At 40.7% G+C, this 62,468-nt stretch overlaps 1 protein-coding gene and 4 pseudogenes across 2 annotated transcripts; 3 read left to right on the forward strand and 2 right to left on the reverse strand.

Annotated features, from left to right (window-relative positions):
• The first annotated feature begins 11,860 nt into the window (after nucleotides 1-11,860).
• Nucleotides 11,861-14,365, forward strand: LOC120293598 (annotated as a pseudogene).
• Nucleotides 14,366-16,917: 2,552 nt separating this feature from the next.
• Nucleotides 16,918-23,417, forward strand: LOC120293599 (COP1-interactive protein 1-like). The gene is given in 11 exon segments (XM_039313290.1): nucleotides 16,918-16,960; nucleotides 17,360-17,462; nucleotides 18,458-18,618; nucleotides 18,809-19,108; nucleotides 19,111-19,204; nucleotides 19,206-19,372; nucleotides 19,375-19,467; nucleotides 19,470-19,559; nucleotides 19,619-20,050; nucleotides 20,264-23,022; nucleotides 23,082-23,417. Coding segments are annotated over 9 exon segments (4,365 nt in total). The 5' UTR covers nucleotides 16,918-16,960; nucleotides 17,360-17,462; nucleotides 18,458-18,524.
• A 1,067-nt stretch (nucleotides 23,418-24,484) lies between these two features.
• LOC120293112 lies at nucleotides 24,485-28,944 on the reverse strand (annotated as a pseudogene). Its single transcript, XR_005550780.1, has 8 exons — nucleotides 28,793-28,944; nucleotides 27,102-27,150; nucleotides 26,637-26,800; nucleotides 26,345-26,382; nucleotides 25,850-25,947; nucleotides 25,606-25,717; nucleotides 25,120-25,466; nucleotides 24,485-24,894 (listed from the first exon to the last, which is right to left on the reverse strand). The product of XR_005550780.1 is annotated as a mitochondrial adenine nucleotide transporter ADNT1-like (transcript).
• Nucleotides 28,945-43,716: 14,772 nt separating this feature from the next.
• Nucleotides 43,717-46,183, forward strand: LOC120293287 (annotated as a pseudogene).
• Nucleotides 46,184-54,635: 8,452 nt separating this feature from the next.
• Nucleotides 54,636-56,590, reverse strand: LOC120293600 (annotated as a pseudogene).
• Nucleotides 56,591-62,468: the final 5,878 nt, after the last annotated feature.

Consider the following 62,468-nt stretch of genomic DNA (forward strand, 5'->3'; position numbering starts at 1 on the left):
AACGATACTTGAATCTCTTTCTTTTGGGCTCTCTCCTCTCTTTCTCTTAAGCTCGCTCTTCCCCTTCTCTTGATTATTGTTGCCAAGATGTTCTTCACCAGTAAGCTTTGGAGAAGGCAGATCATTTCGAAATTTATGCTGATGTAGGGAAGAACTGTCATTGTGTGGCTTAGCAGAAGCTGAGGCTGTCTGGGTTTCGAGCTTAATATCACCGATACTTGAATCTCTTTCTTTTGGGCTCTCTCCTCTCTTTCTCTTAAGTTCGCTCTTCCCCTTCTCTTTATTATTGTTGCCAAGATGTTCTTCACCAGTAAGCTTTGGAGAAGGCAGATCATTTCCACTCAAATATCCTGGCCCAGTGCTGTCATCGTCAACATCAATAATTTCAACAACTTCCTTCAATGCAGATCTCCAATCACCTGAAAAGGCAAAATATGATAGAGATTTTAAAGATTTTGGTCTAATACTGATAGAACCTCGAGAAGTGTAAACCGTCTTCTCATTGAGAAAAGCAAGATGACATGCCCCTGCAATCAGCAGAATTTCGAAGTCCTAAACTACAACTCCCAAGCAATGGGCTGCTCCTGTCCATTGACTGCACAGCACTAAGTCTGGTGGCCAGTAGAAGGAAAAGTGGCAGTTTGTCCGCGTTATAATCCCAAAAGTACCTAAAACTACACAGAAAAAGGGTGACTGCCGAAGAATGAAATCCTTGCTGATTGTATTAGGTAGCTTATGAGTGACAGTTTTGGTTGTACTACAGAGCCAACTAATATGTTCTCTAAATTCGACAATTCATTAAGAGAACAAGAGTGTCGTTTGATGAACACAGGGAATGCAGGCCTTCTTCTTTCTTTCGACACATATGTTCTTGTCGGTATACATCCACCTACTACGCATACCTGAGCTAAGAACCAAATGCACCAATCCTACTTATCCTCTAATGGTTTAGGAAAATATAGCAAAATCATTGTAAGGTGTTTGATGCCGGTTTCTAATGCAACCTTAAGGAGCACTTTTTGAGTAATCGGAGTGCGGCATTTGGAACTTATAAGACAACGTGAGGTGAACCTAACAAAAGTGATGAGAGCTGAGTTGAAAATAGAAAGGAGCATAGCAAGCAAAAGGCAGAAGTTCTCGGTAGCAAATTCTTCCCCAAATGAATAATCGAAGGCCCTAGTGAGCCCTGCTCCTGTCCACTAAACCAAGACTCTCTAAAACACTAACATTCCAAAGAAGACAAGAACTGCCTAGGATCCTGCCACCAATCCAACTAAATTTGTAAAATCATACGTCTTTGAAAACCGCCAAGGACGAGTTCATGTTAATAATTTGTGGGAGTTGGCGATAATTAAGTTTATTTTACAGCTCAAAAGTTGAATAAGAGAAGAATATTCGCAAGGCCGAGCTTACGCATCTACATTAATTCACTAAAAAAGATAACACACCGGCAAAATGAGAACAATATTGTAATCCTTTCACCTCGCAAGACTCCACCGTCTTCCACTGGGGATCTATGGCTACTACCCGGCAATGCCAGACCCCACGCACCTTTCCTGAAATCCGCCTTTGGCAAGGATGATACGCTACCACCGCCCCAAGAACCGTTTCCGTTCCGACCATCATCATCGCCTTTCTCGAAGCCATTGACCTCATCACTAGGAACACCCCTTCCCGCTGTTCCTGCTCCATCTCGCAGCATCCTCTTGTTCCTCAGCATAGCCATATCCACCTCTAATTCCAAAACCCTCAAGTCCAATTCCACGTACTTCCCTTCGACCTTACTCTCCAGCACCTCATTCTTCCTCTTCAGCTTGACATTCTCCCTCCTAAGCGAGTCCGCCTCCTCGGTTCTTCCCTCTCTCTCGTTCTCGAGACTCGCCATCCGCACCCTCAAACGCTCGTTCTCCTTCCCCAGAGCCTCCAACTTGGCGTTCAAACCCTCTTTCTCGACGCTCAAACGCTCGTGACCCTCCGTCAGAGCCACCAGCTTCGCGCGCAAACCCTCGTTCTCCTTCCTCAGAGCTTCGGTCGTCCCGGCTTCCAGCACCCATTTCTCCTCTATCGCCGCTAGAAACTTGTGAAGATCCTCGAGGGGCCTAAACGAGGATCTCAATGAAGTAACCAGCTCGGGGACGCTGCTGTTCCGGATCCCATCGTCATCCTCGCCGGGCGCGGAGGGGACACGAGGATCGCGGCTCATGTTCTGCACGTTAGAGAAGCTGGTCGCGCACGTACCGGGGAAGAGCTTTGGCTCGGAGGACGAAGCGAGTCCTTCGCGTCTTAGGTTCCCGAGCGACATGAGAGACTTCACAAGCTTTGCTTCGAACCGAGGCCGGAAGCGAGAGAAGGCGAAACGTTCGGTCTCCTCTCCTCCGAGGGAGATGTTTTGAAAAGACTTCACGAGCACCCGCGCCACTTTGACAACGCATGCGGACTTATCGGTCGAAGACAAGGGACGGACAATCAGAATCAACAAATCAGAGTGGCGCAGCGGAAGCGTGGTGGGCCCATAACCCACAGGTCCCAGGATCGAAACCTGGCTCTGATAGAAGAGTAGCTTCCGACCGGTCACCATCCTTTTTATTATTTTGTTTATTTCCTCTCTCTGACCAAAAAAAAATAAAAAAAATCAGTAAATACAGCTACTTCTTTTCTAAGTTGACTACACTTTAGAGTATTTATACCCGAATAGTATGTCCATAAAGGAAAATTAGCTATCTTAAAGAATAACGGAATATTAAGTAATATCCTAATATCAAAGAATTAATTCTCCAAAAAATTCTCAATTTTATGTTTAGTCCAAATTCTGCCTCCAACTTTCACCTAATCTCAAATCTACAATGTGAGGGTGTTGATGTCGATAATTTTGAGTAAACTAGTTGTGATTTTTGGATGTGTAGGCAGATTTGAGATTGCAGCGAAAGCTGGGGGTTTTTTATGAAATAAAAAAAGTTCATAATAAAGAGAATCGACAAAGAATGCATATTTCTTAATTGATTTCACTTTGCGCTTTATTAATAAGGGTATTTAAACTCCAATAATATGCATATGAAATGAAGGTAGCTATTTTATTGAAATATCATATTATATCCCTAGTATCTAATAATGTCTCTAATAAAATTCTGGAAAATTTCCAATCTTTGTAAATATATTTCATAGGTTGTTGTCTTATCATTTGTCGGTCATGTTGGTCAAATGCTTTTTTGTGATTTCGATCTTCTTCCTCGTTTCTAGTGATTCTTTACCAATACAATCTCAGCGAAAGCAGAGTCCCGTGATATTCTTTCTCTCTTTTAATTTTTTCAAATATGGTTGATACGTCAACTGTTACCCCTATAAATATGGATCTCATAGTTGAGTTGGATCGATAAGCCAGATGAAATGACCAAGATCAAATCGATTTAAATTAAAATTCGGGCACCAAACGGTACTGCCAATTTACATGTTGCCCCTATAATATTTGATGATTTGACCAAAAAAATATATGTTTGATTCGAAACACAATTGAAAACTATCTATCTCTACATGGCTCGTTTGATAAATCTAAACAAATAGGTGCTGATAATTTAGGTATTGAATTTTAAGGGTTGACAATTTTTATTGTTGAAAGTAGATAAAAAGTTGTTTGATAAGTACCGAAAATTAAAGGACTGGATTTTCATTCCTTTCTTGCCATACATGAAATTATAACCATTGTCAGCGTATTTAGGCAATATAATTCGTGAGATTCTAATTGCCATCAATTACTTTTTATAATTAAAGAATAAGGTTGCCCATTCCTTTCATACATCGTTGATTGACTCTTTTAATTAATTTAATTTTTTGACTGATTGTTAATTATGTTTGTCAAAGAAGCTTAGGTCTGTTTGTTTATGTTTCTTTTTTTGTTTTTAAACATTTTTTCTGTTTTTTGTTCCCGGGAACAAAAAACAGAAAAATGTTTAAAAACAAAAAACGCACCCACGTTTTCATTCCTTTTTTTTTGTTCTTTTGGGAACAAAAAAGAAACACAAATAAGAAACACAAATTTTGTGTTTCTTATTTGAAACAAATCTTAGAAACACTTTTGTATTTCTTCTTCTTTTTCTTCTTATTTTCTTCTTCTTATTTTCTTTCTTTTTTTCTTTCGCCGGTCGCCGCCTCCATGGCCTGCGGCCAACGAGGGCCGGCGGCCTCGCCCGGCCACGGCGAGGCTCGCCGGCCCCAGGGTCGGCCTCGCCTTGGCTAGGCGAGCTCGGCCTCGCCGGATCTGGGGCGAGCTCGAGCTCGCCCGGCCAAGGCGAGGCCGACCTCGTTGCCGGGCCGGGCGAGCTCGATCTCGCCAGGTCAGCGGCGAGCCGACCTCGCCCAGCGGCCGACGAGGCTCGGCCTCCGTGGCCTGGGCGGGTCGGCCTCGCCCAACTACGGCGAGGCTCGACCTCGCCGAGGGGGCCGGCGAGCCTCGCCGTGGCCGGGCGAGGCCGCCGGCCCTCATCGGCGATCGCCAGGCCATGGCGAGGGCCGGCGACCAAAGCCAAAAGAAAAAAAAAGAAAAAGAAAAAAAAAAAGAAAAATAGAATAAAAATATTTAAAAATAAAAGAAATAAAAAAATTATACAAAGGGCATGGTTGCACCCTATTTACTTTCCCAGAAAGAAATTTCTGTTTTTTGTTCACGGGAACAAAAAGGAAGAAACGCGTTTGTGTGCGTTTGTTCCTTTTTTGTTCTTTTTGTTCCAGGAACAAAAAAGAAACGAAACAAGAAACACAAATTTTGTGTTTCTTTGTTTAACACAAATCGAAACACTTTTTTTTTTTTTTTTTTTTTTCTCTTATTTTTGTTCTTCTTTCTTTTGGCCGGTCGCCGGCCTCGGCCATGGCCGGGCGACCCCGACGAGGGCGGCGGCCTCGCCCGGCCACGGCGAGGCCGACGCTCGCCGTCCCCGGCGAGGCCGACCTCGCGCCGGCCTGGCGAGCTCGATCTCGCCCAGATTCGGCGAGGCCGACCTCGCCCGGCGGCCGCGAGCCTCGGCCTCGCCCGCGGTGGCCGGCGAGGCCGCGCCTCGCCGCCCGCCCGGGCGAGCTCGGCCTCGCCGGATCAAGCGGGCCGACCTCGCGCCGGCCGGGCGAGCTCGATCTCGCCCGGATCCGGCCTCGAGCTCGCCCGGGCCGGCGAGGCCGAGGCTCGCCGGGCCGGGCGAGCTCGGCCCTCGCCCGGCGGTCGCCGGCCAAGGCCTTGGCCGGCGACCGGCCAAAAAAGAAAAAAAAATGAAAAAAAGAAAAAAAGGAAAAATAAGAAAAAATAGAAAAAATAAAAGAAATAAAAATTATCCAAATTTACCAAACATGTTTCGTTTTTATTTTTTATTCCCGGAACAAGTTTACCAAACGCGTATTTTGTTCAAAAATTGTTCCCAGGAGCAGAAATACTTTTTTCTATTTGTGTTCCCGAAACAATTTTTAAAAAAACGTTACCAAACGCGCCCAAATTTACCAAACGTGTTTCTATTTATTTTTATTCTGGAACAAATTTACCAAACGCATTTTTTTGTTCAAAAATTGTTCCCAGAAACAGAAACACTTTTTCTATTTACATTCCCTGGAACAATTTTTAAATAGAAACACAAACAAACGCACCCTTAATGTCATTAACAATTTTTTTTATAATTTTCAATACTTGATTTGATCAAAACATGCATCCATCTTTCATCTAGCTTTTGATTATGGGAAACAAAATTTGAACGCGTTTATTTCACGGAAAACTTGAGTTTTGAAAAAAAAAAATCTAAAAAATGATCACATATATCACTTACAAAAATGGACGATTGCAAAATATAATTGTCATTCATTAAAATAGCTAGTCATTAATTATTATCGATAATAAATATATTTTCCATTGATTACTTTTTCTAAGCAATATAATCAATCATTTTCGGAAAATATTTTCCAAATCGTAAGTTTTCTAAGCACCCTTAATTTATCTCAATCTTCTCCAAAGTAGTTTATCCTTGGACCCTTAGCTTAAAAGGGTGAGCATAATTATAGTTATAAATTCACAAGAATAGTGTGTAAAAATGCAAAAATTTTTGTTTATTATTAAAATTTTGGGATGATTGCTCAAAACCCGTGAACTTTCGCATTGTCATGTAATAGCCCTTGAATTTCGAAAAAAATTTAGATTGCTCCTTTGAACTTTGGCATTGATGTGTTATGGCATGCAAATTTGGGGAAATTCCAAATAAGGATCTAAAGGGCCCACATTTTCTTAAATAAAAGCCTAAAGTGGATATTGTTTCAAATGAGAATTTGAAGTTGCTAAATTATCTCAAATAAGGGCTTGAAGTGGCCAAGTTGTCTCAATCAAAAATTTGGCTAACCGATGACTATTCTGGCCATCAAATAAGGGTATTTTAGTCAAAAAAAAATTATGACACACTTTTCAATTTTTTGATTTGTCGTCTTTCCTTTCTATTCCTTTCCTTTCCTTTTTCCTTTTCCTTTTTCTTTCTCTTCTTCCCTCCGTCGGCCATGGCAAAGATCATCAAGCTTAGGCAAGGGCCATCCAAACCGATGTTAGGTGAGGATGGGCAAGCAAAGAGCACCCTTGTCGGATCGGCCTCGCCTAATCTGGTGAGGGCATTCCTCGCTAGATTTAGCGAGGGGTAACCCTCGCAAGCGTCGAGGAAAGGTGACCCTTGCCTGGTGTGGTGAGGGCGAGGGTTACCCTCACCTATGTCAAGCGAGGGTGACCCTCGTCTAATTTGGCCTTCATCGATCTAGGAGAGCATTCCTCGCCACATTCAATGAGGGCACCACGCTTTTGTCGGGCAAGGGTCCTAGCCCAAGCAAGGTGACCGTTGCCCAACGCCGGCAAAGGCGAGGGTAGCCCTCGCCTAAGATTGGCAATCTACGCCATGGCGACGAGAGGGAAGAAGATAAAAGAAAAATGAAAAAGGAATAAAAAAAAAATTAAATAATTAAAAGGTTGAAATGCCTTTTAGCTAGCGAGTTAAGCCTTTTTTAAAGCGATATAGTTATTCTAGGCCCTTATTTAAAATAAATTATACTTCAAGCTCTTATTCAAGACAATTTGGCAACATAGGTCCTTATTTAAAATAATGTCCACTTTAGGCCATTATTTGAAAAAAAATGAGAGCACCCTTATTTGAAATTTATATTGCAAGTTTTGAATAACTACAGATTACACTTAATTTTTTTTTTTATTACAATTGCTAGTTTCTCCATTGTCGCCCAATTAGTCTTCAAACTCCGAAAATATACGGTTTATCTTACAAACTTTTCAAAGTTAAGGGACCTTAAACAACTTTGCCAAAACTCAAAGTGAGTTTCAACGATTATCTAAAAATTTTAAGCAATTCTGGACAAAAATATCTAGATACCATCATATGTTTTGTGTGGTTGATATTATGTAGATATCTAGACCTAGACAGAACCTTAAACTGTCCCGTTTATCGGAGTTAATCTCAAACGTAAAATAGGGTAATAATAAACCGCTAGAGGAAATTAACCAATTTGGGAAATCCCTAGGCACGATTTCCGCGATGAGGCCGCCGGTGAAACAACTTTGGATGCCTTACGGGAAAAATATCGATTGACATCCTCCCGTACAGAAACTTTCACTTGTCTTGGTTCAATTTATAAACTATATCAAAGTGAATCAATCTATTTAACACAAATCTTGAAACTGATTAAAAGATTTGACCTCACCTGGTTCGATTTTACTACTAAAATCAAACCCAATAACAGTCTTGCTGGTTTCCTTTTTTAAATTTTTCGGTTCAATTAGATTCGCAACTTGGAAAATGACACCTCATGATTATTGGCATATTTTCTATTGGTGGAACTAGTTTTTGAAATGTATCAGTAATTTGGTGTCAATAATTGTATCATTGCGTCAGTAACCTTTAAGATGTATTATTAGTAAACATAAACTACTGTTTTTCATAATCGTACTCATTATTTTATTCAGTGGACAGATAATATCTGCGCCAACTATCATGCATCATGCATCTTGAATCAAAAATTCAAATCAACAGACTGACGACATGAGAAACACAAAAACCAGACATGAACAGGGCCGAAAAGAGGAGGAATACTTATCTAGACCCGGATCCAGGCAATTCAACGAACGACAACCGTTGGCTTCGTGGGACCCACACCCTGGGCCCGGAGCGACTCTAAACAAAATCAGACATTCGCGATTCCACCTGATGCGATAGAAACGGTTCTAGGAAAGAATATCCTCCCCCGACGTTGTGTCCACGTGGTAACGGCCCGTCCCGATAATATTCCCGCGCATCTCCCCTGTAGCATATCGCGCATTCTTAGCCCCCTATATCTCGAGATCGCGAGAAATTGAGCCGTTCCAGTGGCACCGGGCGTAATTAACCCCGAAACCGAAGGGCGATGTCCCTGGAGGCGGAGCCAAAGCCCCTCCTCCCCCACTGCCCACGGCTCCGGTGAGGACAAAAAGGGACGTGCCACAATTATTACCCAAATTTGTCATTTGCCAAATCTCGCCACCGATTAAATTTAAATCGCCCTCCCCCCTGGGCCTATTAAATCCGATTTCCCGGATTTTATTTTAATTGGTTTCAGATCTGTTTGAGGTGACGGATCCGATTCCCAGGTAACTTCCCATCTTCGGCACTTTCTTGCTGATTTTTGTTCTCTTGCCTTTGGCGTCTCGAGGAAATTTTCGCCTTTTTGGCCGAAATGCGTAACGGAGAATTTTGTTGTTTCCCATTTCTGTCGATTTTAACGATATGGGTTCATTCAAATCGGTGGAGATTTTTTGGAAAAAAAATAAATTCATCTTGAATTTTGACGCGTGAATGACCCTGTCTGGGTTTCTTGATGATGGGGAAATTATTTCGCGTGGTTATTAGTACGGATGGAGCCCACCATGTGTTTGAGTTTGAGTTTTGTCTAATTTTTATTTATGAAGGAGGGTTGTCTTTTAATAATGTCGGGGAGTAGGATTAGGACAAGAATGCGGCAAGCGAAGATTGTCCTGGCCCAAGGAAGAAGGAAAAAATGAAAAAGTGGAGCAGGGGGTGAGCAATGAGCAATGAGCGTTGAGCATTGTTGCTGTGGTGGAAGATTTGTATTGAATTTAAGCTTGATTGATGCCGTAATGGACTGGCTCTCCTTGGAAATTCAAGTTCCGAACGTGGCCCAGGGGGACCGGCTGCTTTTTATTTTTATATGTGGCGCTGAGTCTGCTACGTTGAGCAAATGCGCACATGGCTTTTTGTCTGTGCGTTCACAATAAAGAAAGTCTTTCTTTATGGCCTTTTAAAAAAATTTGCATGGATCTGGTGACTCCTCCATCTTTTTGTATATGAAGTTGACATTATTTATTGGTTTTTTTAGCTCTTCGACCGCCTAGATGTGAATTGGACCCATGTTTTGGGTTGGCCGGGTATCTGTGTTCTGTAGTTTGGAGTTTTTATGAGATGTGCCGTTAGGATGAAGAAATAGTTTTCACAAGCGATGTGAGGGGTTGAGACACTTGGAAATCAACTATTCTTCCCAAATATACCAGCCATGCTCGTCAATAATCAAAGCTGTCCTTGAAAGCTGATTTTTGAAAATAGTTAATGCTACTGTTTCTGAAAATGTTCACGTTTAGAGCCGAGTTTCAATTCGAACACGTCCTTTGAGATTGTGTATCGGGAGTGATTTTTCTGAGATCCCAAATTGTTAGTCCATTGCTAAAATAATGCTTTTTGTGATAGAGGTGTGGAAATTACCTAAATGATCAGCATCGAGATAAGAACTTTTTTTATTTGATGCTGCCAAAGATCAGGATCAACTGTTCATGGCAATAGTTGCTGCAGCACGATCAAAGTTCCTTGATTTTGAATTAAGAAGTTTGTCTAATGGAAAACTAATCATGTATGTGCTCCTTTGGTCTTTCATAGTTATGTCTTAATTAATCGATTGTTCACTTGAGTTTCCTCATGATGCTTGTCCATCAATTTTTTTTCTGTTCTTTTCGAACCAATTATTTGAAGATTTTCCTATTATCTGTAATCTAGATAAAAATCGAACTGACATTGCTTTCTTTTTAGTAGTAGTTTATGCGATGATTTACGGTTCAATACCAGTCCTAATGCGATTAAAATTCTTGAGTAGTCTCATTTATTGACGTTTGAGTTATAGGGATCAAGGATTTAGAGCTTCTCATTCCTAGGATTCTAATGGCATATTAAAAAAGATGTTCTTCCTAATGAGCACTAAGATTGATTAAGTTTGTTGAAGCTTGACGAATTGCGAACTGTTTTCTTTTGAATGCTACAGTGGGATTATATTCTGATGTTTTTTTTAAGAGGCCAGAGTGCAATACTTGGGAGCATTTATGAGTGATGTCCAAAGAAAGATATTCTTCTCGAGTCTTTTGTCTGTCAAAAGTGCCTTTTAAGCCTGCTTATTGCTCTTCTTTGGAGAGACATCATCCTAGTTGCTTTGATTTCATGTCAAAGTTTAGTCTCTCTTTCTCAGTACAGCTATGTATTTTGTTTGTCTTTCACATTTTTCTTCTGTGGGATAATTGTACCTTTCAACTCTAAAATTTGATCATATTCTGCGGTTCAGTAAAAGCTAAGTATTTCTCAATCTTAACTTCATGCGGCTTTGGTCCAGACACATTCTGTTTAACTCATGATTTTTGAGCTCCAAATGACATGTGTAATTGGTTTCTTTCAGCCTGATCTTAGGCCCTAACTCAACCTTCATGGATGAACCCTGTGGAGACTCGCTTTCGCTACGGCTCTAATGGGTTTTCACAACTTCCCAGAGTGAGCTAAAAGTCTGTAACAAGAGATGAGACGGTTTCAGCAGAATCAAGTAACAAAGTCTTCCACAAGAGAAATTGATGCGGAGAAGGTCAAATTAGTGACTAAAGCAGGTGAACTTTTATCCGAAGCATCAGTTCTCTTGGCATTATAATTTTGAGTCTCAAAAACACTAATGGGAACAAGAGAATACTGTGTATCTTATAGTCATGTATACAAGAGCTGACAACTTATGATGTCCAGTGACTAATGTGATTTTCTTGACATTTTCAAATTTGAGAAAGAGAGAAGATTTTCAGTTCACCTATTAACCAAACTAAGAACTCTTCTCTTTTCCATTTCGCTGAGTGTTGGTTTGAGATGTGTACTATGAATTTCCTGCTTATCTTCATTTGACTATGTTACCATCCTTTTATTCTTGTCGATCATTTGGCTAAATCACACTTTTAGATTCTCTTCTTTCCTTCCTTTTAAAGTTCCAGTGCTTGTGAGTACCTTCTGTAAGATTGCATTGATCATGCTAAAATCCTCTTTTAATGTCTAAACAAATGGAGCGTTTTATCTGATTGCACTTGATAATGGCTTTTCTTGCATAGTCTAATGGATAAAAGCAGTTACATTTTTATCACTTAGTTCTCCTTTTGTAACTTTCAAAGATGTTGGTGGGTAATGCAATATTGAGTTAAAAGTCATTCACCTTTTCCTTGCATGGACTTCAGAATTAGACATATTCTTCTGTAAGGAATCACCGATGGTTTGTTTAGACGCTAGAATAAAGAAATCGCTCAATTTCATTTTTCTGAATTGGTTATGTTAAGATTCTGAGGTACTCAGAATGTTTTTTTGGGTAAAGCTGAGGTACTCAGAATGTTGGTACTGCAGATACTGAAAAAAAGGTTGCAAGAATCTTGGAGCTCATAAAGAACGAAAGCCAAAGCAGAAAACGGGGCAAAGAACTCGAAGAGAGCCAGAACTTGTCGGGCTCGTCGAGGACTTCCTACGACAGTATCAGTTGCTCTATGCAGAGTATGATCATCTTAAGCAGGACCGAGATAAAAATGATCCCAGAAGAAGCAAGACAGACGATTCTCTGTCCACCTCCAACTCCGACTCCGACTCCGAATATTTTTCTTCTGAGGAAATCGACTGCAATTTAGGAGAATCGAAGCATGATCGACTGGCGGCAAAAAGTGTTCCTCAAAAGCTTGAGGATGATAACAAGGAAATGATCATCCTAAGAAATCATTTGGCTTCAATTAGGAAAGAGAGAGAAACTTTGAGTACAGAGCATATGGCTGCCCAGAGCAAGCTCAAGGAAGCGGAGAATGTTATCAAAGAACTGAGGCTAGAAGGAGCACCGCCCTGAGCAAGATCCAAGAAGCGGAGAATGTTATCAAAGAACTGAGGCTAGAAGGGAGCACTGCCCTGAGCAAGATCCAAGAAGCGGAGAATGTTATCAAAGAACTAAGGCTAGAAGTGGGCGAGAGGAAGAGAGAACTGTCAACTCTTTCAAAGAAGCATCAAGTCCTAGAAGTTGAAGCATCGCTGAGGACAAAGAAGTTGGAGGGACAGATAGGTGGCTTGAAATCTGAATTGCAGTCTCTGCGCTGCCACAAAAGTGATTTAGAAGCAGAGATTCAGAGCCAAGCTAGCAAAGCCAAACAGCTGAAAATGGAAAGTGAAGGGCTTCAGGCTTGCATTATGGAACTTAAACTCAATTCTGAAAGCAAAGAAATTGAGATGTCTGATCTCCTAAAGAAACTTGACGACAATGAGAACAGTGCAAAATCTAGATCTGCAGAGTCGGAGGAACAAGTCAGGATTCTGCAAATGGAGGTGAGCTCTCTACATGTTGAGAAATGCACGATGGAGGAAACTGTAGAATGTTTACAGAAGAAACTGCTGGCTAACGAAAAGGATTTAGATCGGATTAACACTTTGAATGAAGAAGTAAAGCTTCTAGAGAGCCAGATAGCTAAGTTTGAAGGAAGGAAGCAGAAATCGAACAGAACTTGATTCAAATACGAACTCTCGAAGAAGAATTAACAAGTATGTTTGAAGACAAAGAGAGAGTAACTGAGGAGAAGAACCGCCTTGCTGCGCAGGTCAAGGACATGAAGCTAAAATTGGACGCTCTTCGTGTGAGGGAGAATGATCTGCTAGAGCAGATTCGGAATCACGTCCCACGAGAACAATCAGTGTAGACAGGAAAAGGAGGAATTGGAAGCCAGGTTCGTGGAATTGGAGAGCAAATCGATAGAAAGGGGAAACGAGCTCTCAGCTCTGCAGGATAAACTTAAGGCTGATGGGGATGCATACTCTTCGCATATATCTGCCTTGACGGTCCGAGCTAAGAAACTGCAAGAGGATGTCAATTCTTTGCTGACCCTGAAGAAGCAGCTGGAGTTGCATAACGAGAAAGACAGACAAGAATCTTCGCCAAGGTTCAACGGTGTTCGCATTGAGAACAAGTCAAGTGAGCAGGAAGTTATTACTCCTCGCAGGTTGGCTAGGAAATATAGGCAAGCTAGGAGTTTGTTGCAAGAACCAATGGACGCTCAGTTCCTAGAAAGGAGAATGGAAGAATTGGCGGATGAGTTCCGCATGCACTTCGAAGATAATGTACGCCTGATGAGCCAACGTATCCTGGTCTTGGAGCAGCTACACATGGAGAACAAGGATAGCTACAAGATGATGAAAGAGAGGTTTCAGCGAGAGCATGAGGCGCTTAAGGATCGGTCCTACATCTGCAAAGCTGAGATGGGGAAGATAACGGATGCTTCGCTGATGGTGAGCAATGCGCTTCACCATTTGGACTTGATAGTGTCGAAATTTGATGAGCAAAACGAAAACGTTCTAGGCCGTATGTCGAAAGTCTCGAAGGAGATCCAATGCCTGCGAAACAAGGTTTCAGGGCGAAAGACAAAGTAAGATGTGTGAAAAGCGACACTGTCCATCAAATAACCGCAGTGGACTCCAAAGGCATGAAGAATGTTATACATAGTGAGGAGAGCTGGGCTGTAATGGCAAAAGTAGACGATGAGAACATGGAAAAGATGCGTATGACGAAGGCCGTTGACCAACTCGAGAAGCGGGTGGCGGAATTAGAGAACATTGCAAAGGTAAGGGAAGAAGGGTTGTTCGGGCTTGTGGATGAGAAAAAGGAGGCCATCAGGCAACTGTGTCTCTCGATCAACTATTACCGAGATCGCTGTCTTCAATACCGGGAGGTGATCTCGAAGATCGCTGCTAGCCGGAGGCGCACAACCTGAGTTTTGATCTCATCTCCATAAGACGATTCTGGTGCAGCCGTGCGGTGCTTATAATCTGGTTCTTCCTTTTCTCAAGTGGCATAGTGAGCATTGCTTATTTTGATCCACCATTTGATTAGGCGGGCAACCTCGCTAATCAAGCGTAACTTTCTGAAAATCCTTTGTGGCGGTCCTTTTATTTTTGGTCTAATGGAGAGAAACATCTCCAAGACAATTTGAGATTTCGTTGGCAAAAACTTTGTTCTTGTAACGGGTACTTTATATACTGCTTTGCAGTATGAAAATTCAATCTAAGGGTTCGTTTGTTTTATTGAAAAATTACTTACCACTTGGAAAACATTTTCAGGCCATTCAATTTTAGAGAAAGTGAACCACTGTTCATGCTGAAAACTATTTCCTTTTTTCTTAGAAGGGAAAGTCTTTTTCCAAATCTAAGATTGTTATTTTCAGTCCATGGAAAACTTTTTTTTGCTGATTGAGTAGTTTTCGGTCTTTCTAACGCTAGAAAGTTTGAAAACAAATTTTCATAAATGGTTCTTCATCAAACAACGTGACCTTAACACTTATGAAAATCGATAGATATATCATTTTTTTAGCTGCACAACTTGTGCCTCACAGATGGTGGAGTGATGGGCAATAGTCATGTATTGGACTTAGCGTGGGCGCAGTGTCTTCTATCAATTCAGATGAGCAAGGGTGAGACTTGATCAACGTACGAGTTACCTCCTACATGCCCAACAGGTGAAATGGTCGGGCCTAGGCATCCGACCCGGCTTGCCCGAGCTTGCCTAACCCGATTTAAGCATGTTCGGACTTGTGTGAGGACATTTATGCCCGTCCTACCGATTGATTGGGTCTACTTACAATACAAAACAAGCAAAGTCTTTATTTTTTTGGGCAGCATTAAATCCATGCCTTAGATACTAAAATTCATCCAATTTTTTTACCAAAAACACAAAACTATCATCGATCATTCAATTGCAATTTAAAGTGGTAGCGGTAAATTTACTTACTTTCCCTTTTAAATTTCTATGTAGGATATGGTTACCAAAAAGGCCAAGTTCCCATGTATATATGTCTTTTTCTTTATTGTTTGATTTTACTTCTTTAAAAATTAGTTTTGTTGAAAAGGAAAATTTCCAAGAAGCCCTAGTTCTTTTTTTACCTTATTGAGCAAATTTATGGACAAATTGTAGAGTAGAATTTAGCAAAAGGTTTAGCATAAACAGTTTTTTAAACAATCATTTGTTTATAATTTTTCGCTTTCGTTGTGCATACCACCATCGAATCCATTCTTGTCAAGCAAAAGAATCCTCCTTGAAGATCGTCCAAAATAAGACCACAATCACATTCTTTAATGTGAAACTTTAAATTTAATCAAATCAAAACATTGCATAAAATAATAATTTTTTTTAAAAGCCGGTTCAATTTCGTCATTTTGGATCAACAAAAATCAATATCATCTATAATATTTTCAGTATATTTTCTAGATATTTATATAACTTGTCATATACTTTAAGTAAAAACACCTTGCCAATAGTAAAGAAGAAAATTAATTATTTAAAATAGTTAGTAGATAAACTTGACATATATTTTAGACAAATTGAATTAAAAAATAAAAATAAAAAATCATCAAGGAAGCTTTTGAGATGAGAGAGAAAAAATTGACGCCAAAAAAAAAAATATAGGAGAGACAAAAAAAAAGTTAATATTAGAGCAATGGTGAAGAAAGGTTTTTAATTTTTTTATTATATCAAAAAATTTATCTTTTTTGTTATTATTGTTAAGATAATTTTATGTGGGACACGTAAAAACACTAAAGGAATATTTAAGAATGCACTAGAAGAAGTTTTTCAACACACTAAAATACAAAAATTGTAAAATGGTTAATTATAAAACTAAATCCGAATTAGAGATAGGAGGAAAAATAGAAAAAAAAGAATTAACGAGGCAATTGACCAAAATGAGGTTAATTTTATCTTGTGAGTGCAAATCGGTGAAAATAGCGCTGTTCTTTTTTAAGAAAATATTTTTGGGTTTTACTTGCATCGATTTACGTATGACTCGTTAACCATCAAATCCTATAAACAGCTTTCTAACACGAGAATTTTGCGCAGGACTTTTTTCAAACGAAGATCACCCAATCTAAACCTCAATCCACGACAATTCCTCTTCCGACTATCAAAAAAAGCAAAAAAAAAATCCCACGATGCCACCCACCAATCCCGAACCTCCACGTCAGACGCCGCAAGCTACGACAGGACAAGAGCGCGGGAGTTCCACATCCCCCACACGCGTGGGGCCCCCCTACCCCATCAGTGCCTAATCATTTTTATCACGAGACGCGCGCCCCTCATCCGCTCGCGGCGATAAATCGGGGGGAAGGGAGGCCAATATCTCGCGAGACCGACCCGAACGCGCCAGGGGGTCAACGGTCGTAGCCCCTGGGACCTGGCGGCAGCTGCCAGCCAGCGATTGGCCAGCTCCCCGCACGCGCCAGCCTGGCACCCGCGCGGGGTGTCGGTGGCAGAATTGCAATTACCGCGGAATTCGGGGGGCGAGGTGCTCGCCGAGGAGCTGCCCCCGAAAAGATTCCGTCGTCCTTCCGTCCTGCGGCCCCGAAACGAAGTTGTCTTTTGTTTGAAAGCGCTCGTGGACACCGCAGGTGGTCGCTCTCTCTCTCGCTCTTTGTGTAGGAGCGCCCTCCCAATCCCAGCACGAACCCGAAAGACTGCTCTTTTTCTCCTTCGTTTTTCGAAATTATCTCCGCCTCTCCATCTCCATCTCCATCGCTCGCTTCGCTCGGCTCGGGTGCGCGCGCGTGATCGGAGGAGGAGGCCGCGGCCGACAAGCCCGGGGACTCGGACGCCGAGCTCGGAGATTCAGGTGAATTCCTGCTCCGATGAGCTGATCAGCTCTCTCTGTGAAAGTTTCGTCTTCCGGCGTTCCGGTATCCGGAGCTTCTACTCCGGCGGGGAAGCCGAGGTTGACGTCCCGTTCGGATTGATCGGAGCTCGCCTCGAGCGCGGGATTTCTCCGCCGTCGCGAGGCCCGGACTTCGGGAACCGTGGTTGAGCCTGAGTCGGAGTTTTTTTTTTCCTTTGGGACTGAGACCGTTACGGAGTCCTTTTTTTTAATCCATTTCGTTTTCCGATCGTCGCTGTCCCGGTTTCCGAGGACTAGGATTGATTACGGATGTGGTTTGGTGGACTGTCTGAAAATTGGAGCTCTGCAGTGATTTCCCTTCCGATTCGCAGCTCAAGCCTCTTTGCTTTGAATCCGCAGGCCTTTGGTTTTGACGGATTAGTTCCGCCGTCCTGAATCCGCGCGAATCGGTTGAAGCTGCTCGAGGGAGGGAGGCTAGCGAGATTGGAGGAGATCGAATCAGGTAGGCTGCTCTTCGTCCTCTGTTCTTAAGCTCCCAGATTTTCGAATTGTCTCCACGGAAATGCTCGCAAAAAAAGAAGAAAAAAAGGAGCAGCTCTTTCTTTCTTTCTTCCGTAGATGTGGTTGGAATTCATAATCGAGCCGCTTCTTGGTGATACTACTGAACTGGCACCAGAGTAGGGTCGTACTATGTAGCAGCAGCAGCTTTTAGGAAATGAAGATTTGATTGGTTTTGGAGCTGTGGTCCCCCTCACGGCACTAGAGTAGGATCATGCCATAGCGGAAGCAACTTCGGAGAAACAAACATTGTAGAACGGATTTTGAATTGTGGTCCTCTTGTCCCTTTGAAAGTAGTGAAACTGGAACCAGTGTTGTCGATCGGTTCGTGTTCTTGAGGCTTGCCCAGAAACTATGTTTCCTCCTCTTTATTATTATTATTATTTTATTTTTATTTTTTTAACTTGGTCGATGTTAAGACACTAGAAAGGCTTAGAGGAACCTTTTCAGGGTACCCAACTAAATGTAAACATCATGGGAACATGAAAGTAACTGGTGTAATTTTAGATTGATTTAGTTTCCAGTGAATGTCTCTAAGGAAGTGAAAATAATCTGGAAATATTTTTGAAAAGTCATCTCAATTGTAATGATCTTGGACAGTTCTTCCTGATGGAGGGTGTATTTGTTTTTATTGATATATTATACGGAAACTATCAAAAGAAGTTAAAAGCTATTATGATGTCCTTTTTAATGCCTATACAGTCAATTAATTTCTACTGCTTAACATTATTTTGAGTATGAGGTCTGATAAGTTTATATTTGGCATTATAGTTATCTCTATCTTTACAAATGGGACACTAATGAATCTGAATAAATTGGGGAAAAGGGCTTTCGCTAAGTTCTCTATATACCTTTCTCTGGCATTATATTTTGAATTATCTGAGAGCATCTCATTCAGAATTTGGATGAAACTTGACGAATTTCTTTTAAAATTTCCAGTTGTTGTGGACAAGATGGTATGTGGCAATGCATTCTTGTAGTTAAAGGTTAATCCTCTGACAGAGACATGACTAAACATCGATTCAGAGATTCAATAAAGTCCTTGTTCGGGAGTCATATTGATTCAGAGGCAGGGGAACAGCTGAAAGGAACTAAATCAGGTAATTCCTTGCCAGCAAGAATGGTTCTTCAAGAGGCTATCAATCAGTAATATGTACGCTCTTGAAAATTAAAATTGGGATCATAATTGGATCTCCATAATATTTTGAAGTTATAGATCATTTCATGTTAATTCATCCTGTTTTTGGTACATTGGAATAATTGGATTGAGAAACTGCTGGTTATATGCAGAAATTGAGGCCAAGGTGAATAGGATCTTGAAGCTTATCAGAGATGAACATCCTGAAGAAGACAACCAGGATCCAGCTGGGGACTCTAGAAGAAGATCGCTTGAAGAGTTAGTCAATGAATTCCACACAAAATATCAGTCCCTGTATGAAAAATATGATTCTCTCACAGCAGAGCTCAGGAAAAAGGTTAGTAGCAAACGAAGTAAAGATGAACCTCATTCGTCAAGCTCTGATTCAGACTCAGACTCGGACCATTCCTCAAAGAAAGACGGTAAAAATGGGCAATTAGAAAATGATCGGGAAAAATCACAGCTGACATGAAGCAGGAACTTGAAACAGCAAATCTAGAAGTTGCTGACTTGAAGAGGAAGTTAACAAGCATGACAGAAGAGAGACATTCTGCAGTCTGAATGCCAAGTAGCTTTGAGCAAGGTACAAGCAGCAGAAAACAGTATCCAGGAGATGAACATCAAAGCTGAAAGGTTAGAGGAGGAAAGATCCAAGCATTTTGCTGACAACCAGAACCTGACCGAAAAGCTGGAGATGCTTGGTAAGGTTGAAGTAGAACAAAACAAAGACTGGAGGACATGACAGTTCAGAAAGAGACCTTGATGGCAGAGAGAGAGGCTGCCTTGAAAAAGATTGAAGAGGGAGAAAAATTACTGCTGACTTGAGAAATTCGGTTGATCAGATGAAAGATGAAAAAGCAGCTCTGGAGCTGGAACTAGAATCTATGAAAGGCCATGTTTCAGGTATGAAAGAGCATCAAGAATCAGCAGAACAGAAAATTGCAGATGTAAGCCACTCCTAGAAGTCACCCTGGAAGAAAACAAGTCTCTAGCTTCTAAAGTGTCCGAACTTTTACATGGCATTGAGAATGCACAGAAAAATATTGAAGACTTCAACAGTGAATTGGGAGAAATGAAGAAAACTTTGGAGGAAAAAGAAAGGGAGCTTTTGGCTTTGACAGAAGTGCATCAAGTCCATCAGAATGATGCATCAGCTCAGATAGAAGGCCTGAAAGCACAGATAGCAAATCTTGAATTGAAACTTGAAACTGTTCAAACTGAGAAAAGGGACGTAGAAGAGCTGATGGAAAGAAAATCAACTGAAGCAAAACAACTGGCTGAGGAAAACATGCGACTGACAGCCCAAGCTGCAGAATTTGAAGAAATGTCAAAAGCCAGAGAGGATGAAATATCGGCTCTCAAGAAGAAGCTCGAGGATAGTGAAAAGGAGTCTCTCTAGGACGGAGGATTTGACCGCACAGGTGAAAACCTTGCTTCACAATCTGGAATCTTTACAAGCTCAAAAAGCTGAAATGGAGGAACAGATTGTTTCAAAAACCGATGAAGCATCCACCCAAATCTCTGGGCTAATGGATCAGGTCAACATATTGCAGCAGGAACTGGGATCTCTAGGAAACCAGAAAGCTGAACTGGAATTGCAACTTGAGAAAAATCTCAAGAGCTTTCAGAAACTATGGTTGAGACAGAAAGATTGAAGGAGGAGTTGACAAGAAAAACTATTGATCAAGAAAAGATTATGGAGGAGAAGGAAGGTTTAGTATGTCGGGTGAAGGACCTGGACCTGGAGACAGCTACTATGCGCACCCAGAAGGATGACATGGAAGAACGAATAAGAACTATAGAGAAGGAGAATGACCTGCTTAGAGAGGAAAAGGAAGAGTTGCAGAGAAATGTTCTCGAGTTTCAGGAGACTCACGATGCTCTTCGAGGACACAAAAGTGAATTAGAATTGCAGCTTGAAACAAAGACTCGAGATTTTTCGGAATTCTCTACTCAAATGGAGGGCTTGAAACAGCAGCTAGTGAGTGATAGAGATCATCACCAGAAGACAATGGAAGAGAGAGACAGCATGACAGCCCGGATACAGGACCTCATGCTTGAGGTGGATTCTCTAATCAACCACAGAACTCAACTGGAAGAGCAGATAAAAAGCAAAGGTATTGAGAGCGATCAGTTGCGAGAGGAAATGGGTAGACTACAAGATAGAGTTCTTGAATTGGAGAGGAAGCTCTCAGAGAAAGAGGATGGATTTTCTGCTCTACATGAAAAACTAGAACAGGGAGAAACTGAAGCTTCAGCTAAAATCATGGCTTTGGAGACACAAATTAACAATCTGAGAGAGGATTTGGATCTCTTACAGAGTCAGAAAGCTCAGTTGGAACTACAACTTGAAAAAGAGAGACAAGAATCTTCAGAAAGCATGGTGCAATTGGAGAATCAGAAAAGTGAAGTAACCAACCAGAGTGAAGATCTGCGGAGATTGCTTAAAGAGAAGGAGGACTCGCACAAAACGTTGAGTGAGAAACTCATGCTTGAGGTGGATTCTCTGATCAACCACAGAACTCAACTGGAAGAGCAGACAAAAAGCAAAGGTATTGAGAGCGATCAGTTGCGAGAGGAAATGGGTAGACTACAAGATAGAGTTCTTGAATTGGAGAGGAAGCTCTCAGAGAAAGAGGATGGATTTTCTGCTCTACATGAAAAACTAGAACAGGGAGAAACTGAAGCTTCAGCTAAAATCATGGCTTTGGAGACACAAATTAACAATCTGAGAGAGGATTTGGATCTCTTACAGAGTCAGAAAGCTCAGTTGGAACTACAACTTGAAAAAGAGAGACAAGAATCTTCAGAAAGCATGATGCAATTGGAGAATCGGAAAAGTGAAGTAACCAACCAGAGTGAAGATCTGCGGAGATTGCTTAAAGAGAAGGAGGACTCGCACAAAACGTTGAGTGAGAAACTCATGCTTGAGGTGGATTCTCTGATCAACCACAGAACTCAACTGGAAGAGCAGATAAAAAGCAAAAGTATTGAGAGCGATCAGTTGCAAGAGGAAAAGGGAAGACTACAGGCTAGAGTTCTTGAATTGGAGAGGAAGCTATCAGAGAAAGAGGATGGATTTTCTGCTCTACATGAAAAACTTGAACAAGGAGAAACTGAAGCTTCAGCTAAAATCATGGCTTTGGAGACGCAAATTAACAATCTGAGAGAGGATTTGGATCTCTTACAGAGTCAGAAAGCTCAATTGGAACTACAACTTGAACAAGAGAGACAAGAATCTTCAGGAAGCATGATGCAACTGGAGAATCAGAAAAGTGAAGTAGCCAACCAGAGTGAAGATCTGCGGAGATTGCTTAAAGAGAAGGAGGACGCGCACAAAACGTTGAGTGAGAACCTTATGCTTGAGGTGGATTCTCTAATCAACCACAGAACTCAACTGGAAGAGCAGATAAAAAGCAAAAGTATTGAGAGCGATCAGTTGCAAGAGGAAAAGGGAAGACTACAGGATAGAGTTCTTGAATTGGAGAGGAAGCTATCAGAGAAAGAGGATGAATTTTCTGCTCTACATGAAAAACTTGAACAAGGAGAAACTGAAGCTTCGGCTAAAATCATGGCTTTGGAGACACAAATTAACAATCTGAGAGAGGATTTGGATCGCTTGCAAAGTCAGAAAGCTCAATTGGAACTACAACTTGAAAAGGAGAGACAAGAATCTTCAGAAAGCATGATGCAAATGCAGAGTCGGACAAGTGAAGTAGCCAACCAGAGTGAAGATCTGCGGAGATTGCTTAAAGAGAAGGAGGATTCACACAAAACGTTGAGTGAGGAACATACACTAGTTGGAGGCTTTTTTCGTAAGTGCAAGGAAAGCCTTGAGCGGGCAGAAACTAAGACGAAAGAAATGGAAGCTGAGTTCCGCTCAAAATTCCATTCAAGGGACCAGATGGTGGCTGATTTGGAAGAAATGGTTGAAGATTTGAAGAGAGATCAAGAATTAAAAGAAGAAGAAATCAGTTCCTTAACTGAGAATGTACGAAATATCGAGGTTAAGCTCCGTCTCTCAAACCAGAAGCTTAGGGTCACAGAGCAATTGCTGACTGAGAAGGAAGAGAGCTTCAGGAAAGCCGAAGCAAAATTCCAACAAGAACAGAGGGCTCTTGAAGAAAGGGTTGCGGCCTTGTCTGAAACAATTGCCTCAAACAACGAAGCCTATCAGAAAATGATTACAGAAGTCTCCAAAGAAGTAAACAGCAGCTTGATTGCATGGGAAGCTGTTGTCCAGAAATTCGACACAGAATATGACAACTACAGAAACTGCATTTTGGAAGTCTACAATGACTTGAACATTGTGAAGAGCTGGGTAAGAGATGCGAATGACGCGAAACGTCAACTAGGGAGGAAGTTCGTGAATTAGCGGAGCATCTGAAGGTTAAGAAAGAACGGGAGTCGTTCCTGACAGATCAGCTCGAGAAGTTAAAGGTGCAAGCCAGCGAGGAACAAGCCGAAAAGGGGAAACTGACTATAGCTCTAAACAGGATCGAGAAAAAGGCTGAGGAACTCGAGACGACATTGAAGGACAAAGACGAGTCGATCTTCGGTCTCGGGGAAGAGAAGAGGGAGGCGATCAGGCAACTCTGCATCTGGATTGACTATCATCGCAGCCTCAATGATGACCTCAAGGAAATGCTAGCCAAGACGGTAACAGCCAGAGGCCAGAGGGCAGCCGCAGGCTCTGACTTTGTTTTATTTCTATTCGCAGATTCGTTCCGGTGTGTCAACATTTTTTTCCTTGATTGTTGATTCCATTTAGGCAAAGTGTCTTGTAGATAGATTTTTTTGCGTGATATGATTGTTTCGACATTTTATAGTCAGGATGTTGTATAAAAACTTGGTTGATGCCTTTGTACCGGTCATCAATTGAGCATCCCCGTAGTCATGGAAAACTATCACATGAGACTGCAATATTCCGGTTTGTGTAGATGATTAATAAAACGCCATTTATCTGGGAAAGACTCGACACTTTTTAGTGGCGCCTTCTTGTTCATCAGTCGTTATGATTTGTCTCCAGACTCTAGTCCCCCAGTTTATGAAAGTCCGTCGGATCAATCCTCATCGGGAATTCAACTTTTCAATTAGAAGTCATCAAAGCGCTCCGAACATCGGATCAACCTTGTTGGCTATGAGACGATCAATGTGTAGAGACATACCGACATGTTAACACGTGCCGCCGCGCGATATGTCCAAACGTTCGTATTCATCTATAATCATGTCAGGTGAACTACCCGATTGGTCGTGTGTCCTTCTCATTAGGAGTAAGCTTGAAAATTACAGCAACGTCTTCGATTTGAGTCAGCAAATCTATATTTCATGCCCCTCTCAAACAAGACACAGATACGAATTGTCAACCCTTCCAATCCAGAGAGAGAGTTTTAATAACGCCGCGTGTATCATCGCATGGTAAAGATAAGGTGTCCGCTAAGCTTCCGCTCAGCCTAGTGATGTGATGCCAAAGAAAAGGACAAACATCTGAAAGAAGAGTCAAAAGTACCAAGTTCAAACGGTCGTTGCCGTGTTCGAGTTGAATGTCACTCACATATTGAATTCCAAAAGAATCGGTTTAATGCAAAGCCCGCACTTGCAAGCAACCAAGTCCCAAGTACATCAGATTCTTCATGCACTCCTGTGTACATGCAAGATATGGATTTCACTGTTCACGCTCTGTCCATAGCCAGGCTGCGGCATGCCCGACTCCTCAATCAATCAACCAAAATTATCCACTCGGCTCCGTGCTCAAATGTGCTTGTTGATCAGCACACACGGAGCAGCCAAAGCAAAATCAAAAGCACATAAAATACATAACCATCCAGTGACAGACTGAAACAGTACGCGTAGAGCATGGCCATAAATTTTAATCACAAACATAAAACCCAGGATTCAGTTCTACAGAATTTTCTCGAAAGCCCCTGGCGAACAATTTATTTCCACGTAAGAAGAGAGAAAAGGAAAAGAGGGAGAAAAAAAAAAAGCCTAAGATGGAGGGACAAAATATGGACTACATATATCAACGGATCTCTAGATTCCTCTCTACCTGATCATAAATAATCTCGGAATGTACTCCCATCAAGCCTCTCAACCTTTTGCCTTGGAAATAAGCCATAAGTCAAAGAAAAGAATTACTTGAATGCTTCTCCCTTCAGTCGGATATCCTCATCTCCACTCCAAGAACGTCCTTAACCACTTCATATGTGACGAAGGCAATAGCTATCGATGGAACGACCTAGACATCATAGCAGAAAATGTTAACAGGATACTGGTGAAGAAACTGAACACAATTGGAAACAAAAAGTAAAGATTTACTACAATCTAGAAATCACATAAGTTTAATCAGTGAGATTTTACCAAAACTCAGAAGGTGTTGTCCCTAGAGAATACTCACTAAATGAGATAAAAAAAAAAATTAACTAAAAGTATTGTAGGTATTTTCTTTATAATGTCAACTCACCTTTACTGAATTGGGGACCAAACCCTTGTATAATGCTCCAAATCCCTCATAACGAACAGTCTTCCTAAATGCATCAACCATGCCAGTGTATTCGAGTGGTGCCTTACTCCTCCCTTCACCAACTATAACTGAAGAAGCACCTTTCCAGCCAACCATTTGCATTCTTCGCCCTGATGACATCAAGAGGGTAAGCTACCGTCTGACCAATAGTCCCCGCCAGCAGCACCGCATGCAAGCCTCGTTGTCACACTTAGCTCGTTGTCCTCAACCAGTCCCAATGGGTTGGTTTGAAGTAAATAGTCTTTCAAGGATTCATACACAGCGAAGTTCAGACCTACATAAGGAACCTGAACATACCAAAAAGCAATTTCAATTCATATGATACAACCTCAGAGACTGAATAGCATAGCAGCACACAAACTTGTTCGTTTCCTTAATTACTTATAAATAAAAGATAAATTTCATCACAAAGAAGATCATACTTACAACTCCTATTACAGAAGGAAGCCAGCCTCTGTACAATGCCCTAGGGCCTTCTTCCTTGAAGACAGTTGAAAGAGCATGATAAATTCCTCTATACTGTCGGAGACTTCTCTGTCTAAAGATTTTTCAGCAGGAAGGTGAGTCTAATGATATCACAGAAAAAGAAGAAATGCATTCTATATGAATCCAAATTTGCATCGATGCAATAAATTCAAAAACCCATCCTATACCTGGACAGTCAGCCGACCCGCGTACCATGTCCATTGGATATGTCGCAGACATGGCAATAATTCCAGCACATGCACCAGCTCCCAGGCGTAAAAAGAGGAGTTAGCTGTGCATCTTCTGCATAAAAATAAAGAGTAGCAAATCATCATCATGAGAAAATTCAGCCAGAATTGTCAGCAAAAATGAAAAAAAGCAAATAGTGTTAAAAAAAAAAAAAAATTAGTGTTCAACGAGATTCAGCAGAAACAGAAAGGGAGTAATTGACAAGACTAGTGCAGTAGCAAAATCTTTAAATTAGAATTAAATGATCAGCAAATTGGAAAATGAGTATGCTGCATATTCACTGTAAAAAAATGGCATGTTTAGTTCAAGTATGGTAATTAACAGTAAGACCGGCATAGTCTTCCATCAATCTTAGAGCATTAGTGTTTGTTCAGAATCAACCAGATCCATAAGTAAAGCATATTGAATACCTTGAAACATATATTACTCATATAAAGTAGGAAGATCATACCTTTCCCAGGTTGCTGCCGATAAAGCCATAAAATGCCGCTGTTTACCAAAAAAATAATAATAATAATTATAGTGATATTCAAATTATAAACAACCCTATTGGTCATCATGCAGAAGCATATTCAAGTATTAACAACTCCATTGGTTTGGTCATTATTCAGAAGCATGCACTTAAGAACCTATGCTTGGGCCTTTTCCTAAAGCTCAAACGTCATTTAGTATCTTACAATTGAATAGATAAATCCCGCAACAAAATAAATGAATATATGATGGGCGAGAATAATTTAGCATACTGAGATGCCTGCTCATAGCTGAAGAACTTGACAGCTGAATTGGGAACAATACGAGCACAATTAGTGCCATTGCCTTTGAACAATCCCCTTAAACCCTCAGTTCTCCATATGTATTTTAGGCCTTGCATTGTTCCGTTGTACTTTATGCTATGAGGATTCTGAACCTGCATCCAGAGGCATATCCAACTTAAGACGAGCAAAGCATGCAGAGGAGAGTAAGCATTAGAAGCATCCCACTTTTAAGATGCAGATGAAAGAAACATCATCACTCCATTTCTCCCTCCCTCCCAGTCCTCCCTGTATACATGAATGCCAAGACAAGTGCGAGTGCACCTCGGTGACAGTTTTCGTTGGAAAGTGTCAACTTAAAATCAAAAGGAGGACGTACCTACTATGTGACCTCCGTGCACAGAAAACAAGCAGATAAAAGTACAAAAATAAGAAGTCAATCACCCATAAAAGTACCTGCAGCAATATTTTTAATCTCTCCAATGGAGCAACAGCAGTACGTGACCTGCAACAAGATTATTAAAAGAATTAACACGACAAATTGGAGAAGACCTTTTCATAATTAGCATATGAGATCAAAAGAATCCATTAAAAAATGTCTTCATAAGATCCCTCTGTTTTACGGTGTAGGGTACTATACAATATTGCCGGTTAATTTATTCTTTCTGTTTAAAATGATACTTATCTAACAAAAAACCATTTTGATCCTATTTTCCTTATGTCTAGGAAAGAAACCATGTGGCAGCACCATGACACTCCATCTCAAAATGGCACTGTCTCAAGGTCTCCTGGTGATTAGCACAAATATGTTAAACTCAGAACAAGGACTCTTTTAACTAAGCATGTGAAAAATACAAAAATCTCCTTCATGTCTCTAATGAAGTCCTATGTGCTTTCCCCTTCATCTAGAACTTGGATAGAGTTCTCATAGGAACGAAGAGCAATACTTCTCACAAACAGGAAAACTAGCCTGAACAGGCAAAGCTAACATCCCAGTAAGAAAGCACGAGAGGTAATAATGAAACGATATATGTCTCACGACTCTGAAGTTCTGAACCCTCATAACCCACAAAGGGAAAACAAATCATGAAAGGTCAAGTAAAGCCAAATAACAAGATAAAACTGTAAAAAGAAAAAGAATAAACAGCATCAATCAATTAATTGAACTTGACAGCACGGAGACAGGAATTTTGTCATGTTGCATATCTCTTGTTTGGAGGATGTGCCAAACTGAAGCCAACTCTATGCTCAGTCTTTTATAAAGAAAAGGACCGCGCCGAAAACAAATTCCATTGCTTGCTACTGTTACATATTCTCAGTCCCCCTTTATCCTTCCCTTGTCCAGCTATTTGTCAGTTCTAATTCTTTGCAGCTGTGTTGAGTTTAAGTTTAAGGAGTTAGTGGTCTTCTCAGACGAGAAAAAATGCTATGCACCTTAAAAGAGATGCAAAGTCCTGAACAATTAGAATTCATTTACAACTCGTAATGCACCGGAAGGCCGGAAACAATTAAGTGAAGGGGATTTAAAAATATCCAAGCATCAAGATGTGACACATCACATAGAAAATACTAAAGCCACCAAATCTCATTCACAAGTAGAGGTGTGCGTGTCTCAATTGTATACCAACTGAAACCCTAAACACACAGCCAAATCACTACGAAAAAAATTCAAGGAAAAACTGATATTAGGACACCAATGAATCAGGACAGACAATTGACCAAACAAAACCGATGACATACACAACAAACAAGTCGAATTCGCCGGAGCAAAATCAACCGCGTTGTTTTTACTGCAATAACAATACTAATCCTCCAGAGTTACCACCGGAAAAAATCCATCAGCGACTCTGCCGTAGATCAAGCTTATTAATTATATCAGCCTGTTTTGCATGAAAACCTATTTACAGCCAAGCAACTCGTCTCCTAACCAAAATCAAACCTAAATCGCGAAAAACGAATACTGCGGAGATATCAAGGAGAGCATAGCAATCAACAATAAACCAAATAACACCAAACAACAGACGCGACGCGGTGAGCCTTCAAACCTACACCGAAATAAGCCCCCGACGAAAACTAAAATGCGTCCAAACTCAGCCACGCAAGAACGATGGAGGCACAAACAGGGGACGGCCGAGAGAGGCACTCACACTCCGCCGGCCACTCCGCCGGCCACGAGCGACTTGCAGATGCTGAGAAGAGCGTGGCTGGGCGCCTTCACGCCCTCGCTGGCCTCCTCCGCCAGGTTGACGATCGTCGACACGGCGGACTCCCTCTCGCTGACCACGTCCTCCGACGCCATCAAAAAGCACCAACACCGCCCGCGCGCCCCGCCGCGCGCGAAGAGCCGAGGGAAGGAGGGAAGGACGGAGAGAGTGAGAGAGCGAGGGAGGGGGACCGCCGGAACCCGAGGCTGACCGGCCGGCGACGCAGTCCCCGGCGATCGCGGATGGCCGTTACGCGAGGCAGAGCGCGCGCTGGCTCGGAGAGGAGATTGCGCGTCCGCCTGTAAGGGGAGATGGAGGCGTAAGGCGGTGAAGGAGAAAACGCTAATGATCCCTGCCGTGCCTCTTAAATAGTCCCCTCTTTTTCTTTTTTTCTTTTTTAACCCGAAAAATAAAAATAGTCTTTTTCCGTTTTTTTCAAAGCCGTGCGTTTTGACACTACGGCGTCGTATGAGCGGCAATCACGAGGCCTACGTGAAATTCTATGTAGAAAGTCAGACGTGAGATTATATAGTCTAAGAAGTCCAGCTGATCATCTCCTTTTCCTTTCTTTTTTTCCATTATTTGAAGGAAATAGATATTCGATTTCCCAAGTACGAATATTTTTTTTCTTTTTTTATAAGCTGAGTTTTCGGAATTTGTACGATGGTAGTGGGACCGCCTATTGAAGAAATGGGTTAGTAATCTCAATGTCCAAATTGGATTGCTCTTACTATCCAAAAAAGACCATGTGACTTGAGTAGGATGTATCATGACTTAGCAAAATTAGAAGATGGAGAAAAATCGAGCCAGGGAATAAGCCCATTCCAGATTGATTTTTTCACTTCAATCTTTTGGCTTTTCAAAAAGGCAGCAGCACGTGCTCTTGCTTGTTTTTATTTCAAACACCACAACTTTTGCAGTATATTAACTCGTGGTCGGGCGATTAAACTCAATATCTAATACATTCCAAAACTCCAATTTAATTTTCTTCATCCAGATAGAAAATTCAAGCTAATTTTCTTTTTTAAAATAGCCCACTTCTTAAAATATTTTTCCTAATATATTTTGATGTTTTCCTTCACAGTTCTTTAGCTAGTGCATCCAGTAAGCGTTCCGTATATACATATTTTGTATCTTTATTGATATTTAAGTAATATATAAGGTCATTTGCTCGTCGAATCGTATCCACACAAATAACCAAGAAAAAAAAAAAAAAGTAGTATCCATATACAGGACGCCACGTAAACTTCTTCAGCTGCGACATTTTTCAAAAACTTTCTGTTATACCCTGTATTTTCCCAATCATTGCGAATTTGGCCCCCTAACTTTCCAACACCACAAGTTTATCCGACTAGAAGTTTGAAAACCCCAAACTGTGACGAACAAACATAAGCTTAAGCCATGAGATTTTTATGATATTACTATCAATTATTCTAAAATTTTAACCTGTTAGATAAATATGTGATTTAATATTTAATTAAACTAACACTCCTCATGTTTTAAAAACTTAAGCGTTAAATGAATCGTGATTTAATATGTAATTAAATTAACACTTCCCTCACGCGTAAGTTAGACTTTAGTCTAAACCAAAACGTGTAAATATAATTGGAGAGGCACCAAGATTTGAGCCAAGAAAAACCACACTTTGATCACGCTATGAGATTTTATGAGATCTGCTAACATTTCTAAAAGTTTAAGATGCTAGGTGAATACGTGATTTAATATTTGATTATTTTAATACTAGCATTATAATAATAATAAAAATATGTTTGGACATTTTTATAGTGATCTCTTTCCACAATATCTACCATGTCGATGGTTAATTGTGTTCATGGAATGAATACGTGAATAATAACAAATTGCATGCCGACCAAGCTTTCCTTGCCCCAGGGTCCAATTAGTTGTCGCGCTTGACGTGAGAAAAGGGGAAGGTGGGGTTAATTAGTTTCGAAGTGGGTTTCATCAGCCTGCACTTTGTCTGAAAGCGAGCGATCTGAAGTGAGTGTAGTAGGAATATGAGTAGGACTGATTAAAAAATAAAAAAATCGCTTTCGCATGTTCGTAATTGCATAGCTACACGTAACCAGACATGCTGATAACCTACTAGGCGTCAGGAAACACCGTTTCGCATTTATTTCAACATGCTTTGATCCGTCAGATCCAGTTTCGTGTGCGGTTAATATAAAGAATTTATATCCTTCGCGTGCTAAGCGTCGGTTTTGTATTGAGTCTTGCTCGGACTTTACGTTTATAAATGCTTCCGCGCGTTCATATTTTGCCGATCTCTGCTGAGAAAATGTTCACGCTGCATCCTGTCAAGTTGTCAATTTGCAACCTCTGAATATATAAAACATGAACCCATTATTCTCGTATGGGAATGAGATTTGATCTTATTCTAATTCCACGACTCAAGTATCCTGCGCAGCTTTATTCACATTCCGATCTTTTGAATTGAAAACTCATATTCTTTCCCCATCGTATGGGCTGTCATCAAAGGGTGAAGGACAAGTGTGCGTCTCACCGAAAGCTATCGCTCGTTCGAAGATATTTTCAAGAATCAAACGGTGATAGTTCTGTCTTGAATGGTAGGCATCGCTGCCTGATGCGAATCAATTGATTTGAGCATTAGTAGCGTCTCGCTGTCTTGTGGAAAAGAACTCTTCGTGTAAGGTGGTTCATTGACCAAATCGATTGTATGTCACACAAAATGCAAGCCAAGCAAATCTAACTATCTTTGGCTATTTTAGGAATAAATAATGATACAAATGGTCTATAAATTTTGATCAATGTGTGATATCATTTTTAAATTTTAAATTTATTTAACGTGGTTCATGAATTTTAACTCAATGTACATATTATCCCTTCCATTGATTTTTAATACATACTCAATTCGGTCTTTGAAAATTATTCAAGTTTAGGGGTAAAAGATTAAATATTTTCATTGAACTAATTAACGGAGTTTAGAGATGATATTGTATTTTGAGATAAAATTTAAGATCGTATTGAATAAATTTAAAAGTTCTCTTCCAAAATCAATCAACTCGATTTATTGAAGTGAATTCAGATAATTAGATGGCAGTCGGTTAATTTTTTCACCGAGATATAGAATATATTTCACGTTTTAACTTTCGAATAAGTCACTTTCTAAGTCACCAAATCAGATGCTTTCTTTTTTTTTTTCTAGAAAAGGATAATCTCCCAACGTTACTTTCGACGAGTTCTTAGATAAGATTTTAGGGGCCCAAAAGAAAAAAATGGTTTCCTCGAAACTGTCGTTATCTTAATTTGCCGTCGAAGCAGCGTCAAGTCTAGAAATGGAGACAAATTCGTTAAGGTGAAAATCTCCAATTTTTCAGGTCCATAGAATTAGAGAATACACCATTGTCAACATCATACAAACATCTTTCCACCAAAAAAAATTAAAAATATATATATACAAACATCTTATCCGCGAATGTACAGGCTGCGGCGGGACCTTCCTCGAGGGGCCTACACGTGTCGGGAATCGGCAGGATATGAATCAACTGCTGGATAAATCTGCTGTCGCCACCATCCAGAACCGTCGCGACGTGTCCTGGCACTCTGATTGCGTTCTCTTGTTCCTTGATGAGCTGGGCCGGAGCAACAGTGGGCTTTGGCAGGCCCAATGGGAGTTTGGCTAGAGAAATCAGGTTAAGATGGAAATCCGCTTTTGCCCTAAACTCGCACCCTTTTTCAATTAAGTCCTTGGATGCACGCGATCCCCTCCTTTTCCACGAACGCCGATTTTGGTTAATTCTGGGGGCTAACATTGGCATCTGACATGGAAAGATAATTTTGTCTATGTGGAGACTTGTGGAGACAACAGAAAATCTCCACAAGGCAATTTAGATCATGAAACTTTCGTCTTATTAACTCGATATTTGGCAATGTCTAAATCCTTACCTTATTTTTATTTCCTTTATATGAAATTCAGGTAAATTTCTCGATCTGACCTATTGCATCGGGCCAATACCATTTCCAAAACCCGATCAGAGACCGACCATCTGTGCCAGGACCAAGGGACGGGCCAAGAATACTCTCACGGCCTGCTTTCGAAAGGTGCCTACAGCATCCGCTGAATACGTCTCGAACAAGAAAAGGAAAGCATCAAAATGGAGGTCTTTTGGCACAGGAAATGATGCTTTTGGGAAGCAGAACAAGCTTCCACCGACTCCTGGGGAATCTTAAAAGTGAAACACCATGTGAGTGTTGGAGAAGGAAGAGATACAGTCAAAGCATGGAGAATTGTTTAAGGTGATCCAAAAGGAAAAGTTATCAAAAAAATTTAGATCTATTATACTTTGTCAATTCGTTACTAAACTTTTAAATTTTGTTAATTAAGTCATTAGCTTTTTATATTTTGCCATGACCATTCGTGGATAATTTTTAATAATATTTTTTTTTCTTTTTCCCCTCTCTTCTTCTCCCTCTAGCCTATCATCGCCAACACTCAACTAGGTAAGGGCCAATGAGGTCAAACTCCCTAGCCACAGGCATGTTGTGCTCACCTTTGGCAGGGCTTGATCTCACTATCGCTTGGTTAGGTTGGCCTTGCTAGAACTCATGTGATTTGGCGAGGCTAACCTCACCTACTTGCGGCCTTGCCGTTGTTGGGCAAAGCTGGCAACCTCACTGGCTCTTGTTTCTAGCCAGTTATCAAGGAGTGATTGATTAGCGGATGAAGAATAGAAGGAAAAAAGAAAAAAAAAAGAAGAAAAGAAAAAAAAGAAAAAAAAAATTAAAATATATAATTAAAAAATATCGATGCTAGTCTTTAGTTGAACTACAAGGACGGTTGGCGTCCATGACAGCTATAACTATATGGATAAACTAAATTGGCAATAGTGGCCATCGTTTCAACTTGGGAAGCGAGAGATGAAGAGTTTGATTCTTCACTTTCTCAAGGAGTTGGGGTGTAGATATGTGAGTGAGGGAGCGAGGCTTCACAACCTACGCATAGCACATGGCACACCAAATGAATATAGGATAGGATCGAACCAAAAAAAAAAATTAGAGTCCGTTCGTTTCGTGGAAAATGGACAATTTCCGGAAAATATTTTCCCATAAGTCATTTTTTCAGGAAAATGACAATATTTTATGGTATTCGGCTAAAATCTAAAAATGTTTCAGAAAATACTTTTCCATGTTCGATAAGGAAAATATTTTCCACTCCCTAGATTGGCGACGCGCTCCTTAGATCAACTGTGAGTTTGAGATTGATAAGCTTGAGGTGGTTTGATTTTACCAGTCAAGCGATTAGCCAAAGAAAAGAAGAAGATGGGAAAAAAAAGGAAAAAAATAATTTGAATAAAAAGAAAAGAAGAAGAATAAATGGGATGATAAAGTGAGAATTTGTAGATGTGTGAGATAAGAGAGCAAGTAAGGAAAATGTTTTCCACTACTTTAGAAGACTTTTCCTTTGATGGAAAACATTTTAAAAGTGCATTTTAAGTAAACGAGAACGCAGCAGGATCCAAGCGTTTTAGAAAATTATTTCAGTGAAACGACGGAGCGCAGTTGGCAAATTATGAAAAGATCTAATAATTGGCAAAAGATCAAAATGTTTAAGAATGATTTGACAAAAATACAATAATAAGTTTAAGTTTCAGGATAATTTTCCATATCAAAACGCTCTCGAATCAAATGAAACCAGGCAAAAACTATAAGCTTCCTTCAATTGACAAACGTATGCAGTCAAAGAGCGGCTGATGTCGGCTGCTATACGACGTGCCGTCGACAGCGGCGAAGCCATCACGAAAAGCCCATCACGAAAGGCCGGCCAATTCACCGACCCTTTGCTCTCTTTCGTTAGAAAAACGGAGGCCAACCCTGCAAACTAAAGGTCAAAAAAAGATATTAGTCTTGATTAATTGTTGATATTGACTGCGTGAGGATTATACAGAATTCTAATGTGTTGAAATGAACTTGTTATTTGACTTATTACCCAAATTATATCATGAATTTCCTATTAGATGCGATACCTTAGTTAAATACCGTTGGGTCTCGAATGTTTACAAAGATTCAATTACCATATAACTAACTCAATTAATGCTGATCAATCAGTCAATTATGCCGGTGAACGATTCTTCACTCGGCTCCTAAATAGATGTAACTATTATTCTCAAATTCTGTCTCGATCTCCTCTTCACACACTAAAATATAATATGTATACGATATATATATATATATATAGAGACAGAAGCTTAATTAGTATACCATTTCATCTCCTTTATTGTAATTAATCATCTCAACGGTAGCTAGATAGGCCATTTAGCTCTAAATGTTGGCATGTCCATCATAAGTTAATATTCCCTTAAACCAAATAAACTATGCCCTAACATGATGAAAATTATCCAAAAATCTTAAACCAAGTGTTAATAATTAGTTCAATACTAAATTTTCAATTTGGCCAATTAGGACTAAATCTTTTGACAATTTGACAATGTAATTGTTTGATTGATTTTGACCATAAATTATTGACATGGGCGATTTTTGCAATCTTTTTTTTTTTTAAATCTGATTTTTATTTCTTTCATTTTCTTTTCTTTTCAGTCACGTAGGATGACTGATGTTTACTTCAATAATTTTTAGCCAAAGTTGATTGCAATAACTATATCGATAAATCCTCAAAAGGTATAGAACAAAAATTGCCAAATTAAAAGGTTTAAAATTGAACAATAGGTTTAAATCTTTTGAAAATTATCCAAAATGTGTGCATAATAGTTTTTTTTTGGAAGAAAATTGTATTAATTGCTCAATAAGATACATGAAAAGAAATATGTAGTTTTCATAACAAGGCAAATCGAACCTAAGCAAGAATACTAGAAAGTAAAGCCAAATCTAGAAAATAAGGAGGCTCAACAGAGCACCAACAAAGTTAGACATACAGTCATTCCACAAGAATAGATCTTTTAAGCAAAATAATCGGCAGCCAATCATCGAATCTATCAATGATGAACACATGACATAAATTACTTCTTCAATAACTACGATGTTGTCATTTGGCAGTGCGTGCTTAAGTTTGGCTTCCTTTACACCATCGTCATATGAACCAAATCAAAATAGATTAAACAAACATAGATCTGACATGGGAAAAAGCAATTTTTCATGATTTAACGAGACACTAAAATTTCTGCGATCATCATTGAAGCTGAAAACAGAGAACTTATACATACACGGAGCAAAGAATATTGAATTCTCAAAATCATATTTTGTTAAACTCACAAATCTAAATCAGGAGAGGATAATACTCAGATTCATAACTAGATCAAGAGACTTCAAATTCTCAAATCATGAACTAGATCGGAAGATGAGAACTCTGATCTAAATCAGGAGAGAAGAAAAGGCGAGAAAAAAAATGATAAAACAAACAAAACCAATAGAATAGGGAAGAAAGGAAACTAGCTCGATCCCTCCCGAAGATTGAAGAAGACGGAGGGGAGAAGACTTTTCGCCTACATTACTGTCCAGTTGGAAGTTTAAACTAGAAGCAATATCGCACATTGACGACGCACCAAAGCGGGGCAATTCCCGGCTCAGTGACGTCACACGTCAGGCTCTCCACCAAATTTAGCTCAACAAATCCAAACGACGTGAAACCGATAAAGCCTTCGTCAGGAGCGATGTCTCTACCAGCTGCTCAAACGGCGGCCTCTCGAAGCTCCAGGACTTTCGTCGCCGTGCACGATGAGAAACGCACCGGAGGAAGGAGGAGAAGCAGAAGCAGAAGGTGGGAACGTATGGGATTGCGGGAGTCCCCTGTACGATTCCCATGAGCTGGCGTCGCTCGGCCGTCTTCTCGACCGGAACACGATGGCCCTGTGATATCACCTTCTTCGTCGAACAGCGACCTCAGATCCGCCGGGGAAGCTTTCGGCAAGCAGAGGCCGTCGGCCAAGCCGTCGGGCAAGAGCATGAGGAAGAAGATGAAGGACAGGAACGAGGTCGCAGGGATGTGTAGGGGCGGGTTTGGTGCTTTTTTCGTGCTGTAATGAAAAACACTGATGGGAAGAAAGTATGGGGTAATTGAATTGAGCATATTACTCATAGCTTGAGTGTGAAGCTTCTCTGGGTTGAAAATTTTTCATTCTGTTTTGGTCTTCCAAATCTATGGTTAACGTGAGAAAATAGAAAACGATTGGATCGAATATTCTCTGTGTCTCTTTATTTCGTGGAAAATTAATAAATTTACAAATTATTTTCTTATGAATTGCTTCTACTGCTTAAAGGATGAGTTAATAAAAGATGTTTCCATCGTTAGAATCAATCTATGCTTAAATATATTGTTGATTGTGAAACCATTTTTATCAACTCATTCGGTCACCGATATAGATGACCAAAATCAAGAGAATATATTTTTCTGAATTGTTGATTCTTCGCAAAGCAAAATGAATGGATACGAAAGTCTTCTATATGTTGTTAGGGAATATATGATAAATTCCCATGTCTAATCTCCTTATACATAGGCTTATTTTAGTGAACACGTCATATCCATTCCTTTTGCCCATAAAAGGAGGACCTTTGTGAAGAAGGAAAAAAAGAACATGCTTTGACAAGATGGTCTGACCATACATAAGTAATTATGCACTCGAATCGCCTAAGACTTGTACCAAAACATGTTTTGACATGGAAGATTAATGAACAAGGTTCGATGCACTCTTTGCTGCGGACAAAATCCGATTCTAAGATCCATTATTAATGCCCGATTCACCGCAATCGTCCTATCGGCATTAAGCAATGGCTGATTTTTCAATCCGGATTGTCCGATCACCCACGATCACTTATCACGATTCACGCACCAATATACTAATTAAATGGGCACTCATATTCGAGGCCAGAGGGTTAGTCCATAAGTAAAGATTAAAAATGTTGAAAGAAAAGAGAAGTGAAGCAAGAAGTTTAGGAGAAATTCTTTGTAATTTCTTCAATTGTATTCAATGTACATATTTCGGTAATTATAACAGATGTACATACAGAAAAGGCAATGAAATATATAAATCAATCTAATATCTCAATCTAATCCCTAATTGATTTAGCACATGATTGTAATCAAATCGGATTCTCGGCATATCTTCTGGATTCTCGACATATCTTCCAACAAATGTCGGATTCTTTAACGTTTCCCATTCGATCTGTTCATTTCACTTTCTAACGTCAGTCATTCAAAAGTTCAGTCGCCAGATAATTGGACGGTCGGATGCAGGCGGTTCCAAACCAAGTCATTTAAACGAAAAATTTCTGTCGGGGGGGGGCTTGCTTCTTTTGATCGCGACATGTCCTCTGCCGCCTCGGGTTTCGCTTCAGAATTTGACCTGACCATGTCCATGCATACATCATCTGGGCGATCGTTTACTTTCTAAGTTTCTACCTTTTTTTATTTATTAAAGAACGAAGGAAAAGATCGAGTCTTGAGCTATAGGGAATCCGAGCGCTGAATTTTTTCGATCTGAAGCCTGTCGGAAATCCGATCGCTGACTTCTCTGACGTGTCCTTTTTTCATCGAAACGGCGCTCGTTTCCAGCTTTAATCAGTCGTGTCTCCGGTCAGATATGAGGAAAGTTAAGAAAGGAGGGGGGGTGTCAATCCATGTCCAGCTTGTTCTCTAGCGATTTGTTGGTTTCTTCCGGGGTGCGGTCGTGCTAGGACGGACGAATTTTAAACAGCTGCAATGTCTTTTGCCGTAGATTCTTCTTCTTGCTTTCTTCTTCTTTTTTATTTTCGGATATGAGGTTCTTGCTTTGAAAAGGTCAGTAGGGAAAGTTGGTGGCTCTTGATCTGGGCATTTCGGGAGCTGCGTGAGGATGGCTCAGGGACCGAACTTGAGGTTGGTCCATTGCCCGAAATGCGCGAGTCTGCTGCAAGAACTCCATGGCTACTCCTTGTTCAGGTGCGGCGCTTGTGGCGCTGTTCTCAGAGGTGAGTCTTCTTCCCCTTTTCGTCGGTTTTCCATTAGTTGAACAGTTAATGGAGGTTGGTCGGTAAGGATAAGAGTCACATGTTTGAAGAAGAGTTTAAACAGCAATTTAGGCCGGTTTCAAAATGATCAGAGTTTCGGTTTGATTTCTTTGATAGCTAAGAAGAGAGAGCCCGCTGGTGATGGTGGGAATATAGCGGAGACGAGGAGAGCATCGGCGCTGCTCGTGAGCAGGAGAGGGGATTCACGATAGGAATGTGAAAAACGAGAGGCTTCCGAGTTCTGGAGCCGGAACTGATGTTTCAGTAAGCAATTCTGCAATGGACAAGAGAGAATCTGCTCCCGCTCGTAGAGATAGTGCGAGTGATGAAAGTGCCGGTTTAAGGCTGGATAGGAGAAGAGCCAAAGAGGAAACTGCGTATGCCTTCGATCACAAGCGATACGCGGAAGACCGGGGAAACAGATTCATGGAAAGACGTTTCGGAGAAAGCTCTGCTCGGTCTAAGAAGGTTCTGGATTTGGCGAGCTCGCGGGCTGAGAGAGGAAGGTGGAGTTTTGCCGGAGACCATCTGGAAGTGTTCTTAAGGGACTCCAGGATTGTCACTGAGCACGAGATGACTCGCTGGTACCGGTATCCCGAAGAGGGGACTCCGACAACTACAGATCTCCCTCTTTTGGTGGGTACGGTGAGTTTTAGGCCGCCATTCTGATATAACTGACCGTGACAGAGTTAGAGAGTTGGAGCGCAGGCGGGTCGAGCTTCTCAGGAAGTTGGATGAGTTGGCGAATCAAATGAATCGATCGGGTGACATAGCCAATAAATCCGGGGCCGGAGAAACAGTTCCTCGCCATAAAAGAATAGCTTCCGGTGATCCTTACTATGCTCATGCTGGCTATGGCGTCCTGGATGAACCGCTCATCCGTGACAGTCCCATCGGCAAGCCTCCCGACACGAAGCAAGGCCACGAATCCGCCCATTCTATGGAGAGCTACGAGATGGAAATGTCGGCCTTCTATTTTCTCCTTGGGATGGCCAGTTAAATCTTCTCGAGGACCATCGACGCTCGTTTTCGCCCGGACCGTGAGGCCTTTCCATCGATATGCACACGAACCGCCCCCTGGACACCTCTCGGACGGGTACCTGGGTTTTGACAGAGATCTTCCAGTCATGTATCCAAACCGATCCCCGTCACCATCCTTCGTGCGCTTGTTCAAGATGTTGTTACAAGTACGAGCGAGTTCCTCCTCCACGATTCTCACCTAATGCATCAAGCTCATCGAAAACTTTCAAGCTCGATTGAACTCCAATCTCTACCACCGAGTCAATCCTGTCAAGATCAGGCCACAAGATGCTAGACACTCAGGTGATAGTACCTCTTCATCCAATTCTAAATATCTGCATTCACTTCAAATGTGGCAGGAGGACCCTGATTTGGACATTGAAAATTTCGTTCAGTCTCGACCAAAGACGTCGACGGTCTCTCGCCAGAACAAGAAGCGTTGCCATCCCATTGCGGGTGCTGCGCCTTTTATGACGTGCTTAAACTGCTTGGAGTTGCTGAAGTTGCCTAAGGAGCTGATCATAAAGGAGAAACGTGATAAGCAAAAACTAAGATGCGGTGGGTGTTCAGCTATAATCTTGTTCAAGATCGAAAATAAGAAGCTTGTCACTTCTATGGAGAAGGGATCTGGTGGGGCTGCGAAAGATGGCGGCGACGACATTCAAATTTCTTCCACTTGCTCTGATGGCGGCATAAACCCTGACACTCGTCCGAGTGCTATAAGAACTTCCTCTGATCCGTATGACGGATCTTTTAAGTTGAAATTAACCGGAGACAATGGAATTTTGGAAGTGCAGCCACAGAATATTAGAGACTCTGGAAAGATGCAGGGCCTACGTTCTCCAGCTTCTTCTTCGCCATCTCTTCGGTCGAAGGAAGAAGAATGTCTGGACAGTGCGATTGCTCAATGTGATGCGCGAGCAGAATGTAACACATCTCCAAAACCACAAAATTTACAAGTTTCAGAACATTTTGACGATCCATCGACTAACGGAAATGAGAACAGCAGGATGAACCAAGAAGGTGTTTCTCTAGAGAAGAATGACGCTTGCCGAAGTACTAGAGAAGATGCTTCTGCAACAACAGAAGTTGAAGTTCCTCCAAATGAGTATCCGCTTACAGGACTATCCCTCTCGGAAGTGCAGCCACAGAACGCTAGCGACTTTGGAAAGATGCAGGGCCTCCATTCTCCAGCTTCTTCTTCACCATCTCTTCGTTCAGAGGAAGAAGAGAGTCTGGACAGTGTGATTGCTTATAGCAATGTCTTAACTCGACCTGAAAATGACACTTCTCCAGGACCACAAAATTCACACGTTCCAAAACATTTTGACAATTCACCGTCTTACCAAAGTGAGGACAGCAGGATTAAACTAGAGGGCGTTTCTACAGAGAAGAAAGATGCTTGCCAAGGTACTAGCCATGATGCATCAGTGACGGCAGAAGTCGAAGTTCCTCTCAATGAGGATCCCCATACAGGACTATCCCAAGACTCTACAGATACCAGCAAAGAGGCCAAAGAGAAGGTGCACAAAAGAAGTAAATCTTTTCTTGCAGGCCTTATAAAGAGCTATGGAGAGTCCCAAAACCTGGAGAATGAAAAGCCTAAAGTAACAGTCAACGGGCATCTGATTCCGGACAGCGTCAAGGGCAAAAGCTCGCCGGTCCTGTTCTTCCTGGAGATTACTGGTAAGTTATCTATGAGTAAATAACTGCATTGTTATCTTCGTTTCCTAATATATGTTTATCTTTGCAAGGTACGATTTCCAAGCCGGGTTTTGGGGCGTCATGAACCAACCTTGCCTCGGCATAATTCCAGTGAGTTTTCAAATCCTTTGCTTAACCGACACTTTCTTCGCAGACCAGTTTTTGTTCTACCTGCTTATATATGACTGTGATGTTTCATTGCAGCCGTTTATCGAAGAGTTCAGACATCCCATGCCAGCAGATTGTGCGGCTGGGAACACGGGCATCTTCATAAACGGGAGAGAGCTGAATCAGAGAGATCTCGATTTACTTGCTAGCAGAGGACTACCGAGAACAAGAAACAGGTTTTATGCTATTGACATCTCCGGGATAGTCCTGGATGAGAAAACTCGTGAAGCGCTGTACAACCTTGGAAAACTCGCCCCAACGTAAGTCGCAACACATCGATGATTATGCAACTCATGCTTTTGTAAACTTCTTTCATCATGTCATTCACTCATCCGTCGGGCAATCTTAAGATCTGTTACCACATAACCCCAGTTACAACACGATTGGTCATGTTTCTGCTGAGATATTCATAAAATGTTATGATGAACAGCTGATATTTCTACAGCTGATATTTCTTGGCTAACTAGTTCATTTAGATTGAATGGTTCCGATGTTGAGAACGTATTACTTGCACTATCTATCTTGACAAAAGAAAGAAACTTGATCTTGATAAAGTCGCCTTCAGAGCAGGCGTCGATGTGTCTTCGCATGTAGCTCTGTCAATTTCCAACAGTGTTGTCATCCTTTTGGATTTACTCTTGCTGGCTTGAACAGGGTCGAGAGAGTGCAGTGTGGATTCGGCATGCGAGTTCCAGAAGAAGCGTGAACAGTCTCAAGAATTGTCGGTCGTCGCCTATGTTTTGTGCAGCTGCCAAGGTCGAGCTTCTCTTTTCGATCTTGTTTTGCACTTTGCTTAGTGAAGTTTCAGCATTAGAGTCTCCATCTCAATAGCTTGAGTCGCGAGCTGCGATAAAGCTTCTTGAGAAGATGATGACGACTCGACTACAGTATTTCACTTTCGACTGTGTGTTCATCACGTTAGAAGGCGCCTTCATTGCCTTTGGGCGATGCAAAGCGACGGACGTTGATTGTAAAATCTACTCCCATGATACTGTATATCCTCATTCCTTTTTCCTGGTCATCAAGATCGATTTTCTTGTGTTTTCAAGGCTTGTCCGGTTCAGACACAAATTTCTGTGTTTTTCCTCAGCCAAAGTCGACGCCGACTACACTTGTTTTCTCATTGTTTTCCCACGGACCTAAAGCACAATAATACATGTTTAATACGATCGGAAGCTGTTTATAACCTCTGTGTAGATTTTGAGAGGTATGGCCAAATTGTCATTGAGAGGAACGAGTGGAATCGCTGTTGATGCAATTTAAGTTACGAATCACTTAATTACTTAAAATGGTGAATAGCTGATGTCGAAGGATTAATATGTTGGGTGATCAATCTTTACAGTCCAGGAGCGTGGACGTGGAACTCCAAAATAATTTGGTCTTATAATGTAGTTTATCTATAGACGAGACAAGTCGCCATTGGTTTATACCGATGTATAACAAGGCATAGCAAGCAATTTTTATGATACCATTTTGCCATGAATTGTTCAGCATTTACAACTTTAGATGAAAAAAAAAATTATTTGTAAAGACAGGAAATAATTTTTACCAAAAAGGAAATTATTGATTCTGATTGTCGAAATAAGAGACCGAAGAATTTGAGTAATCTATTATGGATTTCTAACCTTAATAGACGAGGAAAAATTAATTTATGTCACTATAATCAAGTCATTGTATAAATCTGTAATTTCCATTTATGCCCAAGTTGGTTCACGTAAGTGGAAATAATATCCACATTAATGATTTATTATGCTGTTATTGGAAATGTAAAACATTTCCTTTTCAAATGAAAAAGTCATTTAGTCTTGTCAACGGTAAAATCCCAAATGAATTTCAAATTTGAAAATATTCGACCGTTGCACTTCCCATGCGAGGCTCCTTATAAAACTCCTCCCATCTTCTTCCCCAGATCCAAACCCACTTTCCACTCTCTCTCTCTCTCTCTCTCTCTCTCTCTCTCTCTCTCTCTCTCTCTCTCTCTCTCTCTCTCTCTCAACACCATGGCTGATACTGCAGTTTCTGAAGTCATCCCCACTAGAAGCCAAGGAACTCAGGCACTGAAGCAAAAGAACCCATCTTCCAATGAAGCCAACATCCTAGCCCAACAACAACACCCTCCCTCCTCCTCAGCCCGCCGGCGACGACGACTCCGGCTCGGCTCAAGGAGAACCAAGAGAGCCTCTCGCAACCGCGCTCGTCGAAGAAGAGCAAGCCGAGGGCGAACTCCAAGAAGCTGGCGGCGCCAGCCAGCGACTTTGAGAAGGAGATGCAGGAGATGCAGGAGATGATGGAGAGGCTGAGAATCGAGAAGGCGAAGACAGAGGAGATGTTGAAGGACAGGGACGAAATGCTGAAGCAGAAGGAGGAGGAGCTTGAGGTCAAAGGAAGAGAGCACGAGAAGCTCCAGGGTGAGCTCAAGAAGTTGCAGAAGATCAAGGAATTCAAGCCCTATGGTTAGTTTTGCCCAGCCTTTCTTCTTCTTTTGGATAAAGCTGCCACTTTTAGTTCACGATTATTGCTGGGTATGCTGAAATCGTTCACAGAATTCATACGGTATGTGGTGTAATACGATTTATGTTGAAGTTTAGAGGAATGGGTTCCAAGATATTCATATACCATACGGTCAGTTTCGCTCCATTTTTAGAAATCTGCAATTTTTGGTTCACGTAATGTTGGTACATTATAATAGTTGCGAAAAATGGATATACTCAATGGTATAGATTCGTTTTCGCGTTTTGATTTTCACTAAGGTCAGTTCGTTGTGATATCAATCTAAAAGTAGGGATTGAAATGGGTTTCTTGTGGAATTTTATTTTCAGACATTCCATGGTTCAATCTGGAAGAGACGAACACGAGAAGGAGAAAAAGAAAGGTTGCCCAGAGAGAAATCCATCTCCACCTTACGTCCTGTGGTGTAAGGATCAATGGAATGAGGTAAGTAAAAGAGAAATGAGCAAATCGATTGTTGCGAGAATTGAATCTCAGTGACTCCAGCTTCAACGACAATAAAGTTTTGATTTTTCTGAAACAGATAAAGAAGGAGAATGAAGCAGAGTTTAAAGAGATTTCAGCTATTTTGGGGACGAAATGGAAGAGTGTCAATGCCGAGGAGAAGAAGCCCTATGAGGAGAAGTACCAAGCGGAAAAGGCGGCTTACTTGCAAATAATTGCGAAAGAGAAGCGCGAGGCCGAGGCGATGAAGCTTCTTGAAGACGAGCACAAGCAGAGGACCGCCATGGAGTTGCTCGACCAGTATCTCCAGTTCAAACAGGAAGCCGAAAAGAAGGAGAACAAGAAGACCAAGTAAGTTAAATTGAATTTCTTAGTCATGCTGTTCATAATGTTTGTATGGTTGAAGCTATAAACATAGGATTATTGTTCATCTTGTTTGGAAATTTCCACAGGAAGGAAAAGGATCCATTGAAGCCAAAACAACCTATGTCAGCATATTTCTTGTTCTCAAATGAGAGGAGGCCTGCTTTGGTTGCCGAAAGCAAGACTGTGTTGGAGTAATGCAGATTATAATGCCGTAATGTTTTAACAAAGTAAGAGTATTTTTCTATATATTTTATATTTTTGTCAAACTTGGTCTAAATTTCTCTGTTGTTTGGTGGCGGTAGGTTGCAAAGATCACAGGAGAGGAGTGGAAGAACATGTCAGAGAAAAAGAGAAGGCCTTATGAAGAGGTTTGTCGATTTTCCTTTCTTTTGTCCCTGGGTCTTCTACAGCAGATTTGTATATAGCATGCTTATTGAATTGATGTTGTTTTGACCACCCAGATGGCTAAGAAGAACAAGGAGAAATACATGGAAGAAATGGAGGCGTACAAACAGATGAAGGAAGAGGAGGCCGAGAATGTTAGAAAGGAAAAGAGCAGATGAAGCCCAGAAGCAAGAAGCCATGCAAATGCTGAAGAAGAAGGAGAAGACCGAAAACATAATTAAGGTGCCAAATGATGCTTCCTTATCGATTTCGCAAATTCTATATAAGCAATTGAAATCACATGTACCTGAAAGCTAATTTGAATGGCGGAATGTGCAGAAAACGAAACAAAATCGCCAGAAAAAGAAGAATGCAGACCCCAACAAGCCTAAAAAGCCAGCATCCTCATTCATCCTCTTCAGCAAAGGCGCCAGGAACAGCCTAAAGGAGGAAAGGCCCGGAATCAGCAACTCCACCTTGAATGCGCTGATATCAGTGAAATGGAAGGTACTATTCATATTGCTGTCACGATAAAATCTCTTTGCTGTATCGAAACGATTCTAGATGATGTTGACTCATGTGATGGGCGGGGCTTTGACAGGAAATGAGCGAAGAGGAGAGAGGGATATGGAATGCGAGAGCGGCCGAGGCGAAGGCGGCGTACCAGAAGGAATTGGAAGAGTACAACAAAAATGTGGCAGCAGCGGGGACAGCCACAGCTGAGGACGAGCCAGAGCAGTGAAATTAAAATGCGTTGTTGGTAGTAGGGGAGGTTTTGGCTATCAGTTTGATAGCTTTTGAATATCAGTTGACTTCGTTGATTTTCCTTTTTCTCCTTTAGGTTGTTCTTCTGACTTGCAATGAAATATTTAACTGCGAAATTGGTGGGATTTAGTGACTAATCTGTTTGGGCTGAGTTCGCACGATTCAATACATTTTAACTGCAATCTGTGGCACTTTGCGATTCTCGCTTTTGCTTATTATCCTCACTTGTTGTCGCTTCCTCGTATACTGTAACACAACATCACTATCAAAGCTTCGATGCCATCGGCCTACGCTTCCGCAACAGGGAACACAACTTCTGTCACGCTCGAAACATGGCAACGCGCAACTTTTGTGTAGAAACCGCGTCCACGTGAAAGATTGAGGATAATTTTTCGTAAGTCCCAAAAAAAAAAGCAACAATCTCTTCCTTTGTAGCAAAAATCAGTCCTAATATTTTTTTTTTTGCTAATTCAGTTCTAAATTTTTTTATTTGTGCCAATTGATCGATTTGGTTAGTGTCGGCCAAAACTCGAGTCACGCCAACTCTCAACAAGGTAAAAGAAAAGAGAAAATTAATAAAAAAAATTGAAAAGAAATAATATTAATAATTGAATTGGCAAAAAAAAAAGAAGAAGACTAAATTGGCAACAATCTCTTCCTTTAAGGGTTTAATAATACCATAAAAATCGCAACACTTTTTATGTCAAAAACAAAAACTAAACTCATACCAAAGGTGACAAATATGCCTTAGAATGAATTGAAATAAATAGTATATATGTCACACAAAGTTTGGGTTTTTTCATGACACAACAAAATTGAATGTATTTGCATCACAATGGGTAAATTTAATGTTGTGGTGACAAAAGGAATAGTTTGGGATATTTATGTCACAAGTATAACCTGAAGTTTTTGTGGTATTATTATTTTATCCATACTTATTAATCAACATGGGTTTCCTAGAATCTTAGGTAAAAGTTTGAGAGTGAACTCTCCTTTAAAAATGCTCTACAGGAGATTCATTCCGCTATCAAGAACTTGGTAAAGCCAGTGCATTTTCCTACTTTTCCGGGAGGACTTGGACAGATTAGATAGAAAACTTCGTATCAAGACTCGTCCGTGGGTTTAAATCTTATATAATTTGGACGGACTGGCCTAAGAAAAGGATTATCTGTTTGAATCGCTCTATTTTACCATTCAAGCCGTCTAAAAGGTAGATTATTTGATCATCTCTTGTACTATAGTTTTTTTAAAAAAAAAACTTAATGACCTACATTCAATTTGGCGAAAATCCATTCCAATAAGTTTTAGAACGACTTGCTATTGGGGAAAAAATAATAAAGAAAACCCTCTATTCTTGCTAACTATACTATAAAAGCTTATGTACGTTAAATTTGTATTAAGTCGTATCACTTTTGGAATATGTCAAATGATCGTGTCAAGATGTGTGAATTCCTGTAAGGAAAAGAAAAAAAATTACCGGCCTCAATTAAGACCCGTGTCCTTTGCCAAAACGCCATTGTCGGACATTGCCGGCAAGAGACCCACCAAAACTAGTGATAAGCTACCATCAATGAAGCGATAAAAGTTCATAGCCTTTCTTCTCGTTTTAATTTACTGAAACTACATTTTGCTTTACAGTTCGCTTTTCTACTTGGCCTCTATCGTTTCCAATAAATGCTTGGCTTGCAAAACCCTAACGAAAGGTAGAGTTCCATGGCCAGTATGTGGCGGACGTGAGCTCGCGTTCCATCCATCAACTACCCAATTTACACCTACAAAAGCCCTTCTCTCTCTCTCCCTCTCCCTCTCCTCTCTCTCTCTCTCTCTCTGTGTCTCGCAAAACACGATGACAATGGATCAACGTGAGCAAACTCAAATGGAACGAGCCATGGCGTCACGGCTATGGGACTGCGAGAGCACCCTCTACGACTCCTTCGAGCTCCGGTCCTTCAAGCGCGCCCTCGACTCCGCCATCGTCTCCGCAGTCTCCATGCCCCACTTCCCCGACCGCCGCGGTGAGACGCCCGGTCCGCCCCTACCCCAGCCACCGTCTGCTCCGCCGCCCACCAAGAAAGGGTCCAAGATCTCGCGGTCGCTCCACAGGCTCCTCCGGTCCGTCTTCGCCGAACAAGCCCATCTTCGGGGTCGAACGGCATGAAGCCCTCAAGGGCAACTTCCTCTTCTTCTACGACAAGTCCGGTGCCCTCTCGACGATTCCGGAGGTCCCGGAGAGCGAGTGTTTCGCGGCGCTGTCCCCGAGGCTCGTTCGTGCAGAGAACGGCGTCAGAGATTCACGGCTGCTTCGGCCGGGATTTCGTGCGCTTAGCTAGTTTTCGTGAGGACTTGAGATGTGTAGATATTATAGGTTAAGTCGATCTACCGAACTGTGATACAACACTCCGTCCACGGTGATTGATCATGTTCATTGTATCAGCTATCGCTAAGATTGAGATCTTGATGTGGAGATGATGATGATAAGTCTGCCGGGACGTTTTGGTTTGGAGTTTCACCTAACTTCGGCACCTGAGTCAAACTATCTTGTTGAACAAATGGAAAGAAAAGGTCCAAAATGTAGAGTTTGAATTGATGTGTATTAGTGCTTTGGTACTGGTATCACCAACACCTTAATAAAATATTCTACTGTATTATGCTCCATGATAGCTTTTCATTTTATGTAGATTTTATACTATGATTTGCCGAATTCGTCTTAGCATGTTCATATTTCTTGACAAAAAGTGAAAAGATGAGTGTCTAGGGTTTCATCTAATCATTTATGCTATAAAGCAAACCCATCGACCCTTTTTTTTTACCTCAACCCACGATTTATAGTAAAATAAGTTGCGAGAATATCTCTAACCGAATCGAAAGAATTGTTATTTGAATAGCTAGTCCACGCAACTTATCTAAAATTTCAGTAAATATCTAATTTTTCAAATTTGAAGTTTAATATCTCTTATTCCATAGCTAGATCAAATCTTCAAACATTTCCTTCCCGATTGAACTTTTCCTTTTATTCACATGCGCACGGGTGTCCTCTATCCTGCAGAGCAGCGAGGGTTAACGTCAGATTTTTTTCTAAGTCGTTTATGACGTAGATAAGTGGATTTCAGTGTGTACATACGATGGCGGAATTGGTGAGGCAGCTCAACCTCGATCGTGTCTCCTTTTCTTGACCTAAAAGCAGCTCCTTGTCTTTGTCTTAGCGGATGGTTGCATGGGAGACACAGAGAGACTCCAACGTTTCTCGTGAAATTACCTAACCAAGACCTAACCCCCCAGCCATTATCTCTTCTCCGTTGACTCATCAGCGTTTTTTAACGTATCTACCAAAGTCTTCGTCTGCTTAACCCAAGCCTTTTCTTTACATAAAGTAATGCTGCTAGTCAAGCCAAAAGCGCGCGCTTTTCTTAATTGAAGTAGCTATTCATTCCGGCGACAATCGATCAACGTTCCTCGTCCAAACGAACTCTTTCACTGCGAAAATAAAAGTCCGGTAATAAAGGAAATAAAATGGGTCGTTCGATGGGAAGAGCCGAGTCGATGGACAGAAACTTGTGTCGTTGATGCCTCCATACGTTATTACTAAGAGCATGGTCTCGATCCGTTGGCCTCGTTGCTTCTCTCATCTTGTAGCCTCCTCATATGCATTCAATTCTTCTTGTTGAGAAAATTATTACACTCCTTTATTAATTTTTTAAATAATTTGCTTGGGGGGTCCATTTCGTAAATCGATGCTTCTGCGAGGGAAGGACAGGACCATAAATCCACTCCATGCAGTGCAAGATCGTGCATGGCCGTTTGAATTCGAAAGAGATCAACGGACGAATCCGAATCCCATGCGACCGAAGTAAATGCACGTCGAGATCAGAATAAATGAGTAGTGTCGCGAGCATGGCAGCATACGCAGATGATGATAGGGAAAGCTCGAGAAAATTTCGTTGTGCGGGCGGCATAGTTATTTTGCCCAACTAGCTAGCAGCTACCTATCTGTCGAGAGGTACGAGAGCAACTCGCTTGAGGAAAACGATGGTTAGAAGTATAGTAATTAAAGTAATTAATCTCTCGCAATTACAGTGAGGAGTTTATCCTTTCTTACAAGCAGAATTCTGTTGGTTCTGTAACAAAAAGATAAGAGAAGTTTTTAGAGCCAGATATAAGAAAATTTGGTTGATAAGTAAATATATAAATGTTGGCAATTAACTTAAATAAGAGTTGGTAAAACAAAGTTATTTGATGAGTTAATTAGAGAAAAGTTGCTATTGCTCTGATTGAAGTCGGTATCGTCTTAAAAGAAAATAGATAAAAGTTGACATAAAGCTTAAATGTGAGTTCGTACTTCCAAAATTAATTGGTGACTAAATTAGAAAAAAATTGGCAAGTCTTTCAAATAAACAGTGTAAATTTCATATAATAGTCGGCACATTTATGGCATTGATAATAAAGGGTAAATGAATGTTCATAAATAAAAAGAGAATTTTGTTTTGTAAAAATAAAAGTAAAATAAAAACAACAACAACAACAACAACGGTAGCTAGCTAACATAAATATTCGTGAGGCAAAACAGTTAGTTGCATTAACTCTTAATTAAGGCAAGTACTTACAAAAGGAGTTGGTAAATTAAGAGAAAATAGCCAAATAAACTTGGGTGAGAAGTTTGAATAAGATTTGATAAATCAAAATTAGTCGGAGGAAAACTAATAAGTCATGCAAATAAAATATTGGTGATCTCATAGAGAGTCCATAAGTTTTTGGCGATCGTAGGAAAATCATATTAACGGGGTGAAAGATAAAAAAAAATTGACAGACTAAAAATTAAATAAACATAGGAAAGTAAATAAAAATAATAATAACTCAAAACTAATGTATTATTTAATCCAAAAAGAGTTGGTAAGAAAAAACCATTAACAATTGGCAAAAGAGAAGAAAAAATTGGTAGTTTACGAATAATAAAAGGAATTAGCGATTTATAAAAGTGTCGTAAGTTATCATGAAATTAGGTAACTGATAAATTTTTTGACTAACAAGTTTTGACAATTACCAAATTTTTCAGATATCTATCAACACAGAAAAATATCATTTTTCTTGAAATGGAATAGTGGAATCGTTTATCTTAAGAATGGCAGAAGTAAGGGTTTAGGATAGGCAAATCAAAACTTTCAACCCTGCTCGAGTTTGGTTTGGGTTCTTAATTAAGAGGGCAAATTCAAAACAATCATCATATAATAAATTTATGGAATTTCATAAAATCATTCGGCTATATTGGCACCATAAAAAGAATCTTAAATGTCACGGTTTGCCGGAAGATGGGTTGAAATTAACATCTTGATCAAAGATTAAAAACATATAAAATATGCCCAACCATGGTTTAGATTCGAGGGAAAAGTAAAGATGAAAATCTATCTAGGCATATTATGTAGATGGATTAAAGCTTAAAATTGTCCAGGTGATTTTAGAGTTCAACCATATTTAATGTGGTCAATCAACTTTTAATTTATTTAATGTGATTTTTAAATTTTTTGTCTATTTTCAAGTTAATCTCTAGACTTATTTATTATCCTTCAATTAATTCAACTTTATGGATACTATTAAACATTTTTATATAATTTATTGACTATACTGAATACGTATCAAAAGTTCAGGTAATCACATTGTATATTGGTCTAAATTTTAAAAATTATATTAAATTATATTATACCTAGAGCCAAAGTTAAAGAGATTACTGGTGCCATTTTCTAAATATCGTACGCATCGAAGACTTATGAGGAAATCTTCTTACTCAGGAAAATTAATTTTTTCAAAGAACAAGGTACACCAATCCAACGGTCAGCACAGCTCGACATCGTTGACTCCCGATAAGGAAGAAGCCGCGGGCGAAAGGCGCTTCCGCTCCACCGCTCCCCGAGCCTCCGTCGAAGCCGCGCCATGAACAGCTTCGTTTCCCGCCCGCTGCTCCTCCGGAGCTCGCCGGCGTTCCTCGTCGTCGTCCCTCCGACGTTCGCGCGCCCGCCTCCCTCCCTCGCGGGGCCGCCTGGAGTTCCGGCGCGGGCTAGCCGGCGAGGAGGACGGGAGGCGGAGGGCGGGAGGGCGGTGGTGGCTGCTGCCGGTGGATCCGTGGGCTCCGGCCGTCGATTCGGGGAGCGTCGCCACGCAGCTGTTCGCGTTCTCCCTGTTCCCGTACCTCGGCTTCCTGTACTTCATCACGAAGTCGAAGTCCGCTCCGGCCTGACGCTGTTCGGGTTCTACTTCCTGCTCGCGTTCGTCGGCGCCACCAGTACGTGTCCGGAAGATTGCTCTGCGCGCGCGTCTGCATTGCGGTTATACGTGAAATTCTCCTTTTCCGTTTTAGGGGCATTTATCTGTGTATTAGCTGTCGTTCAAGGTAGACGGAAGACTTTAATTTCTGCTGTACAAGGAGTGCGGAGGTTGCGATGGAGTGAGTGAATGGAGGCTTTCGATTAGGTTGATGCGAGGGCCGTTGTGTTTTCGCGGCTAATGGTTGAAGTTTCTTTGATGATTCTGGTGTTTAGATGTTCCTTTTACCTGAGAAAAGTGAAGCCTTTTTTGCATGAAGGGGAAAATTAACACCCGAATGGTTCGAGTCGAAGAAGGTGATGGCGATGATTGATAATGATAAGCATAAATCATAAGTGGTCGGCGTTGGTTAGCCCCATTAGAAATCTGATTTTGGCCGAATTAGAGATGCTTAGTTTGCGCAACTAGCGGCATAGCTTCTGCCAAATGATAGGTTTATCGTGAAGTCTCCCTGTCTGTCCGTGTTTATCAACGTGTATACCTATGTGTGCAAATGCATCAATAAACTTGAAGCATCACCTCTGATGAAGTGATGGTGTAGGCTAATCTATATTCAGCCATTTGCTTTGCATTTTGATTTTTGAGCTAAAATGTCATTACTTTTTGAAGGTTGAGCTTCTAGCCTGCTTCACCGTCTAAACATGTTTTCGGTACTTAAGTGTTCACCCCAATCCCAGTTGTTAACTAACAAAGTTCAGTTTTTTTCTTTCTTTTCTCGCACAGATTTACTCCTCCTTGGGACAATTTTCATCTTATATTTTTAATGGGCCTTTTTCTCTAACTTCCGTTAGTATTTTCTAGCTGATCAGTTGTTAGCTTTGAATCCTTTTTAGTAGGAGACAACCTAGTCGGGATTTTAGCACTTTGTTATCCATTCCAGAGAATATGACAGCTTTGGTTAACTGCTGTAATTGGCTACACCATCAGTATCTGGACTACTGCATGTTTAATGCTTATGAACTTCCTTAGGCTTCTTCCACCAATTGGTTGAATTCAGCATGATACATTGTTCAATTGATGAAGTTTAATTTAGCTGTGCCTTAGTTGGCTTTCTTTCTGCTGTACTGATTTCTTCATCTCATCTTTCATGGCTTCACCTCAACCGAGCAGTCCCAGCTGGGATATATGGTAGTTTCTCCCTTGTTTTCTGTTAATTGGAATTAGTCCCTTGGAGATATATATTGATGTCTAATGTGCACTTTTCCTTATCTTCATGCAAAATGGGACAGCAAAAGTGCAGTATGGTACTTCTTTATCTAATGTAGATTGGTTACATGGAGGTGCCGAATCACTGCTCACTTTGACCAACTTATTCATAGTTCTTGGCTTGAGAAGAGCCCTTCGGAAAGCAAAAGTGACAAAAGAAAGCACAACAGTGGGGAACCTAGAAGAGAAGTCTTCTTTATAGGTACAATGAAGTTGAGCTTTTGGTTTTAGCTGTGCTGTGATCATCTTCAGGTCTCTACACCTTCTTATCTGCCATATTAACTTCATTGTATTTCTGCTTCTATGCAGATGCGAGGCTTCTATTTCCAATTCCATGCTGTCATAACGCCACGCATAATGTTGCATTTTAAAGCACAATGGTTAAACCTTCCATTTGCAACATGGTTTTCAACATTGACTGGCTCTTGGATCAGTCCTACTCTGGAATTAGTTGATCAGTCATTGTCTGCTTATGCAATTTTTAGGACCGGTTAAACTGTTGTGTACTCTTGCCCCTCTGTAACATTCTCTGACCTCCTTTCTGTGAATGTAAATAGTTTACTTACTGAGTTGGTTGTAGACTACATTGACAACATATTCAATGAAAATTTATGATCATACTTGCTGCTGCAATTTATTAGTTGCTGTGGTGTCAATAATTGCTGCAATTTGCTGTCAAGTGTACTTCTTTTGCTTTAGTTATGGCTGAGTTAAATCTGTATATGTAGTCTGGGAATGTTTGAAGAAAATAAATGTACTGGTCTGATCTTTTAGCTGATAATGGAGGAGGCTCTTTTGTATCCTTAGAACCTCCCCATAAAAAGCATAAAACCTCACTCCTTAAAATACAAGCTGCGGCAATGGCTACAAAAGCTTATCTGGCTATTTGCATCTTCCCTACCTTTCATATTGGTTTTTATTATCATCTGATGAATCAAGGGAAAAACGAGGTGTCAAATGGGAAATTTGGGTCAATCCCAACTTGATCGAGGGAGAATTCAAGGTCCATTATTGGCGAATTTGTTGACGAGGTGTTGGTTGAGATGATCGTTGTGATCAGACTCCAAATGTTGCATATTGTGGGCCTGCCCCAAGTCATTTGCCTGGTGCATGGAAAAATAACATGATTCCGGGGTTGATGGAGAGAAAATGTCGATGAGAAGCTCCCGAAAAGACTGCTGTTAACGTTTGTCAAAGTGGAGGAGCTGCAGTGTTCAATCTGCAAGAGTCCGACTGATGCTGAGGGGAAAGAGAAAGGATGGTATGCCGTTTCATTGTTGTCCAAGTTATTGGTATCGACCCTCAGTCCTGCTCAAACTTTGACAACATCTCCTGTGATTGTTGTTGTTGTAGATGTTGATGATGATTGCTCTGGTGATTAATTTGCTTCTGTTCTTGTTTTCTGAGGACGCTGGTGATGGGACCGAAGGCCCGGAATTGCCACACGTATGTGTACCTCTGTAAGTGATCTCAAAGACTGTGGGGTCTTCATCCGATCGTTGCACTTGCTTTGTAGCCCAACAATTCTGGGTGTTACGGTAGGTGCATCTGTAGTAGCTTCTGCAAAAGCAAACCCTTTGTGTGAGATTTTATAGCCCATCACCTTGTTTAATAGAAAGCAGAAAGATCATTATTTTTCTCGTTCACTTAATTGGGAAAATTGTATTTTTCCCTCCCAATTTAGAGATTTTTACTTTCCGCTATTAGCTTTGTGAAGTGTTATCTCAACAAAATAGACTATAGTAAATGTTTGTCTTGGGTTTTTACTCGATTTTCATGGGTCTAGGAACTAAAATGCAAAGCTTGGTTAGCAGAGCTTCAATATGCTGGAGAGGGGAGGGTCCCGTTCTGATTGATGTCTGTCGTATTCATACAACGGCTGAAAAGTCAATAGGGTTTATCTTTTAAAAATAGGTTTTAAATGCTATTGATCCATGCACTTGTAGACTAGGAGAGAGAATAGTTTTTCCTAAGTTCTGTGTGGAATATTTTAGATTCATGATTACCTGGGATATGTGGCTCCGAGGATGTCTTTCTGTCCGTACTTCCTCCAGCTATATCCATCGTCATGAGGTCCTTCAAGCCCATTCTCAGAACTAATTCTGACTTGATCCGTCCATTTTGGCATCAGCTTTCTGTCCCCACAAAAACGCAAAACACGATGCAATAAGCTTTAGCAAAAAGACAACCCAGAAAGCTAGGATATATATCTTCATTATAGCCATATTACCAATGCATGATTTTGGAACTCACCTTTTTTGGATATATCTCTGTTCTGCTGATGATCGCCAATCCCTTTTCGAATTCGTCGCTCCGAGGGCTCCCGTTGACAGAGAGCGGTGATTCGGGGATGCCAGAGACCGCCACGACGGGCTGAGACTGTGGCATTGGTCCACCCCACTGGAGAATCAGGAGAGCCTTCTCGTAGGACGACAGAATCCCCTGCATCAGCACGTCCCTGGCTTCAGTCGAAGGCGCCGAAGTCAAGTGGCCCCGCAATTCTTTGCAAACTCCATCCCTTGGATCAGCTCGCTGATCAGCGTCTTCTGCTCGAAACTCCAACCACCATCCATCCTTCGTGTTTATTACGTGAATGCAAAACTCACGACGACTTGGATGACGCCCTTTTTCTCAGCACATTCAAATGGTACATGAAAAGCAAGTCGGCACCAGATGAATCAGGAAGCACGAGAATGGCGGAGGCGAAGAGCGACGAGACGAAACTACAGAAGCAAAGAAGCTGAGCAGGTGTAGAAGAGTAAATTTTTTTTTTTTTTTTCCTTTCTGGGTGTTTCTGAGATGATGAACTTTTTCTGAGCGATTACAGAGTGGAGGTGAAGCTGGAAGGACAGAGGAGGAAGCAAGCTAATGCTATGTGAGGTTGAGAGGAGGAAGAGGAAGCTTGCAAGAAGCAGAGGGGTGATGGGTTTGAATTATAAGGAGGGGTGAGTGGGAATTATATATGTGGGGGTGGGGATCGGGAAGTCTGACTTTTGACTGGAGAGAAACCGAGTTTTTCAGCAGTTGGACTGGTCTTTGGTCAGACAATAGTGGAGTGGAGAGTGAGGAAGGTCCAAGTGCTGACCGATTCAACTCCTTGAACTTGTAGAACGGGGGAAGGTTTTCTTTTGGTTATTGCCTTTTCCCTATTGATTTCTCCTTGATTTTTCCACTTTCCTTTTCTTTCTCTTTCTCACCTGTCGAGTGATTTGCACAGCGAGAGAGAGAGAGAGAGAGTGACAGGATGATTGGCAGAGAAAATGGTCAGAGTCACGAATGGGGGGTTCTGTCGGGGCCAAAAGAATCTTCAATGCTGCTTCCGCGTTCTTTGATTTTTCTCGGTAAAAGCAATGAAGGGACAAAAGGAGAGAAAGGGCCGTGACGTGCGACGGGAGGGCGTACGAGTCATCAGCATCGCCTGTTGAATTATACGAAAAGGTTATAGCTCCTTAACAACAGTCCACGTGGACTAACAACAGTGGATGGATTCAACCATTGAAATTAGCTCTTCCTAAAGTCTTTCGGTTTAGGATGCAGAAAAAGGTGAGGGGGTATCATATCATGAGATGTGGGAAAAAAAAATATATATATACATATATTTCGAAGAAAGGAGTAAGGTCTGAAAAAGGGTCAAAAGACTCAAAAACAATAGTGCCGTGAGATGTTTTACACGGATTAATGTGGACCGGGTCAATTGATGTCCTTTTTTCCTTAAAAAAAGGAGCCCATTATTGCCGAAGCTAATGCGTGCGTGCATCGGATTGGAACCGATTTACGCAAGTAAGCGCTATCCTATTGTAAAGCTACACGGATGGGATTAGGCCAGTCATGGTTAGGAAATAGATGATATTTGGCGGAGAGCTTGATCGATACATCAAATGCACCCGAGTTCTATAGTTGAGCAAGCTCCAAGCAGATTGTTTTATCAGGAAAACTTCTTGCACATGACATAGACCAGCCCCTAATTTGATGGTAATCGCCTCAATGTCGAGATGATTTTTGCACTTGAGGGGCAAAAGAGGACCTCTAAATTAATTCCGAATGAGGAATGAAAGATCCTTTAATTTTGCAATTCTAATTATGTTGGATCCAATCCTCTCGTCTTTTGACCTGGTGAACTCAATTATGAGTACCTGAAGAAAAATATCAATTATGAGTCACGTTTATCTTTCCTTCAATAATCACTTCTGTCTTTCAATTTATCAATTTGCGGTGGACCTAGATACCCATTAAACACCCCCAATCTCCTTCCTTCCTCCCTTTTTAATCCCAACAACCTCCATCTTCCTTACAACAGAGCGGTTGAGTAAAATATCAATTCACGCTGTTATTGCACCATTATAAAGTATTAGAATATTCAAATATTCAACTACATCTCCATCTAATGATTTAAAAAAAAATTTGTTGGACTTTTCTAACAACTTGTTTGCACTTTTATAGCCCACCACACACTAATAGTGCAACAGTAACCATTCTATTTCAAAATAATTTTTCTATTTCTATTATCCGAAAGGTTTTAAGCAAAAACACATTTGATAATAATACAAAATTTCTATTCCGGATAGAAATTCGTTTAATAACGATATAAAATTTCTCCCTCTTGGATGGCAACCAACAATTAATGGTTGGTGACTATAAGTGGCCGTAGACTAGTAGCAAGAATGAGCGATAAGAAAAGTTTTTATTTTTTTTATTCCGAAATAGAGAATTAGAAAATTTTATTTCGTGTTTATGTTCGAAACTTATTTCTCGACTATAAATTTATAAAATTCGTTAGAACGGATTTTATTTCAAACTTATTTTCAAAATGAAAAATAGCTGAAGTCATAAATAAAATGGTTATCATGTATGTCCTAATTAGCATATCAATTTCAACATATAAAATCTCAGAATATCTAGCATTACCCTTTTCATTTCTTTTCTTTTTTTTTGGAGAAAGCAACTCTGTACGCACTCGCGCTTGCATTTTCTAGAAGCATTATACTCTCTCCGTAGTCAAAAGATCTAAACTTGATAATTATAAGTTTTTTTTGTCAGCTCTTTTTGCTAAGGAGGAAGGTGCGTGACGTGCGACGAGAAGGCGTCCGTGTCATCAGCATCGCCTGTTGGAATTAAACGTAAAAATTATGGCTCCTTAAACAACAGTTTACGTGGACTAATAACGGTGGACCGATTCAACCATTGAAATTAGCTCTTCCTAGAGTCTTCTGGTGGAGGATACAGAAAAGGCGAGGGGTATCATATCATGAGATGTGGAAAAAAGTATATTTCAAAGAAAGGAGCAAGGTCTGAAAAAGGGGTCAAACTCAAAAGATTCAAAACAATAATGTCATGACATATTTCACACGGATTAACGTAGACCGGGTCAATAAATGTTCGTTTTTCCTTCGAGAAAGAAACCTGATATTGCTGAAGCTAATGCGTGCGCACATCGGAACCGGTCTACGCAAGCAAGCGTTATCCTATTGTAAAAACTACGCGGATGGGACTAGACCAATCACAGTCGGGAAGTGGATGGTATTTGCCTTTGGCAGAAAGCTCGATCGATACGTCGAATGCACCGAGTTCTATGATTGAGCAAGCTCCGTGCAGATCGTTTTATTAGGAAAACTTCTTGCACGAGACATGGACCGGCCCCTAATTTGGTAATCGCCTCGATGTCGAGATGGTTTTCGCATGCCATGTGGAGGGCGAAAGAGGACAATGCGAAATAGGTCCCTCTAAATTAATTTCGAATGAGGAACGAGAGGTCCTTCAATTTTGCAATTCTAATTCTATTGGATCCAATCCTATCATCTTTTGACCCAGTAAACTCAATTATGAGTCACATTTATTTTTCCTTCAATAATCACTTCTATTTTTAACTTATCAATTTTTTTTTTGGGTCAGATTTTAACTTATCAAATTGTGGTGGACCTGTGTACCCATTAAACACCCCCCCCCTCCCCCCTTCCTTCCTTCCTCCCTTTTTAAATCACAACCACCTCCATCTTTCTTTCAGCTGTATTCGGAGCAATTGAGTAAAATATCAATACACGCTACCATTGCACCATCATACAAATATTAGAATAGCTAAATATTAAATTACGTTTTTATCTAATAATTTAAATTTTTGGTCAAACTTTTTAATGGATCGTTTGCACTTTTGCAGCCCCGTCACATACTTATCGGTGTATGGATTTTCTTTTTTTTTTTTTATTCGAGAAAGCAACTTCATACGCGCTTGCGCTTGCCTTTTCTAGAACCGTATACTTCCCTCCACTAGTCAAAAGATCTAAAGTCGATAATTACAAGCTTTTCGTCAGCTCTTTTCGGCTGGGGAACGCGGACCGAGTCGACCTTTTTATCCCGTGGAATTCCACCTCACCAACTTCTCAAGAGATTTCATTATGCTCATTGTCTCTGTCGTGGATCTTATGTATCGTGACATGATTCCTAAATCCTAAGACGCCCATCAAACGTCAGAGATGCGAAGACTTTCGTGGCCATCCCAATAAATGTTTCCCCTGTTTGGCCACAAAGAACAGTGGGCACGCTTCGATTGCGTTTGATTCAGTCAGCCTCTAAGGCCCCTGAGAAAATGCGGAAGCATTTAGCAAATATTTTAAAATAATTTTTGGCCAAATACTGGCATTGAGAATACTGCTACTCCCGCTTAGTCTTTCAAAATAATATTTACAGAAATGCTAAAATTAGAATTTTAAAATATTTTTTCTTTCAAAAATACAATTACTAACTCTATAGTTTTGCGGTTTTGCCCCTCTTGTAATTGTTCATTTTATTTGCACGATGGCAGCCAACGAGGCTGTGTTTGGCTAGCATAGGGCAAGGAAGGCCTCGGCTAATGAAAGGCCAGCGAGTGACCTAGGCGACCGCCAAAGGCCACACGACCTCAAGCAACTGCCACCTTGGTCTTGCGACCTCAGGCGGCAATTGCTTGGGTTGTGACTCTCGCCAATGGCTGCAGCCCTTGCCGATATTGACAAAATTTGGGTCCTTTAAATAAAAATATAAATAATACATTCAAGGGCCATTGTAATTTTTTTCTAAACACTACTTGAACTCAAAATCCATTCGCAAATAGTTTTTATCAAACATAATTTACATTTCTCCAAAGGGTTTTGACTTTCAACTTTTGCATTGCATTCAAAGTTGAATTGAACTCATCATTTGTGTGTGCACATCAAAATGCAAAACCTAATGGACCACCACCCCTAACGAAATTCGTGGCGGAACGGGTCCGGCTCCCGTACGGGATTCGGTTCGACCCTTGATTTATGGCAACCGCGTTTTTGTGGAAAATGGCGGTAGCAAACCGAGGAAAACGACGCCTTTTCTAATTATTGCCTACGCTAAATGAACACCGAGAAGGGTCTTTCAAGGGTGAACTTTTAGAGACCGCAAGAGTCCTTGTCCTTTATCGAATCCAGTGGCACTATACTTCCATCAGGTGAGGACATTTTCTCTCTTTCGATTTTCGATTTTTTTGTTTTCTTTTCAGAACTAGCTTTTCTGATTTTCTTTTCTTTTGCAATATGATTTCTTTTACTTCTTTTTTTTTTTTTTTTTGGTTTTTTCTTGATGCAAATTAGGTTCTGGGAACAGTATCTGATTAAACTTAAACGAGGCAGAGCAGCCCACGAACCCATTTTCTTAAAAGGCTACTTCAACCATTATATAAAGCACAAAGGGCATTCTAAAATTGTAATCTTTTCTTTTCTTTTCTTTTCTATTCTTACAGAATCCCCAATTCATTAATTTATATGTGGTCTATTAGTAGACAATTGCGTACATTAATAATTTTATTTCATCCGTCACACACGTTTCGGTTTAAAATTTGAATTATTTCTATCTTATGAAGAGCCTTACCAAAAAAATCCTCTTTCAAACATCTATGCGTGCAATTTGTTCATATTTTGTAATCATTTTTATCTATTAATTAATAATTCAAATGTTTTGTGATGGACAACTTTGCAAATATTTTTAAGTATCAATTTGTTGCGTACATGCGATGCATGTGCGTTCTTGTTAGCGCAAATCAAAACAAATATCCAAGTCCAAGTTTACCCTTGCATCTTGGACCGCATTTTATTTTTGAGGGTATGTAACGAATCAAGAATTAATTTCGAAGCAGCCTTTGTACTTAAGTTTTAGGGTACCTATCATACATACCGAGCTGAATATAAATTGTTAAATCTAGTGTGCGACCCACATGAGTCCTATCATTATTAACCGTTCATATCCTATTCAACTTACTACATACACAAAACTCATCTAATGATTTTTCATTCTGATCCGAATGCCGTGCATCATTAGCTTCTTTGTTTCGGCCATCTTAAAATAAAGCTTACATCATACTCAACCAATTCAGAATGACCCGATTGCCAGCTCTCGTTGCGATTGACTGTATTCAAGCCACCACGTGTTAACAGGATGCATGCGGATTAGGAAGATATAGACCTCGATTAAAGGAATTTTATAAAGTTTGACCAAGTCCATATTCTTATATTTATATTTTCTTTTGGTCAACCAAGGAATAAATTATTTGCCCAGTGTTTTCTTTTATACGGAACACACCAGAAAACTTTTAAAATAGATAAAAGCATCTTTTAAGGGCCCCATACGTCTTTTTTCCTTTTTTTTAAATTTTTCTATGTATAACTCAAAATATTGATATATTTATGCTGGAGAAGTCTAGATGCAGCTATTTGAAGGCTTTAAGCCCATATAAAAGCCTCTTTATTTGAAGGCTTTAAGCCTATTTCTT

This window comes from Eucalyptus grandis, chromosome 5 (assembly GCF_016545825.1).
Source record: "Eucalyptus grandis isolate ANBG69807.140 chromosome 5, ASM1654582v1, whole genome shotgun sequence".
In the NCBI taxonomy this organism is placed as follows: domain Eukaryota; kingdom Viridiplantae; phylum Streptophyta; class Magnoliopsida; order Myrtales; family Myrtaceae; genus Eucalyptus; species Eucalyptus grandis.